Source organism: Sinohyriopsis cumingii, unplaced genomic scaffold (genome assembly GCF_028554795.1).
Source record: "Sinohyriopsis cumingii isolate HCF-2022 unplaced genomic scaffold, ASM2855479v2 utg000913l, whole genome shotgun sequence".
NCBI lineage: Eukaryota > Metazoa > Mollusca > Bivalvia > Unionida > Unionidae > Sinohyriopsis > Sinohyriopsis cumingii.
Window position 1 is genome coordinate 795,452 of NW_028315943.1, and position 70,346 is coordinate 865,797.

General features: G+C 34.9%; 1 protein-coding gene across 1 annotated transcript; it reads right to left on the bottom strand.

The window, feature by feature from the left end:
• Window positions 1-6,325: 6,325 nt before the first annotated feature.
• Window positions 6,326-43,567, bottom strand: LOC149773020 (snake venom 5'-nucleotidase-like). Its single transcript, XM_089946879.1, has 9 exons — window positions 42,816-43,567; window positions 33,264-33,477; window positions 32,576-32,764; window positions 30,596-30,793; window positions 14,196-14,327; window positions 10,647-10,769; window positions 9,294-9,449; window positions 8,416-8,619; window positions 6,326-6,602 (listed from the first exon to the last, which is right to left on the bottom strand). Exons 1-9 carry the CDS (start codon window positions 43,152-43,154, stop codon window positions 6,412-6,414), a joined length of 1,746 nt encoding a protein of 581 aa, XP_089803005.1. The 5' UTR covers window positions 43,155-43,567; the 3' UTR covers window positions 6,326-6,411.
• Window positions 43,568-70,346: the final 26,779 nt, after the last annotated feature.

The window sequence follows — 70,346 nt, forward strand, 5'->3', positions numbered from 1 at the left end:
TGGCAAGTCTTTCATCTGTAACGCTTTTCAACATCAAAATTGATAGCATTACCAAGCGTGTAGCTCCTGGTGTGGATTGTCCTCTATACATGACTATTTCTTAATATGTTACCGATTAAAGCACATGCATACATTTGAAAGACACCTATAACAAAATATAAACGAGATTCAAAATTGGACCAATATCAACGGATTTAAATTTTCAAAAATAGTATGTATGCATTTCTGTCAGTTATGAAGACACCATGACGAACCTAAGCTCACACTAGAAGGAACACGTATACCATTTGTTGAGGGAATAAAATTTCTAGGTATTATCTTCCAAACCGACCTTTATTCTACATATAATGAACTTGAAAGCTAAATGCTTGAAAGCTCTAGATTTACTTAAAGTGGTAGCGCCAGAAAGTCATATTTGAAGATGCTTGACCCATTACATCATCAAGGAATAATATTCATTCTGGGAGCATTTAAGACATCCCATGCGAAAGCCTTCTCACTGAAACGAACTAACCAACTTTATCACATCGTAAAGAAACGCTTTCCACACAGTAAGCTCTCAAATTATGATTAAACCCTCTGAACCCTGCTTTTTTCGGCGGTCTTTTAACCCAAATACAACACTTTATACCAAAATAAACCAAACACCATACCATCTTTTGGAATTAGAATGTCAACCAGCCTTGACAGTATAAAATTTGATCTTTCTGAACTTCAGAAAACATCCATTTCCGAAACACCTCCCTGCCTACTGAATCAACCAAAACTACTTTTCACGCTACACGATGGAAACAAATTTTTGACAAACCCTTCTATCTTTCACAACTTTTATGAGCTCCTCACCGAATTTAAATCTATACAAGAATTTATACTGATGGATCAAAGGATGAGGAAAAGGCTAAATTTGTTGGAGGAAAACAAACAGCACATTTTCGCTTACCAAATGATACATCGATATTTTCAGCCGAAATCAGAGCAATAGACCTTGTTCTGCAATATATCGAAAGCATACATACATTAAACAGCAGCATCTTCTTCGACTCACTCTCAGTACAGAATAGAAAACTGAAACATCCATTATTAAGCAATATCTTCATCAAAATAACTGAACTGTACCTCGCCCAATATAGTATAGTGTTGGTTTCTCAGCCCTATTGGTATTAAAGGTATTGAAAAGGCAGATCTCGCTGCTAATAGGGCACTATCCTTAGAACCATCTGATTTGAAAATACCGTATGCTGATTTTAAACCAAGTATCAAAGAGTCTTTATGTCAAAAGTGGTAGGCATCATGGAATTATGCAATGAATAATAAACTTCATGCAATCATGCCTACCCTAGAAGAATGGGCCCCTTCCTACAGAACCATCCGTAGGGATGAGGTAGACATTGCTAGAATTAGAATTGGTCATACTTGCATAACCCATTCCCACATGCTAAAAGCCGAAAACCACCAGAGTTAGTTTCTTGCAATGAACTATTCACTGTTAAAGCACATTATGATAAATTATTACGATCTCCTAATTACGCGTGATCTGTAAGAAGCCTTTGGTTTCTTTTAAATAATTATACATATAACCTTTTGTATGTCACTAAATAGTCTAACAGTGCTGATGCGTAATAATCAATCGTTCTGTGCCTGTGAAAATCACGTTGGCCCAACATTTCCATTATGTGTAAATAAGACGGGTAAAGTTAGATTTAAATGGTTCGTACCATCCAAGCAGTAAAACTTTTCTAAAGTGCTCTTGAGAATATAACAATTACAACCAAGCCCATACTTTTATATTACGTCTGGAAAACTGCCATTTTCTTTTAGATTTCGTTGCAAAACATTAATAAAATACGTCAACAGTCCATTTATTAATTGTTCATTACATTCAAATTGCATTAGTGTTTGTGTACCTGTGTGTCATGCATGTAGTAGTTTACGGTCACATCTGTAACTTCTTTATCTTGCATCATATTTACAAGAATTGCGCATCCGTGATTGTCGCAGAATAGAAACCGAGTGGGTTTTTGGACTAAATGAATAAGACAAACACAATGTGTGAAAGATGGAAATTTATGAAATGAATCAATAAAGAAAAATATATGGTGTAAAAATACAATGATTCTCTCACGCTCTCAACATACGATTGACCCAGTCACTCTGCACAAACATTCACACATTGAAAATAAACCAAGAATATGAATTCAGTATGAAATACAGATCCAGGAAACCTCATGGACTGCAGATACGTTTCAAATAATATTATACAGTACAAGAGAGATTCACATAATCAAGTATGGACTCCGATTAAGATTCAAAATAATCTTATGATATTCAAATGTGTTTCAAATAATGCTATAAACTATAAGAGAGATTCACATAATCTTAAGGTATTCAAATGTGTTTCAAATAATGTTATAAACTGTAAGAGAGATTCACATAATCTCTTGGAACACAACTAAGATTCAAAATAATCTTATGAACATAAAAATAAACCCAATTGAAACAACAATTGGACCAAACATATGCTTCTAGACACTTGTACAGTCGTACGGTTCTTTATCCTTGGGTTGGCCCACACTTTTATCGGCCGCTCGCCCCCTTCCCGGATCCACCACATGTACAGTCATACGTATACACACGTACAGACAGCATACAGCATCCTCTAATTAGCTACGTCTACGTCCGTGGCTCCACCACATGTACAGACATAAGTACATACATACATACGTATCGACAGCACGCAGCCCTAAATACTCTGGAAACTCCAGACAACTCTAAACAGCTTCAGATAGCTCTAGACAGTTCTAGACAACTCTAGTCAGCTCTAGTCATAGTCACAGTCAGCTACAATAAAACCAAATTGATAATAATAATAGGTTCTGTAAAATCTCTAGATATATGCTAATACATCAACCTCTAATAGTGATTTTTAATTCAAAGTTCAAACCTGCGTTGTAATAATTGCATTATTGCAAGATATGACTTTACAAATCGAATAAGCTTCGCATATCAAATGAAATATAAATTTAACACTTACCCCTATGGCTGGAGAACAATGGAGAGCGTACACTCCTTGACGAGATCCAAAACGACCAGTGTGTCGGTTATAAATTGATCTTCCTCAAATCCATTGGAGAGTGAGTAATAGTTAGGTTAAAATACTCGTGCATAGCATGCTTTTAATGTGCCTCGTCGCAAGTAATTTCCGGCGAGACACATGTTAGTAGAGTCGCTTACCTGGAAAAACACTTATTCACCCTAGATAACGTTGTTCGCCTGTACAACGAAAAATAGTCAAATAGTCCTAAGGCAAAACCAAGTGGTTTTTTTGCCTAATTCTGTGACAGTGATATCATTCGCGACGTGGATATATATATATATATATATATATATATATATATATATATATATATATATATATATATATATATATATATATATATATATATATATATATATATATATATATATATATATATGTGTGTGTGTGTGTGTGTGTGTGTGTGTGTGTGTGTGTGTGTGTGTTTCTGTGTTTATGTGTATGCGTGTGTTCTAATATCGCATAACTCGGTTGTCACCACAACCTTGAATTCAATTATCACAGTTGCTGTTAAATTAGATTCACTATATGTGCAATTGAGCCTAAGATACATGATTATGTTGCACACTCAGTGCCTCAAATATCAGTTCATTATCTTTGCGATTGTGCATTATTTAGTAAACAGGATAATATACATATCTAAACATTTTTTGCTGTTGTTGTTCTAAACTCTATTATACTCAGATTGACATAGTGACAATAAAACGGTTGTTTACCTTCAGTCTTCTGTTCATCTGTATGCCGTGTGCTTATATGGAATATTTTTAAAATAGTGACAATAAAACGTTGTTAACCTTCAGTCTTCTGTTCATCTGTATGCCGTGTGCTTATATGGAATATTTTTGAAATAGTGACAATAAAACGGTTGTTTACCTTCAGTCTTCTGTTCATCTGTATGCCGTGTGCTTATATGGAATATTTTTGAAATAGTGATAATAAAACGGTTGTTTACCTTCAGTCTTCTGTTCATCTGTATGCCGTGTGCTTATATGGAACATTTTTAAGTAAAGATTCTGTTGAATTCTGTCCCTTCTGTCATGCCACTGAAACTACTTGCTTTTCTGCTGTCAACTCCACCACTACCGTACTGCTATTACCACGTCCACTACCATCATAATCTTCCTGATTCTTTAAATCGATCATTGTCAATGTTTCTTGTTTATTGCTAGCTAAAGAAAATACGCATTATTATTACTGCTGCTCTTGTTTCTACTGCTACTAGCCCAATTTGTTGATTCAACATGGCCTTCTTTGATACCTCTGCACATACATTTGGGTTAACAAAAGCCTAGTACACAAATACTGATTATAACAACTAAAGAAACTGGTGATGAAGGATGATATTGTAATCGTACTAGTCTCCATTCCTAACTGATATGGGCTAGTTATATAAACTGTATGCATTCCAATGTTGCTTTCCTTTCGCTTTCTCAAACGTTAGAAAATGTTCACAATATATCACATTAGCCACTGCACAAAATCATCCTTCAACTATTTTTAGCCTAAGTCATAGCAATCCTCATAGTACACAATGAATATATTCTGTACACAATGAATATATTCTGTACACAATGAATATATTCTGTACACTCTGAATATATTCTGTACGCAAAGAAACAAAAATAAAGACTAGAAGTAAGTTGAAATAAGTTTGAATTCAAAGTACGCAGCTAATTTGAATGCAGATTTATTGTTTGCAAAACATACTTTGGAAAAATCAAATGTTTTTATGCTCTAGAGTTTAAATTTGTATTGTCCCTTATATCAAGGAATAAGACTAAACTTGAACAGCTCTATGACAAAAGTTCATCAGAGTCTATGAAAGGTGTAAACAGCCTATATGACTCAAATAAAACAGCATCCATCCCAAGAAGAGGAACTATATGTCTCAAGTAGAACAGCCTATAAGACTGTAGTGGAACAGCCTCTGTCTTAAGAACAGCATATGTCTCGTGTAGAACAGCTTTTATGCATCAAGTAGAACAACCTCTGTCTCAAGAACAGCATCTGTCTTGTGTGGAACAGCTTTCATGCATCAAGTAGAACAGCCTCTTCCTCAAACATTACAGCCTCTATGCTTCAATTAGAGCAGTCTCTGTTTCTTAAGTGGAACAACAGTGTGTCTCAAGTAGAACATTTATATGTCGCAAATAGAGCAGCCTCTTTGTCTCAAGTAGAAAAGTTGATGTGTCGTACGCATAGCATCCTAGGTATCCTACTACTGCAAATTCCCTTTATTGTGGTACACTGTGTACATTGTCTGCTATTAATCAATTTAAAATAATATTATTACAGACCCCTACTTTATCCAAACTAACTTTGCCACCATCTATTCTCAGGTTATAAGTGAAGAAAACATCTCCACCGGAAATCTCTCATATATATATATATATATATATATATATATATATATATATATATATATATATATAAGTTCAATGTTTTCAATGCATATGCAAAGTGTCGTTAGTTAAAGCAAAATAAAAACTAAAAGAAATTTGTTTGAATAACTTTAGCGTCATTAGTACATGTTACACTGAACTCACATTTTGTGTATCCTTGTGAGGTATTGCAAATGATATCATCTTTTAAATTGTTAAAAGTTAACAAATGAATGTTCATTTGATTTTCCTTTCAATTATTTCGCTTACCGATATGGAACCTCCACAGAACCAGCAAAGGGACACAAGCAGGCCTATGTAGTGATCTCACTTCCGTCCCAGTCTGAACTTGAAATGATTTTATATATGTATGTTCGTACTTTATGTGTAAGTACATTTGCAGAAAATATAATAGAATTTGGAAAAAAATTAATCTGAATTGGGCTCAACTATTTTAGAAAGGATGTATTAATCTAGAAATGGTTAACTAGTCTGGATCCCTATCGCCATGTTTACAGTTTTTCTATCCCTCAAGTCTAAATTTGATTTAAATAAATCGGGTATGTTCTTTCTTCTTCAGGCACTACATCAAATAGCTGATTGAAAGTATTAGTACTAACTAAAAGTACTCGTACCCATGATTCCATGAATATTCTTTCATGTGTGCATAGTATGTGTTATGTTTATTGTACAACCAACTTTTCAATGAATGAGAGAATATTGTTCTTCATTGTTCTGATAAATAGTATTTCATATAGATTCCCACCCCCACCCCACCCCCCCAAAAAAAACCAAAACAAAATAAACAACCCTCCCAACCCCCAACCCACAAAAAACAAACAACTTTACATCTTTGGACAATTGATCATTATTCAGGTACAATGGAATGGTAAAAATGAGAATGCTGCAGATTCATTTATATAAATACGTTTTAAATTAATTCATGAGCATTGTCGTTAGGTAATAATACATAAACAATAATATTTGACATATAGGCACAGAGAGTTGTACTTGATTGGAGGCTGATGTCTGTGTTCTGGTGACAAACTTTATCCTTCCCTCGTTGGATGGGAAAACAGACCCAGAATGACTCACGTACTGCAAGAAAACTTCACTGTCCAGAGAATCTGAAATAAATACGACTAATGAATATGTAAATTATGAAGACAATACATCAAAATAGACAAATGTATGCTTCATAGTGTGCAATAGCTGTCCAGATTATGGACACTTCTTGAAGGAACAGTTGAAATTATAAACACTTAGAGCTGACCGTATAAAAGTGACAGTCAAAATATAACACTTAAGGTTGCCTAATCAACAGGGACAGTTGGAACTACAACATATATGGCTGACCACATCAGCTGGACAGTCGAATCTAGGACACTTCAGGTTAACCACATCAAAAGAACAGTTGAAATTCTAACAAATTGGGTTGAACAATTTAAACTAAGACACTTAGGGCTGACTACATCAAAGGACAGATACAAATATAACACGTATGGCTGGCCACATCAAAGGGACAGATGTAACTATAACACTTGGGTAGACCATATGAAAGGGACACTTGAATGTTAACACTTCAGGCTGACCAAATTGGAACGTTGAAACTATAGCACTTAGGGTTGAGCATATCAAAGGGATGGTTGAAACTGTAACACTTTAGTTGATAACATCAATGTGCCGTTAAAATGATATCACTTCGGTCTGACCACATCAGCGGGACAGTTAAAGCTATAACACGTTAGTTGATAACATCAATGCGCCGTTAAAATTATATCACTTCGGTCTGACCACATCAATGGGACAGTTAAAGCTATAACACTTTAGGCTAGCCACATCAGTCGACAGTTGAAACTTAAATATTTCAGGCTAACACATGAACAGGAGAGTTGAGTTGAAACTGGATCACTTGGGTTGACCACATAAAAGTAACAGATGAATCTAACACTCTGGAAAGTGTACATGAATGGAACACTTGAAACAATACCATTTCAGACTGGCCACATTAATGGGATGGTAGCAAGTATGACTCTTAAGACTGACCACATGAACCAGACATTTGAAACTATAACTTTTACGGCTGTCCCACATCAAAAGGACAGTTGAAACAATAAAAAATAGGGCTGACTGCCTCAAATGGATAGCTCAGACTATAACACTTAGGGTTGACAACACATATGGCACACCTGAACCTATCACACTTACGGTTGGTAACATCAATGAGAAACTTAAAACTAAAACACTTAAGTCTGACCACATCAATGGAACACTTGAATATATAACACTTATATTTTACCACATCAAAGGGACACTTAAAATGTAATACTTAATTTCACCACATCAATGGGACACTTGAATATATAACACTTATATCTTACCACATCAAATGGACACTTAAAATGTAATACTTAGTTTCACCACATCAATGGGACACTTAAATATATAACACTTATATCTTACCACATCAAATGGACACTTAAAATGTAATACTTAGTTTCACAACATCAATGGGACACTTGAAACTGTAGCACTTAGGGCTTACCGAATCAGTGGAACACTTGAAAGAATTACATTACGTCTTCCCACATCAAAGGAACACTTGAAACTAAACATTTCGGGCTGACTAACACTTAATGCTAATATATTTGCTATAATTCTGATAATTCATACTATTTTGTCTCTGACCAATAAAGTTAGTAGTTCTGATAGTAGTTCTGATAACCAGCTAAGTCTTAGTCTTTTTATTATAAAGTAGCAAATTTTCGCAAGTTATTACTTAATAAAGTAATAACATGAGTCTTACCTTTTTCAAAGCGCTTACAAAAAGAGGTAAATATATATGAATGTGTTTAACCCCACACTTCTGATGACACCACCAGAAAGTGATACAATCACATTTTTGTGTCTAATGCAGATGCGACAAAACACACGACTCACTTAAAGGGATATGTTGAATCATTTCCTGCTTAATTATAGTGTAGCCGTCACCACCGTCGATGACGAAATCGGGCAGAAGAATTTTGTACACTGTGTTGTCATCCAAAAGACTGTATGATGGCGCTTTGCAGACATGACACCTCACCTCTACCGACACCACTCTGTGACCTTTAGGACTTCCAAGGTCATAAGCAACATTTAGACCTGGAAAGAATGGCATACTTTATTTTACAATACTTAACACAATTTACAGCTGCTCCTAATTGAGGTATTATTTTGCATTGCAGTAATTGGGGTGAAATGCGCGGATAAAATTGAAACGATCTGTATCAAAATATCAAACTCTGACTCAACTCTATAAAATCTATACTGATTGACATAGAAGTTATAATATTTATATTCCTTCAGCAATGAACGCTATCTGACATATAAACTAAACTATGATTAAAGATGTGCATTAATGAAATTCATCACTATGATGACATGTGTACAAGGTTGTTTAGAAACGTTTTATTTGATATTCAACACCAAAATATTGTTGTGCATTTCATTTAATAAATATTGAAGGTGGCCTCGTCAAAGTTAATGGCAGATATATTCAGGGGTACTTAATCAAGGATAAATGTATGGCAGTCTTCAATATTAATAAAGAGACCTAAAATATGAATGAGTCAGAAATGAGAATGTGAGCTTGGTGAAAACAGAACAGATTGTATTCAACGGTTAATACAAACATTAGAGGAGATCTCAAATCGTAATGCTTTAAACGTTTATCATATAAAACAATATGAAATGGGTCTAGAAACGTATAATGATGACGTTCTATAACAAATTAGGATTCCTTAGAAGTAAAAGAACTTAAAGAAGACCACAAATACCTGACATCTGAAGAAAAGCTCCAGGCCGGTTTTGGGGATCGTAATTTTCAACTGCATGCTCAAGCATTTTCCGCAGAGTGATGCCCCGTATTTGGATCAAGTCGACGTTATTTCCAAAAGGAAAAACAGTTAAAACATTACCCATGGTAATATTTCCTGCAAATTGGAGAACAGTCCATTATCTGTATTATGGACACAAATTTGGTCACAAAAATCCCCTTTGAATGGATTGTACCCTTCTTTCAGAGGTTAATATTTACATGGTAGTATAAAAATGATACAAATGCTGACCTCGGCTAGCGTGGGTACGTGGGAAAGCCTGCCAGTAGCTTCTCGTGGGTCGGTGGTTCTTTCCTGGGTTTTCCAGGGTTCTTCCTCCACCAGTTATACTGGCCGCCATATATGGCCTATCTTGTGCTGAAAAATGGCGTTAAACCCTAGAACAACAACAATAACAAATGCTGACCTTTATGAACAGGTATTCGTTATATATCGATGTTCCCTCTGGGGCAGGTTTGTTTAGTTTCATTATCAGTTGTGCGAAAGAATGAAAATTTAAGGAAACTAATAGCCTGAGATGCATCATTGATTATACGATTTTACCAAGAGAAACTATTAATAACTTCAATATGTATCTATCTATCTATCAATCTATATATCTATATATCTATCAATTTATATATCTAACCTTTCTCTAATGCGTTAAGCATCATTCTTCATACACTATCATTATGTCATATTACAAATGCTATTTGTGGATTGAAATTACATTGAATGACTTTAGAACATGTAGTCCGAAATAAAAATGATGACTCATAATTTTAATATCTCAGCTAATAATAACACAATATTAAAACTATATCAGTGATGTCTCGACGGGCGATTTCAATTATTGTTGAAGTTTAAAATCAACATTTTTGTACGCCTATTGAATTCACGTGTTTACATGAAAAATAATACCATCGTCGCACAGAAAAATCATCTGCACCCAAATACACCTTGCATCAATTATCTCACAAAACATAGAAAATGGAATTACTGTTGCAAAAGTGTGATGAATAAATCTACAATCATCAGTTAGAATTATTGGCTTGGGGATATCCTGGCAGATTTCATATGAATCAGCAAATAATAGTTTCTGGGGAAGTCAGGGATAGATCTTTGAAAATATTTGCGCCAATCTGGCTTGTCACTGAAATGCAGATCAAACGTTTTCAAAATAAAATAGTTAGAGAACTTTAAAAACAGTTCATTGTGTATTTATACTTATATTTAAGCAACTAAGTGACAACAATCTTTGTCAGGTTTAGATGAGGGTACAACTTGCACATGTAAATTCAGTAAACGTTTTACCTGGTTCAATGGAGGCCCTAATTCCCCCAGAATTCACCAAAGCAATCGAGGCAGCCGCCCATGTATCATTTGCTTTCAGATAGTCTAGATGATAACTGATCATTGCATCCGTGTACAGATTACCTGTGTGATAATTAAATTAGTATATTTATTATTTTGTTTTCATACTTGACAATTAATAATTGAATGTTCTTGTAATGATGTTATTCATTTAAATCTTTAAGAGAGGACTCCATAAAAATATAGAAAATGTCACCGGTCACTATATACATTCATGTTAATTTTATATTGAGCAATATCGTGTATATAGCCCTTCGTTTAGAGGCCATACTATTCTGCATCATTGTAGCACATATTTACCGTTTCATTCACCTCTCGAACAACCACCCTTTCAATTAACTATTTGTTGTTACGGCGGACATACCTTAAACTTGGTCTTGTTGTAGGAGACCAAAGTACAACCAACAGCTGAAATGGTAAAATGGTACAAATGGTATATACTAACATATCAGTGTCCGATAAATAAGAGCGGATATAGTGACGTTGGAGTGGATTCATTGTTCTTTTGTTGTTTGGTTTGTTTTTTCTTGGTGTTTTCTTTTTCTCTGCTGGCTAGGTTGCCAAATAAATGCACCTCAAGTTTAGAACTTGAGAGTCAAATCAAGAGTCTGTACGATCATTGTTATGAGGTTTTGTCCCTAACATGGCTGATTTTCAAACACACATTATATTTCATATTTTCTTCTTCCTTCCTCCTTCGTTTACTTCTTGCTTTCTCCTTTCTCCTTTCCTCCTCCTGCCTTCCACTGTTGACTTCATATTCCTTTCCTTTCCTTCAACTAAAGTACCCACCTGGTGCGTGCACCCTGGAGGTTTTTTTTGGAGCTTTTAGTTTCCAATCCTACTTCCCTTTTGCGAGATACGTCACTGCACATTTCGGGTTGGCCTTTCTTTAGAATACAGTTAATCACACAATTCCTTTTCCTAAGATACTGGAATCTGAGACAGACTCACGTGTCTGTACTCTTCCGAAATTCTAGGCACACTGATATCTTACTATTATAGTCACATATTACCTATTGGCATGCGCGACTCGTTCTTTTACATGCGTTTGCGTGCTACTTAATATGCATGATTCTTCGCCATTACCATGCCGCAAGATCAAGCCACGGGAAACAAGGACGCCCTAATATCAACATTTGTCCTCGACCTTTGAAGGCCCTCACCATCCATACAAACAGGTCTCGTTTCCTTACTTCATTTATTACACTTTCTTGCCCAGTTTCCTATTTTATCGAACTGCAACTAACTTACCACCAAACATGTGGTAGTCGCATTCGTTTCGAATGCTCCTGAGTTGTGAAATTTTCTACTATGCAATAGTTTATTAATTTTCGTGTACTATGCGTACATTTATTTTCTAAACGTTTCGAGATATCATTTTGGCTTAAGTAGCTATACATTGTTTGGTAGCCGTATATAATTCGGGTGCTTGAAACGGTGATTTGGTAAGGTGATCAGCCAAAATCTTTACCAGGCAAAGCACGTTGTTGTTGGTCTAAAGCGGGCTTTCTTGGGTCAGAATAAAAGCCCTATGTGATAATCATGTGTGTGTGCTTTGGTGTGGTTTTTTTTAGGGTGTGTGTGTAGGTGCCATGTATGCTATACTGTAAGTTATAGATGTACAGTGTTATATATATATATATATATATATATATATATATATATATATATATATATATATATATATATATATATATATATATATATATATATATATATTCCTTTCTCTAAGTTTGGCGTGGCAATTTCATTTCAGTTATTATTTTGCTTTCCCATATGATTTTCTATCTTCTGCTTCTCTTTAGCACCGCATTTTGAGCCGAGTGTGCACAATTGTTATTGTTGTTTGTCATTCTTCTTCTGTTCCTTATATTGGTTCTTTCTGGTACTTTTCCCCTTGTCCTGTTGAATTCCTGTCCCGGTCTTCTTTATATCTACCAAGTGTTTCCCTTGTTCTGTGCTGTTTTTATCTTCTGCTTGAGTCCTGCTCTTCTTTATTTCTCTTCTGTATCGCCATGTTGGTCTCTTTTGCCTGAATTTCAGCTGTTATACATCTTAATCTGATTGAACATTTTGTTGGTTTGCTTCCAGTATGCAAATGTTTGTTTTTACATTATTTATTGTTGTGTTAAATAACGGAGCTTTCATTACTTGAGTGAATTTGTTATCGTTTAATAGTTATGGCCTTAGTTTACGATGTTTGTGTTGTTCTTGTTTTATTATTATTATTATTATTATTATTGCTGTTTTGATGTACCACATATGGCGTTTATGTTGTTACAAATGATATCAGTTACTTCAATGACGCTGCAGGCAAAGTTTTAGCCATATGTTTGTTGATGTAGTTTTTCGCTTTTGCGTCTGCTTTTTCATTGCAAGGAATTCTGTATGTGCGAGGTGATCCATATGAATTCAACTTGTTTGTTAGTTTGCTTTATTTGTCTGAGTAATTATCTTGCACGATTAACCATATTAGATCTACTAATTAGATTGGTCGGATGCCAATAATGTGTGGACACTGCGAATTACTCAAAAGTATCGTTTTAGTTGTGGATTTGATGTAAGTTAGTGCCACTAATACTGCCATGAATTTTACAGTGTCGATCGCACACTCGTCCGAAATTCTGTTTTCAGAACGAGATACCTAGTTTTGGAATGACTACTCCTGCTGTTTTTTATTAGGGCTTTTTGTTTTTGATCCGTCTGTGAAGATGTGGATATAGGCTTCGTAATATGTATCTAGGTAAGTTAATAGTGTTGCCTTAATACTATTGGCTTGTCCTGTTTCCTCCCTAATTCTCGAAATATAAAATCGATTTGTGTTGTGGGCCATGTCCACTCAGGGTCTGGGTAGTAAATTATCTGTTCCGGGTTAATATATGTGATTTGTAAGTCTCTTTTTAGATCTGCCATTATTTTTCCGCTTGGTATAATTGTTATTTTTACTAATTGCGCAGAATGGTTTATCACACTTTGCGAGAGCTTGACGTTGTATATTCATATGCAGGTAATGTACAGTAGCATCATCTCCATACACCGTAGTTCTAGCTGAGGATCTCCGGTTGTTATCTGGAATTCTTGTGTGGGTGGATTAAGGGAAGAGTTTTAAAAAAAAACATTAAAGTGTACTAGTGTTATATGTATTGAGGGTGTCAGCTGTGCGGACTGGAAGCTCGAAATTTGTTAATGCACATCGGCAGGATCGTGATAATGTACTTTGACAGTAAAGCTTTAAGAAATGTTGGCAGTCGGAAAATCCTCCATCAGTGTTCCCACCCCCCACCCCCACCCCCACCCCGTAAACAGTTTTGTCTGAAACTGCTAACATTTATCACGAAAATATTTCCGAAGTATTTCCAAAGTATTTTTAGATATGCAAGTTTTCACTATCAGCGGAAATGCACACGAACCATATGACGAAGCTCACGAATTCTAGACAAATGCATGCTTGTAATATGAACGAAATATATACATAATGATACGTACCTAGATTGCACTCCCGAATCCTGCACCAATACGTTTCACCCTCCAGAAGGACAGCCGTGTGACCAACAATTTCGTGCTTTTGGGCTTCTATGGGTTTCTGGAATTCCTTCACTTCAGCTAATGTCTCATTGTCTGCAAACGAAAAACAACCAAAAAAGACTCATAAATTCAAAGAATAAAGTGTGCGAAACATACGTTAAGATAATTGCATCACAACGTACACTGTAATAAATATAGACGGCACTTGGAATATCTCAAATACTTCTAGTACATTTAGGTCCAATGCTGTCTGTAACCAAAGTGGTTCATCGTTTATTGTCTATTGAAAATACGTCAGTGGCTACTAAGCATTGCTTATGTATATATATGTTTGGTCGATATAAAAAAATATGTATATATATATATATATATATATATATATATTGTCACAAAATTTTATAATCCTTTTATTTATTAAATACATGTAATCCGGTTTTGTTTTATATGTACATCGATACCAGAGGGTGATTTATCTACATTGTATAAGAGCAGGGAGGTTGAACAGACCACTTGCTGTTAATTCCATTTATGAAAATTAAAGCTTCCTACAAAAATGAAAAATATAAGGACAATAACGCCAAATCGAAGCCTCTAACTAAAACTGAGAGTTTCTCTAATTGTGTCAGCTCATTTTTTTACTTCATTTTCGTCGTTCGTGTTTTCAAATTTGTGTGCGTGATTTTGTTTGCATTTCGGACACTCTTTTGTGTTCGCACTCTCCCTACTACTATCTTTTTATGCAAAGATTTTATCAAGACCTATACGATATCATGACCGAGGATCACATAATAATATACTTCGAGATTATTAATAAATTCATCGAGGTCATCTACAGATGGGGCTTCATCATTATCGGTGATAAAATCAATAATACCATAACCATCCTCGTCCAATAATTTTGAATTTTCATTAAAATCTTTAAGAACATCGTAACATCGCTGATCATCAACAGGTGGTGCCACTAAATATAACTTATCCCACATGAGCCATCTCATTATCAGATTAAGTAACAATTGCGTCTGACCAGACCCAGATGGATCTATGATAACTATTCTGATAGAATTTGGTAGTGCTGGATGATGTTTGACTGGCTCTTGCTTTCGTGTGGCTGAGAAATGAATGATACCCATGTTGGAGTATTATAATAAATAATATGGATTTATATTGTGTTCAATACAGAGCATCACTACCACCGGTGGAATCACAACAATAACAACGGAAAATAAAAAAACGTGCACTTACACGCAGTGTGTGAAATGTGTTACAAGCAAATACAAATGTATTTCGTCTCATATGAAGACAGGTGGTGATATCGCCGCTTCATTAGGAAAATTACAAGGAGTTCCATGGGCTAAATACCCATGAGAAAAAAAAAACACCTTCCTAAATATAATTATTGTGGTCCTGGAACCCGACTTGATATCCGACTTGACGATGTGATGTGATGTGATTTGGATTTTTAACGTAGCTTTAACAATTTTTCAGTCATATCGCTATGATGTCTGCAATGTGGCAGTTTATAGTGATGTCTAGCAGTGGGTCATCATGCCGCAGACATGTAGCACGATGTCCCACCCAGTCACATTATCCTGACACCAGGCCAACCAGTCCTAACACTAGCGACTTGACGAGCGAGATCAGCCAAGACCTGGAGAGTATCCAATAAATGTGATTGATCAAGCGTGCCATATTCATGATGTGGCGTATAAAAATAAGGATTTACAACAATGAAATATTGCAAATGTGAAGTTGATTCACTTATTAAATTTCATAAAATATAAACAAATCTCTCTGAGGAAATCTTGCTAGCGTCCTAGTAAGATCTGCAATGAAAGGTAATGGCCGGTCATTAATCAACCGATATTATTATTATTATTATTATTATTATTATTATTATTATTATTATAATAATGGAATCGATTTATTATAGCCCAAGAGGATATTGGAGGGGCAGAGCAGTGATTAGTAAACTCTCTGATGCAGAAAATATCACACGTTTTGTTGCTGAAAATTGGTTAGCACGACAGGAAATATGGCAAAATTATCTACCACCACCTAAACAAATTCAGTATGCACATTTTGATGTCAGCACTCCAAATAAGGTTCGTCAAGCAGATATTTTGTTTGTACCTCATGATGCTGTTAAAACTGGTAGAGGTCAATCACGTACATACAAATAAGCGTTGACTGTCGGTAACCTTGCAAGTAAGTAGAAAGAAGCAGAACCACGATCAACTAAAGCAGCAACTGGCGTTGCATCTGCGTTGGAACGAATTCATCAACAAGGACCCTTGCAATGGCCACATTTACAACAGGTTGATCCTGTCAAGGAATTTCTTGGTGCAGTATCATCTCCAATGAAAAAATATAACGTCAAAATCAGACGAGGACATACCGTAATTCATCGTGATCAGGTAATTGTTGAACGATTTAATCAAACACTTGCTGAAAGATTGTTTAAATATCAATATGCAAAGGAAATAATTCAGAAAGACAAGAGATCTCGTTAATGGGTTGCAAGACTACCAAGTGTGAATAGCTGCGTTAAATAATAAAATTACTCGATTTCTATGAAACCTACCAATGCTATCACAACAACATATACTAATACAACGACATGACTTTTCAAAACAACCAATACTAGGCAATGTGGCTGTGAGGTATTTGTTATTTCTATGAACCTGGTGAAAGTGGAGGTGGTAAAAAAAAGAGCGACTAATCCAATTTGGAGTGTGACGACACATAAAGTTTCCGGCGTGGTAAGATCCACGGGTAGACCTGTAATCTACAGAATATATTCAACTGCTCCTCAACGTGGATTTGTACGTGAACAATTACAAGTAATTACTGAAGACACACAATTACCACCGCCTTCACTTTTGTGAACTAGCGCCTTGACGTCGATTAAACTCAAGACAGGTCAGCATCACATTTTCGCGTGTGTGACCATGACCACTATTAATTATATATGGGGCCCCGAGTGGCCGAGTGGTCTAAAGCGCTCTCCGTTACGGATCACTGCCATTTCACCTCTGTCTGCGTAGGTTCGAGTCTCGGATTCGGCCAATGTGGGTATGTGAGAAAGCTTGCCAGTAGCTTCTCGAGGGTCGGTGGTTCTTTCCGAGGATTTCCTGGGTTCTTCCTCCACCATTAATACTGGCCGCCATGTATAGCCTATCTTGTGCTGAAAATGGCGTTAAAACATACAACAACAACAACAATTATATATACGGTAAACTGTAATATTACTGTGTTGCAGATCGCACAATAATTATTCTGTCGTTGTTTTAGCGGCATTATAAATTCAGAGTCGAGATAAAAGTCGTGCTTTTTTATGACAGTGTTTATAACTATTGTGTTTCTTACTATATCATCGCTATTGCTTTTCTGACTTTTATTTTCTGTGAAGTCTATAATAATATACCGCAGCTGAGAGGATCATATACCAATAGCGACGATGATACAGTCTCCTGAATATATTCACAATTATCATTTTCACACTTGACAACAGATGTTACATCATAACCGTGTAGTTGTTCTTTTCTCAATCTCCAACCATCCCATAACGATTCAGTGCCGATATTTAATTGTTTTAACAAATCTGCACTATTTTTTAATGATATAAAATGAATCCGTCGCTACTTTAACGGTTACTTTAGGGAATCTGTTCACTATCGACGATAGATTTATTGAAACCTACGCGAGCATCGAAGATCTTAAATGAGTATACTGTGGTGAGTCGTCATCACTGTAACTCACAATTGTACCTAATTTAGTTCCATCTGACAAAAAAGTTGTTTCTCGGCTGATACATGTATTTTTATTTAGTGCATTGGCGAAGATAAAATCTAATTCAGCATCGTCAATAACTAACCTACAACAGCTTTGTTTATGATTATGTGAACCACCTTGCGTAAACTTTCCAATTATCCTTCCACCGAGATCCTTTGCTTGTTTATTTTCATGATCAATATTATCTTCATCCTCAAATGGATCCAAAGATTGTTTTCTTTCTTCTGGTAAATAAACCTGTTTTTGTGGACGATACGACATTAATATTTCACTCACTGTTAACTATAATAGAGTTCCTGAATCAAGCATGTATCGTAACAATACTGTTGGTGCCAACATTCTTTCTGAAAAATGTATGCCAAACCAGACATAACAAATCGGATGGAGATTTTCAGTAAACTTAAATGATGCAATTTGTGCAAAACCCGTTACGTCAAAATCTAGTAGAGGTCCATTTACAGAAACTCGAATCTCTTCATGGGTTGGCTGACCGAATCTCTTAAAATATTCCGAACATTCTCCCGTTCCAAAAAAAAATATATAACACGCTGCTATATCAAATGACATCATATTTATGTAATCGTATTTGGTATTCCATACTCCACCACGTCCATGTTCGACACAACTTGATATCACATCATCGAGAAAATCAGACCAAGTCGGCTTCCACGTACTTTTCTCTCTGGCGAAATGAGCCGCGACTGATGGAATAGTAAAACCATTACTGAGTAAATGTTCATAGTCGCTGGTATATTTTAACACAAGGTCTTTCTTTTCTTTTTCTGTACGAAGAAATTCTGTTCGATAAATCTCACCATTAGGTCTTACAAACTGTTCAAATCGGCTTTTTTCCTTCAATACAAAGACTTCCATCATGCCTTATCAGATCACTAACAACTATAGATCTTTGAAACAACCATGCAGATACAGGATCACTTTTGCTAATCAGATTAATTTATTTTTTTATTCAGTTATTCTGATTATAATATATATTCTGATTCAGTCCTATAATATTATATTTAGTTCCATTTACCCCAACAAATTATAAAATCTTAATGATCATAAAATTTAATAACATTTACCCCAACATATTATAAAATCTGAAAGATTTTGCATAATTTTAAGTATCATTTACCCCATCAAATTTTGAAATGAGATCAAGGATCACAATTTTGAATACTATTTACTCCACCAAATTCAATAGTCAGTGAAGAATACGATTTTTTAAAATTTTTATTCCGAAATAATATTTATTCCGGTAATAATATTTATTCTGATAATAATATATATTCTGATAATAATATTTATTCTGATAACAATATTTATTCCGATAATAATATTTATTCTGATAATAATATATATTCCGATAATAGTATTTATTCTGATTCAGATTTACTTTTTATTCAGATTATAATATTTTTATATAAGTTTCTATTTTTTAAGTAATATTTTCACACTTTCGAATATCATTTACCCCATCAAATTATAAAATCTAACTGAATTTCATAAATTTAAGTGCCATTTACCCCATCAAATTATAAACTCAGTCCCATATATATTACTTTAAGTACCATATACCGCATGAAATTATAAACTCAGTCCCATATATATTACTTTAAGTACCATATACCGCATGAAATTATAAACTCAGTCCCATATATATTACTTTAAGTACCATATACCGCATGACATTATAAACTCAGTCCCATATATATTACTTTAAGTACCATATACCGCATGAAATTATAAACTCAGTCCTATAATTATTAGTTTAAGTACCATACACTCCATCAAATAATAAAATCTGAATGATTTTCACAATTGTGAGTATCATTTACCCATCAAATTAAAATATCAATGAAGAATAAGATTATAATATTTATTCTGATAACAATTATTCTGATAATAATATTTTTCAGATTCAGATTTTTTAAAATTCAGATTATAATATTTATTATGTAATTTCTTTTTTTGGTAGAATCTTCACATTTTTTGAGTAACATTCACCATCAAATTATACAATCTGACTAATTTTTACAATTTTGAGTACAATTAACCTTATCAAATTATAAAATCTGACTGATTTTCATAAATTTGAGTTTCATTTACCTGAAATTTGACTGATGATCAGAAAAAATAAATGTTGTAATAATATATTTATTTGTTCCTTGACAAAGTCAAGGGCGAAATTATTATTATTATTGTGTAAAAAAATTCTGTTTTTAGTAGGATTTAAAAAAATTTGAGTATCATTTACCCATCAAATTATAACATTTAGCTGAGTTTCGTTCTTTTGAGTACATTTACCCATAAAATTATAAAGTCTAGCTGATTTTTGTTATTTTGAGTAGCATTTACTCCATCAAATCAAAATCTAACTGATTTTTGTTATTTTAAGAATCATTTACCTCAAATCTGAACGACAATCAGTAAAATAATTATGTTATTCATATATAATAAATCAGGATTAAAAATCAATTGCTAACGTGAAGATCTATGATCCTACATACAGACTGAAATTCAAAATTTCATTCCGTAAATCAAGTAAACGTCCGGATTGGTTAGTAAGTTTGAAATGTATCCTTGATAATAGCGGATTATCACATCGCAAATATACCAGATTAATGGGTTCTTCTACGATCAAATATCCAGGATGTACTTGAGGTTTAAATGTGTATAAATATATCCCTGCTGAGGCTGACTGGATTTTAAGATCTATTTGATAGCTGCCGTCAATTGCATCACATACAAGACTGACTGTGATATATTGATATCATATTAACATTTCCTGGTGAAATATGACGAACTGCACCGTATGGATCATTGTTATGTTTGAGAACATCTGCTGGAAGGGTTCTTTTTCTCCATGACTCGACGATTTTTGAAATGATTTCATTGATGAGATCATAAGTTGATGTTTTAGCTCGTTGGCGTTAAATCCTGGTATTACAAAATTTGGTAATTCTGTCTCAGTTATTTTATATATGTTCTGGAATAGCTGTTTTATTTTTAAGACATCAACTACTTCAACCATACTTCTAGTTACTTTATAAGTATTATCAATTACATTTTCAATGATAGTTTTATTGATAGACTCAAGATCAGATATAGCTGGTTTAAATATTGTATCGTTGCGATTGTCTGCTGTTTTGTATCTTCGCTGTAATATTGTGTGACGTTTGAAAGCAAATTTTGCAGTTGATTGAACATATATTTGTATTCTGACGTAATGTCCTCTGCAAATGTATTATATTCTTTGTTTAATATTATTTCACCGTATTTATAATCAGAAAATAAATTTATTACAGGAAGTTTTGTACCATCAGACGCATTAAAGGTAGATTCCACAAGATTCCATTGATATTTGTTTCGATATTCTAGACGTTTTATAAATATGTTTTCGTTAAGGGAAAAATCAGCGAGTTTTGGTTATGGTGGTCTTTAATATTCAGGTGGAATTTTAGGCCATCCTAATACGGATCTAATCGATGAAGAATATATATCTACATCATAATTAGATAGTCTATGTCTATTGACACTGATAAGATTGGTTCGTAAACAGTGATAGCTATTTTATATAATTTTCCATTATAAAATAGATTTTTTGCTGAAATTCATCGCTAATTTGTTCAATTTGATAACTGTCCGTGGGAATTTCAATAACTTGCCAATCGTGAGTCCCATCTAGTTTATTTTTATTTGAAAATACCAAACAATTAATCGCTGGCAATCCACCAAATGATTTTGATCTAATATTTGGACAACTGGAATATAATCGTAATTGTGCTTGCAGTTGGAAAATTGACGCTAAATTCAAGATTGGTTGAGCTTGGAGATTTCATCGTGGTTTTTGACGGAGTTGTATTAGCGACGACTTGTTGTAGTAATTCGTTCGGCGTTGAATTTATTATTGTATGATAATAATGATAATAATAATAATAATAATTGTTATTATTAATATTATTATTATTATTATTATTATTATTATTATTAAAATCAGACGCAGATTATATCACTGTCATTACTTCTTTGTCAATCTTAATCATCTCCGTGAACTCAAAATCTGATATTTTTCCATCGATGAAACTTGATGATATGAACGAAGATAATTTAGAGTATGCTAGCGGCTCTGTTTGTATTTTTATTATATTTTCATGTCATTTTATATTTGTACATGTACATTTTTTGTGATGATATTCAGAAAATCAGCAAGTGCTGTTGCAGCTGATAAACATATGGTTACAATTGCCGGCGATGCCATTGTTATTGTTGATAATAATACGCTGGTTTCAGCGATAACAGCAGACGCTAAATAAACAATGATGTCAACAACAACTACACGTCTGCGATACTTTTTAATTTTATTTTATTATATTCGTCAACGATATTATTTAGTTTTTTGCAATTCATATACCTGATTATATCTAAAACGTTGAACGTTGATTGGAATACTCATTATATTTTAATTACTAACTAATAATTAATTAAGGTGTTTCAGCGACAAATTCCAGTCACTACCAGTAAGACGCTACGGTTAATTTTTTGACACCTTCCTAATTTTTAAGGTAGAAGAAATGAACCTAATTATGATAACCCTAGCATTTATAAATTCACACAGAGGCTAAATATGTAATGTGGTTTAGATTTACTTTCAGTTAGGCTTGAAAATGGGTTTGCATCCTTTGGTGACTGTCTGTCACAATTAGACTCACACTGGAGATCAAATGAACAGCCGACTTGGCTTACGTATTTACATATGTATACTACAGAGGTAAATATCTCAAAATCAAGATGGTTGAGGGATGATGAAAAGAATGATAATTTGTTATAGTACTAGTGAACTTTTTTCATGCATAAGGCATATACTGGTTCTTTTAACTGCCACAGGAAAATATTCAAAATAGCTCTTGATGAATGTAATGTTAATGGCAGTGTTGGTTCAGTATGAAAGCCACCAGTTGTATAAGGAATTAACCTGATTGCCGCAGTCAAAATCTCACATGCGTGCTTTCTACAAAAATCATTAGTTTGTTTTTATTTGTATCTTCAGTGTAAACTTATTCTCATTTTTCTGCAATTGGTCATTGTCGGATGAAAATTCACCAGATAAACTGTCCAGTGAGACATAACACAATAGACAAGGTTCCAGAACAATTATCGGTTGAATGATGCCAGGGATACGTGGTAAATATACTAATTTTCGCACTGCTGAATAAGGACAGCCTATATACACCAGTAACTTCCGCGGTATATTTGATAGTGTTATTTTGCTGTGACCATGTTGATGATCCTGATGAAACTGTTTATACCACGTTGATGATCTGCTTATTAGGAATTTTAATCAGATTAAATTTTTAACAATATCATGCATTCCACTGAAAACAACTTCTAGTTTCTTTTAATATCATCGATCTGGTTTTCGTTCTTCATAAGAATAATATTGATAATCGCGCACAGATTCATCTTTTAGAACTGGCGCATCCATGGCAAATGCTGTGTCTGACATACGCTTTAACATTTTATTATAATTGTTATCGTCTAACACGAAGACAACATCGTGCTATCAGACTAGCAGTTATATTGTTTCTGCTTCACCAGCCAATTCTGCTAGTATTTGATTTGCATCTTGATTTATTATTTTACTAACATGTGAAGGCATAACATCAGTGCTGGGTAATTTCAGTGGCTGTGGTTTTACTGGATGAGGTTTTCGTCGCATTAATCGTGCTAGTCTATCATTATTTGCCGAGAATGCGTTGCTAGCAACATCACCAACAGCACTTATACCTTTATCGCGAACAACGTCAATAGCTTTCATTCCCACTTGCTTTGCACTCTGTATTACTTTTGGGGCTATCCTTCTAAATAGACCCTGAAAAACATCATCTTACAATGCTTCGTGTGTTGGTAATCGCGAATTTATCACCCTAACCAGTCTATGGTCTAAGCTGAGAATTATGTATGATCATCTTATTTTAATCGTTGTATCTAATTACATACCCTCAATCAATGTGATAATCATCAACGATTTCATCAATAAGAGACCGATAAACATCAGTATCCATGATACTAACTTTAAATAATCTCTGACAAATATCAGCTACTTCATTAATACTTTCTGGAGAATTATTACCGGCTCGTTTTACGCCTATCAGAATTTCTAATTGTTCAACATCTGCAAGAACACTACTGGGGCATGAGGTAACACGACCATTTCCTTGAGTGGCAATACCACTTCCAGTGGCGCTTGGGCCAGCATCATCTATACCTGTTTTGTCTGCTTTTTTCTTACTTTATGCTGAGCGTAATATCCGTTTTTGTTTTGTTTCTTTAATTTCCTGCTGTATTTTTTCTTCCTTTTGTCTCCTTTCTTGCTGTACTTGTTTAATATGCTCATCTACTGTCTGGTTAAAAATAGTAAAAGTAGTAATGTCTTCCTTAGATCTGATCTACGGAGTATTAGTGGCGACACGATATACATCCTTGACCTAATCAGATTTTTTTAGACTTTTAACATCTTCGGGTTTTACATACTTATCTCTATTACGATATGCAAACGCGGCAATATTAAGTAATTGACCTGGGTCAAGGATATCGGCAATACCTTCCGGTGTAAATTTATCCATAATGTTAATTTTAAGCCTTGGTAGAGGTTGAGGCTCATCTTCAGGTTGTGGTTGAGGAGGTTGCTGGGGTGGTGGTTGAGCTGCTTGAAGACGGCCTGCAATATCAACAGGTAATGTTTCAAGAGCTTTGTGTGCTGCCTTGGTTGCTGTAACAATTTTCTTTGTTGGTTCGACAATTGGTTTAAATAACTGTTCTGAACCCTCTGCAAATTCTACTTGAGACTCCTGACGCGCTTATAGTTGCTGATTGACAGCATTACGAACAGGGATATATTTCTTAATTTACTCTAGCCGGTCTCGAGCTAATATAGCTGTGCGAGATTCCATTATTGATAGAATAATTATTTAATTACTCACACACTACAGCAGCATGGAGGGTCCGACCAAAAATGAGTGTCCGAAAGGTAAACAAAAACACGCATACAAATTTGAAAAAACACGAACGACGATGAAATAGTTGTTGTTGTGGGGTTTAACGCCATTTTTCAGAACACGATAGGCTATGTATGGCGGCCAGTATTAATGGTGGAGGAAGCACCCGGGAAAACCCCGGGAAGAACCACCGACCCACGAGAAGCTACTGGCAAGCTTTCTCACATACCCACATTGGTCGAATTCTAGACTCGAACCCACGCAGACAGAGGTGAGATGGCAGTGATCCGTAACGGAGAGCTCTTTAGACCACTCGGCCACTCGGGGCCCGACGACGATGAAGTAACAAAATGAGGTAACAAAATGAGCTAAGCCCAGTTAAAGAAACTCTCGGTTTTATTTAGAGGCTTCCGTTTGGCGTTATTGACCTTATATTTGTCATTTTTGTTGGAAGCTTTATTTTTCATAAATGGACTTACTAGCAAGTGGTATATTCATCCTCCTTGCTGCTTTGCACTATTTCGAAACAGTGAGTTCGGTTCAAGCTATGTCGAACGTGCAAAGTGCTTTCGATGGGAAGAACCGAATACTTTCAGCGCACAGACGATGTATGACGACATTACGGAACGTATTGTCAGTGAGCGGTCTACTTTAAGGACTTGCACATCTTCAGTTTGCGAGATATACGAGTTCCTAATTTCTTGTGTATATGTTATAACTATTGTACTACCACGTTTACTTTTATATATTTTCTATGTAGTTTCGGCTTAGATAGGATAATGCAAATATTTTATATTCTTGTTTGTGACTTAGCAAGACATTTATATCAGCAATATAGTTGCATTTTTTTCAAAACGTTTAGTACCGTAGGATACTTATCGGGCACGCGTGGTTTTACTTCTGAACCTGTATATTGCTTTGTAATTATTGTGCCGATAATGCCATCTTATAACTTACCGTATACAAAATCATTACCTTTTATCGTATATGCCTGTGTCATGCATAGTACACGATGTTAGATGTATTTTCAGCTTATAGGAGGTACAGCTGTAGAGCTGATAGAAGTCGACGTGGTACCAGCGGTAGAGCTAACCCTAGAATTGGACCATAACAGCTGTAAAGCAGAACCATAGCAGCCGTAGAGATGAGTTAACAGTGTAGCTGGTCGAGTAGCAGGTGATCGGGCGTTGCTGACCGATTGATAGGCTCTGATTGCTTGATTGGCCAAGGAATTTAATGGTGGTCAGTGACTACCTGGAATAGCAACTGTCTGATTGACCAATGTGACAGTTAGCCATGTATGCTGGTGACGGAGTGTGTAACTCCATACATGTAATCTTTTAGCCGTTGGCTATTTATATTTTGTGGGGGGTTGGGGGTTGTAATAAACAGTGTTTTGGGATTGTAAAGATATTTGGTATATCTGTCACTTTGTTTTCTTCATTTTACTATTTGAGTAATATATCTCATTTTTTCACTATTTGAGTGAATACAATTTTACTATATGTGTAAAGTACCACATTTTTTGCTATTTGAGGAAAACATATTATTCTTTACGTTGTGTGAAATCACTGTGAATCATTCAACTTTTTCCTTGTACAATTTAAGGTCATTTATTTGTATTTTCATTTTGTTGCATCATTAGGTTCGTGCGGAATTATATTAATTTCTCTGGATCTTATACTAGCACGTATTAATCAAAATTCTTTTCCCATTCAAGTCACTCATCATTAAACATTGTATCTGTATCACCATCAAAAGTGTTCTGTTGTAAATCTGAAATCCAATCCGGTTATATATATATATATATATATATATATATATATATATATATATATATATATATATGTGTGTGTGTGTGTGTGTGTGTGTGTGTGTGTGTGTGTGTGTGTGTGCAAGTCTGTGTGTGTGCGTATGTGTTTGCGAAATATTACGTACTTTAAACATTAAAACGTTGACATATCTATCTATCTATCTATCTATCTATCTATCTATCTATCTATATATATATATATATATATATATATATATATATATATATATATATATATATATATATATATATATATATGCCATTTCAATTCTGCTGGCTAAATAATTCCACTAATGTGTAAATCACAGTTCAGTCATTAACAAAGTGCAACAGGTACTTTTACCCACAGTTGTTTGCCAGGTGAGAACCGCGAACTGGTTGAAAAGCGTTTCCTGATAAGGGGCTCGAGATAAAACTAATAAATTGCGTACTTTACTCCCTGGTGTTGAACTAACTGGCTTGTTTTAGACAGCTTTATGGTATTATTTAAATACTACATCAAGCATATTTTGTCTTGTAAAGTCTCAAACCGCTTAGTGTAGCTTCAGATGCGCTCTATTATTCACGTTTTTCTTCAGCGACTATTTCAACAGTGATCGAGTATTTCAACAGTGATCGAGTATTTTCATTCTAATCTGCCTGACCTGATTACATAGTTTATATTTGTTTGAGTGTGCTGTCAGAGATATCTTGTCTATATATTTGACCCGCGACCTTTGATCATTGGAACATAAATTTATAAAGAGTATAATGCAAACAAATAATTATATCCTTCACATTACTTTCTCCAAACCATATCCTAGTAACGCCGCGAATGTTCGTTAATTTTATTACCTTATAAAACACTTTCCTTTCACCATGAGCAATTATGAATAGTTTACCTCAGGAACAAATTATTTTAAGTTTAGAAGAAGTAATGACGCGAAGATTACCCGATTTACAACAAGTGTTTGCATCCATTTTCTTCGTTATGAGCGGGCGATATGAGCGACTCTCCAGGGAACACACCCTGGATGGAAACCAATTTGAATCAAGACCACACTTACACAGTATGCATCGTTTTCCTTCATTTTTGAAACATCCAGGATCCTAATGATGGAAGCACACATGCCAGGTTTGAGCAAACTCCGATAACAAATATGGTTTCCATGGTGATAGCAATCTTATTCAATCAGATGCAATATTATATTATTAGCATGAATGGAACCAGCTCATTCTCAAACCCATACGAAATCAATCGGACCAGAAATCCGGTTTTGAGTGGTAACACCCTGAGACAATCAGTTGCAAAACCAACTCATTTAATATCCGTTTATCTAAATCATTATCGAAATCGGATACAAGATAACATTGGCCTTATTAACATTGTGGATCTCGCTCATTATGGAACTCATGATATTAGCATATATTTCAAGTTAGATCAAATTCGGATCAGAATATGCCTTCGAAAGGCGTAACAATCTCAGCCAGTCAGTTGCAAGACCACCTCACTAGTATGCATGGATCTCGCTCGTTATTAATTTCATCTAAGAACGTAATGATGTAAGTAAATATATATATATATATATATATATATATATATATATATATATATATATATATATATATATATATATATATATATATATATATATATCACACGCTTGGTGACGTCAGATCAGAAATGCAGTCTGCAAGATCATCGCATTAGTATGTAGTGATATTAGTCATTATCCAATGCACCCGAGACTTAATGACATCGGTATATATTCCAAATCTCATCAAAACGGTATAAGACAAATGGCCTCCGTAGTAATAACAATCTCAGCCAATCAGATGGAAGATCATCCACAATAATATGCGTGGATTTCGGTCATTATCAAACTCGTCCTGAATCTCAATGATAAATCCAAATATTCCAAGTTTGATCCGATTCCAATCATAAAGATGGCCGCTTGATCAAGCGGTAAGAGGCAAATGCTGGCAAACGGACGCACACTGGACGCACACCATATATTAAGTATTCTTGATATTATAGCCAGGTAAACTAAAATCGAAGATGTAACAGACCTACCTGAGTTATGCTTTAGTAATCTGAATTAAATCTAGGATCTAAAGCTAAAGAGCATTCTTCGTTCTGAGCAAAGAACGTCCAAGTTCTTTTCAAAATTTGAGATCGATTTAAGAAAACGAAACACCTCGCCAATACAAGACGTGTTTATTATAATGGTTATCTCTACCTTTGATTTATTTAAATAATTTGCATTTAACTCAGATGAACCTGTGTGTTGCTTTCCTTAAAATGTCTCTTTAGTTGCTTTAAGTTTGCTTAGGAAACGTTTTGCTGATTTTCAACAACAGTATAGTTATACCCGAATTTGTTCTGCAGGTGGAATCATGTACTTTTTCTTTTAAACAATAGTAAAAACATACTCTGTGTATAAAGTGTTGTTACTTAAAATATGTTTTGTGTACATAATTTCGAGTTGGCATATTTTAGTTATACCGAAGATATTATAGCTGATACTAATTATTCTTTATAACAAATTTAAATTTAGGATGTTATTTTCTGGACACGTTTGGTGTAAAGAAAGGCAAGATTTTGTTTTAAAATCCTGGCAATCTTTTGATCCATCTATGAATGGACCTAACTTCAGACGAGGAACCAGCATAAGTTAACTGTGCAAAACAACCTACACGCTTTGGTTTGAGCCAGCTGAAGAAAAGTAGTTATAACTGATGTAGAAATATGTCTGGTCTGGTGGGAAATGGAAACACTCTCTACTGCTACGTCTTGTCATTGGGACACACTCGTTCCTGAAATTGTTTCTCAGTTAAAAACATTCGAGAAGTATTTATCGAAGTACATATACATGAAAGAGTTTGCATATACGTGCTTAATTTATACCTCAGTTTAAATCAGTATTTAGTCGCATTACGCTGTGAGTGGTTCCAAGTCGGATGTGCGATCTATTTAGGTCTTCATCAAGGAAATAGGGACCAACTTTTCGTATCAAGATGTGCGATTAAATGATGACACAATATGTAAGATGAACGATAAAATGGGCGTGTAAAACATTGCATCCAAATTTGGGACATCTTAGTTTTTGTTTATATAAGCTATTAATATCAGGATTATCTTCGACAAGTGAGGATAATAAAAGGACTCCAGGAAATGCCAGACTTGTTATGCGGAACTACCTTTTCCTCGATACCATGAGCATATCTCTGCAAACGGGGTATTTAGTAACGTAACTTGTCGTGTTTAACGCTCGCCTAGTTTGCAAAGAGAGTAGACACAAATCTTTCGTCGCATAACTCACCTTCGGATTAGCACACACACAGATAATACGTATAATTCAAAGCTACAGCTTTGACCGAGATGTGATCGCGCATTAAGCGATGTCATATATACTTGTGTGTATTTCATTCTTGCATGACTTGAGGATACAGCCTTCGCCTGTCAAGATGCTATCTAGGGAGATCAGTTGCAATTTACAAGACGGTGTGCTATCTACCAGAGCACTGATTCTGTACAAAGTAACAGTATATTTCTTTTGTCTAATCGATGGACCGATTTCTTAAATGTTTTAACCTGTTCATACTCTACCCTGAGAAGTTTTAGTACTAGAGTATGCATGTCTAATGGATAAATGTATTTATATATGTTATGCAACTACACGAATGCCGAAGAAATGCAGCCACTTGGTAGCTATTTTGAGTCATAAAACATATTGTATAATCGTGTATGACCATTGAGGAAACTGTAATGTCGTTACCTTGTTTGACATTCTTGTCTAGTAATATCGGATTCCCGTTCCAGCTGGACACTTCTCCCTTCTCATCAAACAGCACATTAAGGTACCCCAAATATTTGGACCAAGCATAAGCGGTGACCACCAAAACTCTCCGGCCATTGTTTGTATTGACAATTGTCGGATATGGACCTTCAATCTCTTCGTTGGATGGTTTGGGTCCTAAATTAGAAGTGTAAAGAGAAATAATTGGCGCAAAGACTTCTGGCTTCATTTTCATCAAACGTCTCAAATAATAAATTATTTTGTGTTGTTGTTTTTTTTATCTTTTTATATTTTGTTGCAAAATTTCAATGAATAATAGACAGAATAATAAAAAAGCGTTATATATTTCAATAAAATCCACAAACAAACATTTACGTAGCAAGAAATGATGGGACCTCCAGCAAAACGTAGTTCAAGAGTAGCTACTCAATGAAAAAGAAAGTTACTTGGTGGGTATTTTGAGCCGAAGCTGGATCTTTGTCCCCCACCCAACCCCATTGCGGGGATTATTGCTAAGCAATTGATTACAGCTCCTGACTCTGTTTTTGCAAAATGCTTTAATTAGGTATACAAGTTACTGATTACATGTAATTATCTTATACATTAGTTGGAATTAATATTTTTTTTCTTTAATCTCTCAGTTATCTTGATTTGTGCAACGTTAATGGTAAACCCGTTTCGTTTTCTTATTGATATTTAAATTTGTCACATAGCCGGTACACTTTACCTATAGTGTGTGTAGTTTAATAGTTCTGATATTATGACATGTGAAAATATTCTAACATGCGAACATATCCCTTTACGTGATTCTGGTTGGTCCAAATAAACCCATTAAATTATTGTGCAGTATTCTCTTTTTGATTGGCTGCAATCGTGGGAAAACTTTTTTAACCCCGCCTTCCGGAATTGTTTGTTTTAAGTGAACATTTTGTCGGTCTCTTTTAACACAACAGGGGTTTGTTATGTCATGTATACGATATCATAACGTAAAAAATTGCTAAAACCCTAAGACAACAACAACAACAAGAAATAAAAATAAGGGTATTGCTCAGCTGATAGCGGCTGTGTGGGGTGTGGGTGGCGGGAGGCGGTAAACCTGTAGCATGGAATCCACACTATTTACAAACGTGGTTTAAATGGTAACTTACAAAAGTAGATAAACTCATCTCTTTTCACAGAAGAATGTGGACATAAGTCTCCAATCTAATAGATGCTTATCCAACCACTGCATATTTACGCGGTAAATTTGTGATGCAAATCCGACTCAAAATGAAATTTTTTGACATATTTTGTAGTCTACTGTTCAAAGTCAAGTACGGCAAGTATCCAGTCACAAATACATTACTGTAAATATGGGTATTTCTGCATCCAGTAAACCTTCTTTCAAAAGAATATTGCAACGATGTAATGTTTAGTAGTGAAAGTGACATGTTAGGTTACGTAGAAATGGATCGTATAATGCACTCAAGCGAGTGCTGCATCAAACAATGCGACACCGTGTTCATTGGACATTCTGTGTTGAAACATTATTGTGTCAGTGTAAAATGCTCTATTTATTCGGAAGGACGTTTGTTCTTTACTCATAATTAGCAAGAAAGTATAATCCTCTTTTAAACGTTATTGCAAATTCAACCTTGTTTGGGTCTATTTTTTATGCACAACAAATGAAACATGTAACGTCTGTCAGAATGGACGAAATCATTCGTTCTTATTCTTCTTTCAATCGAAATAATTTTCACTGAAATAAAACTTTTGTGATAATAAGAATCTCATATGGGTAATGATAATACTGAATTTATTAAACGAGTTGAATAATGGCCAATTTTTGTTGTCCTGGAGAGCAAAAGCTGGACATTATTCAACGCGTTTCATAAATTTAATAATAAATCCTTACTCATTTGAGATCCTATATGAATTATATTCATAATGGTTTAAAATAATACTATCCTAAGCATGTACCTGTATAGAGAAAGCTGTGAGTATGACCTCCAACTATAACGTCAAGGCCGTCAACCTCACGAGCAACTTTCTGATCGTTGCCATATCCCGCGTGGCTCAATCCAATAATAGTTGAAATGCCAGCCGCTTGCAGACTTTTAACCTCTTTTTGAACGCTCTGAATCGGATCAACAAACTTCACAGTGGGACCTGAGACCAGGAAAAATGAGAAACTCATTTGTTTACATTAAAAGTATTCATCGAAAAGTTTGTTTTATGGCGATGGTTATATTATCAAAAGATCAACAAACGATCAACGGCTTTTTTGTCTATACAAACTAATGACGGACGTTATTTGGGATATATGCTGAAATCTCTAACTGGAGGAGTTTTATATGTTTTGGATATCTCTAATTGTAAGAGTCTTATAATATACTTGTAATAATTAATAATAATGAAAATTGTTAGACGCAAGGTTCTGTTAACGTCTTTTCGTCTTTGTAAAGTTCTAAAGCATTTCAATGACTTCGTCGTATGCCTCGCGGTTGAATAATAGAACAATTCCTGATAATTGTATTGTCAATGTGTATCACTGAATTAGTTACATAAATGAAGACTTTGTGCATGCGGCAAAATACGTCTGAAAGTTATCATCCAAATGGAAAATTTTCTTTTGTCCAATTCGACAGCTTCAAAAAGAAAAATGTACCTGCTTTGGAAATAGAACCTGTTTCTTCAGTGATGTATCCCACAATTCCTATTCGTGTGCCATTTAAGTTCAAAATAACTGATTTGTTGAAAAGGCCCTGTAAACGAGGTTCACCGCTCACGTTAATGTTAGCACTGACAACGGGGATCGTTATGTTATTCAGAAAATTGGCCAGTCCGGGAACTTCAAGGTCGAACTCGTGGTTACCAATGCACTGTAAAACAGGAAGTAATGAGTATTTTGAATTGTTATCATAGAAAACATCAGAGACGATTAAAACAGCTCAGAAAACTCCAGGTCACTAGGCGAACTCGATTTTATGTTTCGCCTACAATGCGTATACTTGACATACGATGTTGCTGAAAGCAGTGTTAGTAGTAGTAATAGTTACTGCTGTTATCGTGTTGTGTCCTTAACACATTAACCCTGAGGCGACGAGTTGACGTGGCAGGAGGTAGTAGTCTACTGCCGAGCTCTGTAGCGTCACTGTCATGCATAATACACTAAAGAGGGTGGTATTATAGAAAGGCAAACAGATGTAGATCTACAATGATACCAAATAATCTGGAATATCTAGTTGCACTACAAAATACAGATTTTAGAAAGACTCATTTTTGCACCGGACCTTTTTCTACCCAAAATTCTCCCGTGGTCTGTATCCGGTTTTGTGTCCGGATTTTAGACTTTTTGGTCTCACATCTAAGGCAAACAGGTATGAAAAGCAAACAGACAGATGAACCTTTGCAAAAAGTATTATAAGATGGGCATTTGGAATAGAGAGTGGTCTCGATACAAAAATAATGGCTCCGTATAGCATAAAAAAATAAAGTACAAAAATAATCCAACTTTTACCTTCCGCTCATGCGCGAGACAAATAGCCAATGGAAAACGATGTTTCAAACACAACTAGACAGTATGTCATTGAAAGATCTCCTGTGATCTGGTGTTTTCGGATATATTCAGAAATAGCTTTCAAAATGTGTTTCCTACTCGATTTTCAGGCGAAAATGACAAAACGCTCCAGGGGTTACCGTGTTAACCGTCACTATTACATTCAAGAATAGATAGTCATGGAATTTGATTCGTAGAAATCAATCTTTAAGTGTATTACTCATCACCAGCACAACTAGATCACAGATCAGTTGCTCGTTTTTTTTTTCTTTCTTTCTATCCTATTGGATACTTTGAAACTTTACACATAGGCCCTTTCCAAACCATCGTTTTACAGTCGGAAAGTGAGATAAGGTGGCAGGGTCCAGTTTCGTAAATTGGTCCATGGCAAATTTCTTAACTTAAGGCTATGGGTGTGACCTTTTCAGCTATTATTGTTTACTATTTATAGATATGAATATATTTGTGAACTAGGTGTTTCGGGCTTGTGTTGTTCTTGAAATTGATGTCAGGCATGTACACTTTCCATAGTTGCTCTGCAGTATGTTGATAGTGAAATACCAATTGTCGGCTATGAAGAAGAGCTAGCCTCCTATAGCAGTAGACAACGTGGGTTCAAGGCACGTAGAGTATCTCAAAAACGGCTTGGATGACAGCTATTCTGAATTGCATCAAACTATTTAGCAGACAATGTTTTAAAAATTTTCATCCAGGGAAAGAGCTTGCGTTTGCAATCTGCGCACCACATGCTGTCAAAAATAGCCTTTGGATGTGAAAAATGCATGTATAAAATAGGGGTTGGGGTGCATAAACTTCTTCTGCTATGAACTGCCATTGACTTCTCTGGTCAAGTGAATACTATTCTTATGCTTTGTTTTAATATAGGTATCTAAAAATATTGGACCTTTTTGACCTCACTTGTGTATTTGATTTTTTATGATTTTTTATACTAGGTCACAGATTGCGGTATTAAATTTGTACATAAAAACTGGCTCCTGCCCCCGTAAGGAAAATTGATGATTTTGTATGGTGCAGTCAGCCACATCTATTATACTTTTCTGTTTCTTTGTGTATATTTAAATAATTTTTATGCATTAGCTTCATTCTATTTCCTTCCTTTTTCCATATATCACTTAGTGTTGTAAGTAATACTCTTTGGAGAGAGAGGTAACTGTGTTTTGTACCTCAATGTGAGAACTGTTTACATCATGATAAAGTAGCATATTTTGGACTTAACTTACTAAATATGGGAACAAAATGGTAACTATAATGTATTGTCTTGCACTTTATGTAGCTGGCAAGGTCTGCACCCCTATTTGTTATAAATAATATTCATATTTCAATACAGACACACATAAACAATTGCATAGCATGTCAACATGTATTCTTAAAAGTAATTTTACTCCACATGATCAGATAGAATTCAGAGGAATCATACATAAACATACTGTTGTGAATATTGAATGTCACCAGTGGAACGGTCTTAGAAATAGTGATGTATATGGCATATTACTTGGTATATTTTGGTGAGAAGAATGAAAGTTCTAGCACACCGACATAGTTTCTACCTTCATGACCCCACTCTGAAGTTGACATAAGAGATTCATATCTCACACTTGGGTGATGATAGGAAATGTTTGAGTGTTATGCATATATCTTGAAATGTTTAGGTTCAGTTAACAAAGAGGTAAAAGTTTAAAATTAAATGGCAGTTTCATGCATTTGACAATACACATGCAGTTTCTCCTCTGACAGTCTTGTTTTCACTGAATGTTAAAAGTACATCAATATCACTTGCTTGTTTCTCTTCTTTTTGCAGGTCTCAGAATGCATGGTAAGAGATTAGGATTAATCGGTTAGTCATGCTGAAAGAAACAATAACTTGAATCTCATCCAGATACTCATTCTGATCTAAGTGCACAAGAGAGTGACTTTGACGGACAGATTTAGCTTCTGCGGGAGTTGTTTTATGGTACGTGCTTATCAAAAGCCAAGCCTGTGAAATGCTTTTTACCTTGAACTGAATTTTCCACTGTCAATATTTGTTCTAAACCTTATCGCATTATTTACTATGATTTTGTAAACTCCAGTAAACATTAAAGTCAGTTGTAAGTAAATTGGTGTCTGAGAAGAAATTTCTTTGTTAAATTGTAATGAGTAATTTGCATATATATATATATATATATATATATATATATATATATATATATATATATATGGTCAATTTCATTGGCTATGTATCTATGAATTTATTTGATATGTCACTTTGTAAGTTTTAGGGTCACACACATCAGTATATCAATATTCCAGCATTGTCTAATGTCAATTGATTAAACTTTGACTTCTCCAGACTAGCCAGACTTGTGTGCAATTACCCTGCCCCCCCCCCCCAACACACACTGACAAAAGCACTGATGCTGCTATTAGCATCTCCAGAATGATAACGAAAAGTTAGGAACTTGTTCTTTTATATCAGTCTAAAAGAACTTCTAAATTACATGCTTTACTTAAATGTGCGATTTCTTTAAGTTTGCTAGAAGAATTTATAGAAACTTTTCTGAATTGCATCAAACTATTTAGCAGACAATGTTTTCAAAATTTTCATCGAGGGAAAGAGCTTGCGTTTGCAGTCTGCGCACCACATGCTGTCAAAAATGGCCTTTGGATGTGAAAAATGCATGTATAAAATAGGGGTTGGGGTGCATAAACTTCTTCTGCTATGAACTGCCATTGACTTCTCTGGTCAAGTGAATACTGTTCTTATGCTTTGTTTTAATATAGGTATCTAAAAATATTGGACCTTTTTGACCTCACTTGTGTATTTGATCTTTTTTATATTTTTTATACTAGGTCACAGATTGCGGTATTAAATTTGTACATAAAAACTGACTCCTGCCCTCTAAGCGCATTTATTTTAAAGATTAATGCTCCCGACCAAGAAACTGAAGCCACTGTTACACAACTGTTTTCCTCCAGTAACTTTCTTTGGATTTTGGATAATGCTATGGCCTAGACGGGTGCGATACGTTATTCCTGTTTTGGGTATTCCCTGTTACCTATGAGACCCATATGTATAGAGACGACCCGGATTTATTTGTGATGACACTACACTATTCTATGTATGAATGTATACATAATGAAAGAACACATCATATGTGAAATTAATGGAAATAATTCATGTAGTAAGAAGATTCAAAATTACACAAGTCCTACTGTGACTAGTTCACCTACATTTTTGTCGCAACTCTAATAAAATTAATTGTGACATTTTTTACCTGTTGATTAATATCCTCCACCTGTTTCATAACTTTTGTCCTACACTCTAGATATCAAGATCGTTGACACTTACACCAAATTTTACAGCTATACAACGCTGAAGTATAAGCTGTACAAATAACCTACGCCCAAATAGTTAACGGTGATAAGGCATACATATAACCTTGTAGTGGCACATGATCTAACCACAAAATTATGCGGTGTTGGAAAGTATGGAAGTGTTAATACACATGTATATACATATATACATTCAAAATCTAATTCAGCAACACAACTGGTAGGCCCTATCACTCGTGCATATTGTATGTTTATATGATATAACAGACGACTATATATATTGGACCGTAAAACTGAATAGGTACACGAACTAACATAACTTGATAAACAATGGGTTATGTGCCTTTTTCTTGGACATCACACCATGCGTTTTGACTAAATGATTTCCAACTAGCACAGCAAAAACTATACATTATAATAAATGTTGTTGTTGTGTTTTGGATTTTTAACGTAGCTTTAACAATTTTTCAGTCATATCGCTACGATGTCTGCAATGTGGCAGTTTATAGTGATGTCTAGCACTGGGGCATCATGCCGCAGACATGTAGCATGATGTCCCACCCAGTCACATTATCCTGACGCCGGGCCGACCAGTCCTAACACTTGCCTCTTAATGCTGAGAGCCAAGCGAGGCAGCTGTTAGTAACGTTTTTGTAAGTATTTGGTATGACTCGGCCGGGGATCGAACCCACGACCTCCCGCATCCGAGGCGGACGCTCTAACCACTAGGCCACCGGAGCGGACCATTATAATAATTCAAACGAAGGCAAAATTAGCTACAAATATGATAACAAAGACTTGAATTAAAATGATTTCCCAATTGCTAGGAAAGCTTTTTATACATGATTTAGAATTACAAAGTTATCTTTATGACTATTAAAAGCAGACACATTAGTAAGTTGTCCGATGTAAATCTCATTTAACCTATCATGTTGTAAGATGCTAGAAATATGGGTAGAGCCATTTGTTGAGATATTATGTCACTATTTTTTCGTGATGTGAATTCGAATTCTGATGCACTGTATAGAAAGATGAGTTGTTACACATATATTCTGAGATCTGCAAAGCTTTACATCATATCTGTATTTGTGGTCTTACTTCTGCATTGCCTGAAATAGCTTCTAAGATCGACCTCAACATTTTATCACAATAGCAATAACCCTTCAAGGCAGTTTTCACGAGTGTGATTGTAAAAATGGACTTCAATACGAAAATTTGCATTCTGTACGATGTTGTTTTTCTTGGCATCTAGAGGTTTCTGTATGTGGGTTGGAACAAATCAGACTTTACTCTTTGATGCCATTGTGGAGCTCAGCGCTGAAAGTGAGGCGAAAGATTTCACAGCTGAGTATAGGTGTAATCGTCTTTCGAATTTCAAAGATCTTAGTTATATGAACATGCATACGCCCATATACCTATAACATGCATACGCCGATATATCGATAACATGCATCCGCCCATATACCTATGACATGCATATACCCAGATACCTATAACATGTATACGCCCATATATATATATATATATATATATATATATATATATATATATATATATATATATATATATACACATATATATATATACACACATATATATATATATATATATATATATATATATATATATATATATATATATATATATATATATATATATATATATATATATATATATATATATATATAACACGCATACGCCAATATACCTATAACATGTATACGCCCATATAACTAAAACGACTGACATACATAAATGAAATAACTTTCATTTAGAGGAATGTTTTGTGATTAAATGTAATGTAAGTGATTTGGGGACTATTTGTTTTACAAATATGAATGCGGCAAAACGATATTCCTGGGTTCGTGAGCATCCACGATTGGAGCTACACAGGGAGTTGGTCCATCTAAGTGTCTTATTTTTCAAGATTTTTCCAGATCTATTTAAATTTTCTTCCGAATGTGAAATAGTAAACGTCGGTGGGGTTGAGCTACATGATATATAGTATCAACAGTTTCGAACGTTCATATATATATGTATGTGTGTGTGTGTGTGTGTGTGTGTGTGTGTGTTTGTGTGTGTGTGTAACGCCCACTCGTTGAAAGGGGTGGGGGTTGATTGCCGGATTGTACCTTTTTTCAAGGTGTCCGCTTTATTCGGTTCTCGTTATCTAGGACATGATCGCCCTCGGTGTTATTGTCCGGATCGAGTAAATTTATAGGTATAATAAATAGAGATCTGAGAAGATATATAGAACAGAACGACTCGAGCCCCCGTATATAGAAATCAAAATTTAATCAATTACATAAACAATGGTGATAATACAATACATTAGAAATGTACACTTCTTTCTGTAATAAATCTTTCACCGAATTCAATAACAACAATATATTTATACAAAATAGCCGATCTGTTTTACTGATAGAATTAGTTTATATGATCGAGTGAACAATTGAATTCATTGCCTTGTACATAACCTGCTTGTCACTCCTATTTCAGTTCAGCTGTTCTCTGTCCTTTCGCTTTTTCTTTTCCTTCCATTTCCTCTTTCTCCCCAAGCTTTTTACTGTTTCTACTCCCTTCGTCCCTCAAACTGTGTGTGGGTAGGTGGATAGGTAAACATGAAGATGCACATATACTTGGATACGTCAGTGCGTATGGACATCTGAGGATACGTCTGGGAATACGTCTGAAGAGCTAGTTTCCCAGTTTGTGTTTTCAAGCGTTGCTCGTTTATACCGCCAAAATTGTGTCAGTCGACCTTCCAGACATCATGTCCCTTGGACAAATGTTTTACGAGACAATTTGTTCCAAATTGACTCTCGGAAACTTGTCATCTGTATGTAATTTCGTTACATAAAATGGAGCTGTCATGGTCCTATCTTTAGACTCAGTCGAGGATTTAAACTTGACAGCTATATAAAATTTGGTTAATATTCATGGGCAAATACATTTATATCTATGTTCTGCAATTTATGTGTATGTTTAAATTAAACTTTGATGCTGTGTCAATCAGCGCTTGTATTCTTTTTCCATTTACTGCATCCATTGTTTGAGGCTACAACTCACTCATTTATCAAACCCAAATCTAGCACCATGTATATCAGACTAACCTATGGTCTCTAGGTTGCTGATGATGCAGAAAACGTTTGTACTATATAGCAAAACTACAGCTTTGAGTCGAAAAGCAATTAAATTTGACGAGTGAAAATCTCTCTAGCTGATAAAACTTAAGACCAGTAAAAATTTCGATGGCAGCCAAATATCAGAATCATAGATGTTCTAAGCTGGGACATGTCTTAAAAGTAGTGAAGGAATGAGACGACTCTCATACTGTGCAAATCTATTACAAAATAATCGCATGCCCGTATGTACAAATGTTAAATTGCACTAATATTTCAAAGGACTGCCTGAACTGTATAAACTCAAGGAAGGATGGATAAGGTTTGTTCTATTTGTGTTTGGTCCTTTATTCGTTCATTGCTCGCATTTTGGCATTGAGTTCCAAAACATTGTTTGATATTTGTAAGAAATCATTTTTAAAAAGTGTCATTGAATAATAATGATAATGATGATTATAAAGTGTTATTTGGATGTTGCCTACTGGTATCAATATTTTTAATTAAATCAGCATTTATATTCTCTTGCCATCTCGCTTTTTGTGTGATAATGTATTAATGTCAACATATAAAATATGCCTAGTTTTGTGGTAAGCACAAAAATAGATACATTTTAAGGAGTGACCAACTCTGTGTGTGTGTGTGTGTGTGTGTGTGAGAGAGAGAGAGAGAGTTATGTATGTATATGTCCTTACATGTTAACTAATATTATAATTCGATTAGAGCTTTTAACGTGTGTGCGTCTATGTGTGTGTGTTTTGGATGTTTAACGTAGATTTAACATTGCTTCAGTGATATCACTACGATGTCTGCTGTGTGGCACTATGGCATCATGCCGCAGACATGTAGCATGACGTCCTACCCATTTACATTATCCCGACACCTGTCTGACCAGTCATAACACTATTGTAACCTCTTACTGCTGAGCGCCTAGCGAAGCAGCTATTCGTACCATTTTTATAAGTGTTTGGTATGACTCTAACTGGATTCGAACCTGTGACCTCCATCATCCGAGGCGAACGTTCTAACCACTAGATCATAGGAGTGGTCCGACCAGCTGTATGCAAAAATTGTTATATTTCAAAGTGCTGCTAAAAACACGAAAATAGTCAATAACAGAAGTATTTCGTAAAGTTGTAATAGCAACACTCGTACCGTCATAACATATGCCATCAATTATATAAATAATACATTATTTATAGGTATGTTTGTGAATTTTCCAGTGGTATTATTGTATTGATCTAGTGTTCTTCGTTTCTTAGGCAATGTATTCTCCACGATAATTTTCGCGGTATTATTGAAAAACGTAATAGGCACTAAAGCGAAATGTTGAGAAGGAACTCATCTTTTTCCCAAATAACTGTTGATGTTATGAGCTCTGGCGTGCAAATCTCTCATTTAAACACAGTTTTATTCTAAATTCATATGATAGTAATATGGAATGCAAACGTAGAAATTCATATTACGGATAAAACTTGGAATTTGATGGAGGAACATAGACGTTATCATCAGTTTCAGAACAGATTTATCGACTTTAAACCAAAACTCTGAATCACAATGAATGATGGGTACAACGTAGCTATACCCAATGACGTCACGGCAATGTTCGCTATATACAAAAAAAAAAAATTTTGTCTGCGTAAATGTTGGATATATTCCAACCTGTAATACAGGCAACAACAAAACCCACATAATCTTTACTCGTAGCTTCTATATTCGTTAAAATGCAATATTTTTACCACACAATAAAATCAGTTGCCTAGCAAACGCCCATACAAACCATGTAACAATGGTGGCAAAAATTCCAGTCAACGACTTTTTATTTACACGGGGCACCACAATTAAGTTCGGGGGTTGGAAAGTACAATTTCTAACTACACCGTTGCTTGAGATATATATGTGGGATGAACGTAGGAAATGAAAACATATATTTATTTTCCTTTTATTTTGTTCTTTCAAATTAGCAATATTATTATCTACTATTGTATCTATCAATGTCATTTAATCCAAATTTCAAGTAAGATTATAAGTTTTATTTTATCTATATACGATTGTTATATGTAAAAATATTTATACGGGCCATACGCTAAATAGTATATGTCTAAGAGTGTCTTCAGTAAACGTTTTTAATGCGGGTCATAGACTAAATATGCTCTCCTCTTTAAATACATTATTATTATTATTATTATTATTATTATTATTAACTTACCATGGCATCATACTTTAGCTTTTTCATAAAGTACGCAGATGCGAAGCCCTTATACTTAAAGAACCAGAGGGTCCCCGTAAACCGATCTCCGGCGTCAAGGAGGATCACATTTTGATGTGAGTCGCGGATTTCTTTAATTTTTGTCGCCTCCCGTGCAATGCCACCGAAACACTCTTCCTTCTGGGCCTGTTCCTCTGTACAGTCGCTAGAATACTTGTTGATCTGTTCAAAATGAGCATGAAAATCGTTTGTGTGAAGTAAAGTCAGATTAAAACAGCGTAAGGACACTAGACTGATGACCGCGACAAAGAAAAATAAGTAAAGCCTTAATGCATCCATGATCTACCACCTTCGCAGGTAGCAGTATCTAGTACGGGACTAGTTCACTTCAGCCCAAATGTCACGAATATTATAAACTTGCCCCTGTTTACGTTCCGATAATACCTTGACTTGACATTGGGCAGAGTAGCATACATAAATCCTGTGTATCACAAGCGCCTAGATAAGAACAGTATCGCTCAATGTCATTAGCACAACAAGAATGTATCATCGGTTATGCTAGGCGAGACTAATTCATAATCAGTGGCAGCAAATATAAATCCCAGAAATCAGTGTCGCTGTCGCAGTTTACGTCTCTATTTTCAATCATACATGCTATTTTTCTTTCGTTCCGTTTGTGCTCATTTCAGTCAACGTTTCCTTGCTTAGAACTCGTGGGACTTGACTCATGGCTGTTGGATTCATATAACTATACAAAATATGCAGTAACGGTGGCACAGTACCATCTTTGCTGACACAAAAGTGAGAGACCTTTCAAAAAATGCATGGCTATGCATAAGAAAGATGACAAAACATTAAACAAAACCCTATTTGATAGAACACGCCTGGCAGGTATTAGTAAGCTTAACTTGTATAATAAATTATTCCTATGTATATTTCACCATAAATGACTTCATCCGACGAAAAGTATTGTCGATAAGTCTCCTTCGTGAGCGTTGTTTTAGATATTACAAAATATATATTCAATACAAGCGCTATCTGTGCCATAGTCAGAGGTACAGTTACATAAAATGTAAAATAATAATATCATTAATATTAATAAATACAGATCTCAATGTTAATAAATACAGATATCAATTTTAACAATAATAATTGTGTGGCTTACGATGCGAAAACGCTTAAAGAATATATCTTATTGTTTATGTGAATGCATGTCTAATGAAGTCAAAAAAGTTCTAATGATGTTTGATGTTACTATTTCTATTCCATCAGCTCAAGATTCTTTGCGTTTTTCTTCCATTGCATCAGCTCTGCATTTTGATACGACTCTATGGTCTTTAATAGAAAAGAGAGAAAGCAGCATATTTCGTAAAATTCTGCGAACAGTTTCTTTGCCTATAATACAAAATGAAACTTTAAAAAAGGAACTTAAAATATTGTAAATTAAATCCGAAATATTCCTTAAAGTTCCAACACAAGTCCACAAGTTTAGAGTATATCAAATAAATTCCAGTGGTGTACGTATGATGTACCTTATAGCCTCCAATGTGAAGATGTGTTAACGGTTTTGATGTATTGCAATGATATAATCCTAAATGTCTTTGAACGAATTCACAATAATTCACAATAATTCCAAGATAGTAGTTTAGTCAAAGAGCACATTGTATTTCCAATGAAACATTGAAAAAATAAACTAAACCCTCTCAACTGAAGGCAACTTGTTTCCACTAAGACTGATGTTAGGATATGGAATGAGTAATTCTGAGGCAAATATCATTTATATAAAAAGCTAGGACAAAATAACATAACCAGAATAACCAATCATTAACGAGATCTCTTAACAACATTATCTTCCAAAATATATAATAAATTTGGTAATACAAAGCAACATATATAATATTCCGAAAGTTATTTAATTTTCTTAGAAGAGCGTATTTTCTTAAATATTGTTTACTTGAACAAATTCAATTTTGCAATCCTCGTTCGCCATATTTGCAGTTGAATTACATTTTCTCCGCCGTGCTTAAATTGAAAAACATTTATAAACTGTTTCCGAAACTTTTCAAATATCGAACAAATCCAAACAACAAAGACAAGCAGAACTCCCGTTACAACAAGCTGATCTATCTAAAGACACTGTCTGTGGCATTGCTGAAATGCAAAAACTGCAAGACGTCTTTGCTCAAAGCAAAACATTGAATGTACACCCTCAATAAGTGCTTGGACATATGTTGTTTCAAGGCAAATATTTCAAAGACGGAAAATACATTCACGTCTATCATCACGGCGCACATTTCGATGTCATTGCCAGCATCACCGCATTCCAGTTATTGTGGTTATAGCAGTCGAAAGCAACACAAGCATTGCTGATCAAAAAGTGAAGGATGTTTGGCCTCTAAACCACGTCTTAACGAAGGACAACAACGAATGCATTGCCCTGCTTGCCAGTATATTTTTGTCTCCCCTACGTGTTACCAACAGCATCTGAAGACACAAGGTTCACATCGGAAAGGTGCTTGTTAACTCTAAAGTTTGTGTCCTACATGTGGACAAGTGTTCCGTGGCAATAATGCCAAGGCACACGTATGTCCAGGAAATAAACTATGTCACACTGGTCACCAAATAGTGGACTTGGAACACGAATGCTTCATTCTAAAATACAAATCGCAACAGAAGGATGAGGATGAGGAAAGAGGATAGGGAATTTCATCTTTTTCGATTTCGAATGCATGCAAGAGACCACCATTCACATTCCTAATTTCTGAGAGGCTCATAGAGCGTGCGAGAAATGCATCCAAGAACTGATCTTTTGCCATTGCCCGCACGGTAGCAAATTTCTGGAGGACGTGAAAAATCTTTTGAGGGTCTAACACGCTGTCTGATTTTTCCAATGGATCGTAGACCCTATCACCGAGACGTGGAGACTAGAGGGCGATCAACGTCAGAGAGATAGTCATCGCTATGCCACGGTGATGGTTCATAATTTCTCGGGATACGATGGACAGTTTCTACTGAAATACTATACGGAATAAAGCACAGAACGTCCTAATGTGACTTTGAATGGAACCAAAATCAGTTCTTTGGAAATTGTGCAAGTGCAGTTTAAAGATTCGATGGTTACTTGGCCATGCCTTTGAATCTAATGCCTAAATCATTTGGAATGACAAAAAAGGCCAAAGGCGATTCTCCGCAATTTTTCAGTACCGAAGCCAATCAACACGCTGTCCTGTCACATTTGGCAGAATCTCACTACGACCCTGACAACATGCGCACCGAACAACGAGAAATTGTCTACGCTTGGAACCACACATGTAGCGGACCCCTTCGACTTTCATGAAGTAATGTTGAAATAATGTCGTTCCGATGTGGATATTTTACGGCGATGCTGTGCAAAATTTCGAGAATTATTCATGGAACACAGAGTGATCGACCGCTTGGGAAAAAAGCCTGAACCATTGCCAAAGAGTGTTCTTTAGTGTACCGCAAACGATTCATGCCCGAGAAGATATTGGCTGTCAACCGCCCACAAATGACGATTTTTGTCAACCGTCAATACTAGACCAAAGCTCTGTGCTGGTTACATTATTTGTGTGACAAGGAAAACAAATGGATCAAACACGTCCCAAACGAAGGAGGCAAAAAGACTATTGGAGATTTTTGTGGATGGCTGGGACATAGAAAACCCAAAGATCGTGTACTAGATTAACGGTTGCTTATTTCACGGATATCCGATTTGCTGCCCTTAATGGTTCACTAAAAATCAGTTTTTATAACGTACCGTGGAATACTTGTACAAGGCCACTTGTCAGCGACGCTTAAAGTTAGAACAGCAAGGATATCAAGTGGTGGAAATGTGGGAACACGAGTACACTCACCGTTTGAAAACCGATCCCGAATTTAAGCGTATCGTGGAAAGTTACAAGCTGGTGGACCCTCCGAAACCGCGAAACAGCTTGCACAGAAGTAGGACGAATGCCACCTGTTTGCTATACTATGTAGACAAGGAGAAAGGAGAATAAATCAAATACGTGGACATGTGTTCGCTGTATCCTTACGTGTGCAAATATTGTCACTTTCCAACAATTCACCCACTTTTGTTGATGGAACATATCGACCTGGACAACATTCGACAAAACGAAGGATTGATTCAATGTAAAATTTTGCCTCCCACAAACTTGTATAATCCCGTTTTACCTCACCATTGCCATGGAAAACGGATGTTTTCCTTGCGCCGTACTTATGCTGAAACGTGCAACCAAGACCAACCTTGCCAACACACACAGGAAGAACGCGTCTTGACAGGACCGTGGGTCAGCGTAGAATTTTTTAAAGCTCTGGACCTGGGATACCAACTGTTAGAAGTGTACGAAATTTACCACTTTCCCAAGACAGAACAATACCAAGACGGAGTACTTGATCAAACCTTCTCGCTACTTCCAGATGATTCACGACAAAACCTAATATATTAAACACGTTGACGTCTTTCGTGAAAACTTGATCCTAGTCAATTCCGAAGAAGAACTGGACTTTGTACAGGCAGTCAAACTTGGAAATGTCATTTTTGCGGCTTACATGACAGCCCATGCTCGCTTAAAAATAGTAATAATCATTACACCAGTTAGGAAATCGTGTGCTGTATTTTGACAGGACAGTTGTATCTACATTGATCACTGTCACCCGGACATCGAAGGAGACTTTAGGAACCTGGACAGACGAGCACCCAGACGACAAGATTCTAAGTTTTTCTAGTGCCGGTTACCAACGTTACGGCTATGCATACCGAGAAGTGCACACTGAGTGTAAAGTGAAAGAATTGACTATCAATAATCGCACCAGTCAAGTAGTGAGCTTTAGGGTATTGAAAGAAGCCTTAAAACACACCAAATTGTCGGTCGGCCCTTGGAAAACCTGTATCAAATTATGTACCAGAAGCAAGTGCGACTTTCGAATCACTTCACTTTACGAGGATATTGGTCAGCATATAAAAAGGGGAAACGTCCAAGATCGATAGATCATTGTGACTACCATTGCCAAGCGAGGAAAGTGAATCCTTTTAAACAGCCACTATTCAAGTCCGTGATTCTCAAGTGAAGTACGGTGCTCTTCCTAGCGATTGCAGGAATGCCGTATTCAGTGAACTCAGCGATTCAATACAACATCATCAGAACTTTGCTATGACTACTACTACACCTACCGTGAACTGAAATGCTGTGCGTGTCAAACCTGTTGCATGCGAAAGCTGTGCCACTTGTTATCATGGAATTTTTACTGTTTTTTATCGTCAGCGGAAAGACTCGGCTTGCCTGGAACATGCCTGATGGTCTCCGCACTATCACTACCTACCTTTAGTGGGACAACTTTCAGTAATCTCTTGATGGATATTTTACACGAGAACATACGTGGTTTGCACGTGGTGTTGAGAGAACGCATTTACCAAGAGTTTGTAAAAACACAAGTCAAAGAACAATTGCATCGATTATGTCACCACTGTTTAGACAACTGGTACCTGAATGCTGATGACTGATTCTGATGAAGGAGTTCCAGTGGTCAGACATTGATTAACTACCCAACGGCCAGAAGGATTGGTTTGCTACTGAGTTTATTAACTACAAAATAGACATATTGAAACGACTTCCAGAGGAAAAGTTAGAGGATTACAAACCTTTTAAAAACAATTGCCGTGAAAGTATGTCAGTAACAGTAATCAGACCGCGGTGGAATGTCAACGCTTTTTACGAGCATTGAGTCCAATGAATCTGGGCCGTCGTGTGTTGTGTGTCTTAATGAATTTCTTTCTGGGAGTTCGTTTACCAAGCTATTATTTGTGAGCTTTTCACAATACCACCACAAACATGAGGGTGGTACCTGTAAATGTTCACGAGAGACTCGTTCTGTTAAAAGCCTTGCACTTTCATTTTGATACTTCTATAACTCTAGTTGGAGAAACGATTCGTCAACTTTTAGTTACTGAAGATGTTACGAAGATGTGTGTTTATCTTTTGACTTATACCCTCACTGGCAAAATGTAAGTGACTGTACAAGTTTTGGTTTCAAGGCTTGGGCAAAAGAAGCGGCAAACTGTGCCAAAGATTTGTGTTCATAACTTTCAACGTTCAGTGAAACAAACTTAACTTTTAAACCTGCGTTAACTACAGTGCCAGAAGAACCCTACACACAGCGAAACCCACCACATTCAGGACAGGCCTGTCATTGCCATGGACATCCCAGAAAGGTCATTCCGGCGGAACACCTGTGCGACTGTGGCAAATGATGTAAAGACTCTCGTACCCATTTGTTTCACTACTGTTGCCAAGACGGAGGGCCTGTCATGTACAAGTCACCGTCAACTTAAAAAAATCTATATAATCCACGGACACTTTTGGTCTGTTTTACGCATCGTCAACATTACGTTCCTTCAGTCTCATCTTCCCATTCGATTGATTTGTGCCTTTTACGGCATCAGTCGCAAAAAAATCCACAAATACGTGCTCGTGTCTTAGAAGCCAGTCTCAGAGAAGTCTTACGATGGTTTACGATGACAGCACCTAAATTACTAAAAGGCATCATTCACATTCCACATCAAGCCAAATGCCTTTTTGACAGAAACGAAGTAGCCTTGACACATTTGGCAGATGTCCGCATTGACACTCAAACCAAAGGCAAATCATTTTGAAACCTGGAGGTTGCGGTTCACTAGGAGCTGTCATCATTCGCTCCCTCTTATAATGAGATCCCAATCCCTCCGAATGTTATCCCCAAGAAAAAGGCCACTCCCGAACCAAACGTACACAGACGAAAAAGAGCAGTAGTGTCAAGACCAGGACTCGGTCCCAGAATTTTAAAAAACTCTCCAAACAAAGAATGGTCCCAAAAAAAATAAATAAACCAGACAGCAGCTTCTACCGGCAAGAGAGGCACTGTGGCCAGGATGTAATCATCTTACATCCCCAAACCACGACATAGATGCCAGACAAACTCAATTTGACACGCACCTTTTCTATTTTGATGGTGTATTGTGTCATGGTTGCTGCCATTGCCAATGTGAGTTTGAAACAAGGAGACAAATAATTGTGGACCATTTTACTGAGCAGTTGCATATATTACCTTCTCTTCAATCCTTCTCTGAAATACTCTAATGGCAACAACGGGAGTCTTGCGCCCAACGTCAGTCACCCTCCAATAATCGACGTCTTTTACAGACCGAAATAGTACGGCCGAACATGTACTGTTAGTCTACGACTGCGTACAAATTCCAACAGTCATGAAGAAATCACATAATGACAAAATCAATGAATTAAATCGATAATTTATTACTGTATCGCACGTTTTGATCTTAGACTAAAATTCTTACCGCAGTCTAGTCTATTGTTCAGAAAGGTATCGCGATTCTGAATTTGCGGAATGAGTCTTAACTCTCGAGAAAACATATCAGCTTTCCCACAGCACTGCTAACTTCAATGTAACCAACGCACGGTTTTAATTTATATGGTATGTTGTCGGTATTATTTAGGTACACTATAGGTAACGTAACAATTTGTTGATTCATTTCATGTTTATTTTTTATTGTATGTACAATTGGTTTTCAATTCATAAAATAATGTTCGTATATGGTGTCCAACTTTTTTAAGACTGATTTTTTATACGGAATTAATTGTCAATTCATATTTCGCAAATATTGAGAAAAGGGCTCAGGAATTTATACCACTGAGTTAGAGTTAATAGGAATTTTCTTATAAACTTCCTAGTACAGAGGCGGATAGTGTTATTACATGTACTCTTGGTGTGCACAAGTATAATTGCATGTCGATGACAATTTCATCCAGCAATAACCTTTAGCATTATGGCAAGCAAAAGTCCGCATGCATTATAGACATATTTCAAGTTGAAGGCGATCCGGAGACAGCTTATTTAACCTCCTCCAGACGCTGATAGATAGAAACATCAAGAGCTATTGCAGCATAATGGAAGTATTTCAGTTCACGATACGAAAATAATTGAATGTCATGCAATATTTTATTGTAGAATGTATTTATGAGATGGATTTAATTCAATATCACGCACATATATAATAGCTCAAGTAATGTTATTTGTATATGCGGTATTAACGTCATCACAAATTTATAAATAAATCATTGACTATTAGTTTTTCATGGGTTTCAAATTTCATACGATGTGCCAGGAATACAGTCATTATCAATAACGTTATATATTACTTTGTTTTGTTTTTTCCTTCTAATTTCTAGTGTGTTATTTATACAGCTGGCATCTCATCCTTATGATATGGTTCGCTTCAAATGTCTTGGAAACTACAGCAGTGCTTATTTGCTTATGACATCGTTAAATAAATATATTGATGCATTGAGTACAGGTATTGATTATCGAAATTACAGCTAAAACAATTACTACAACTACTGCTGCTACTACTACTGATACAGTAGTACTGATTATGGAAATGTTAAATAGTGGTTGAGCAGTGTTGAATGTTTGTTAACCGCTCAGTTCAGTTTTGTTCAAGATAATAAAGAATCGAACACAATAAAGTCAGCTATTACAGCCAACCAAACTAACGGTTATAAAATTTTTCGTCCTCGGGATCTCTTAGTTTTGGTAACTTTTCCGAAGACCTTTAGAAAAGCAGCTAAAATTGGAATGAGACACTTCTCAACTCCACTCTTTATTACAAATAACTAGTGGTTTTCTTCTATATTACATAGAGCTTGTGGTTTTTTCTCTGTATTACATATAGGTAGTTTTGTTTTCCTGTGTGTTACATATAACTAGTGGTTTTCCTCTGTATGAGCTCTTAGAATTTTTTGAAGCTTTTAATAACTCATTGAAAAAATACAAGCATCATTTGCGAAAATAATTTAATGAAATTCTAATCTGATTCAGATAATGCTGATATATTTTTCAAGCATTTGTTTTCTTCTTACGTCAGTCTTATTCATACACGGAAAACACAAGGTGATTTTTAACATTTCTGCAAATTATATTTAGAAATGTCAATATTTATAGTTTTTATAATAATAATAATAGTAATAATAATAATAACATGTAGTAGTCGTAGTAGTAGTAGTGATTTATGGTCAACATTATTTACTTCCATTTTAATACGGCAGAATCGATTTTCTTGTCTCTCATAATTCTGGCTGCCATAGTTTAGAACCATTGTGCACTCAATAATAATTAAATATATATATGTATATATTAATATTTAAACATATCCATTAAGATTTAAGCATATTTAGCAGTAGAGGTTCCATCTCATTCTCCATATCGCTTGCTTTTTTCCAAGGCCGTTTTAAAGTCTAAACACTGTTGAATATTAAAAAACGCATTTTGGGCAAATATTATATGAGAGGAAGACATTGCAATGTCATTCAGATTAGATAAAAGACTATAAAAGATAACATCAACACATGGTTGTGCCGTGCTAAAATACAAATTACGTTAATACATGTAGAGGGAACGACCTCCTGCCAGACATTGACGTTTATCAAGGCTGGCATTCATTACATTAGCAAAATTACCTACTACGTTTTGTCATTTTCACTCAGTGGCTTTTCAAGGTTTTGTGAAATTAGGATGCCAATATATCTGTTTTAGCTTGTACTACAGTTATGATACTCGTCATTTCCTTTATTACATTTTATACGTTTTAGTCCTTTCCGAAAATTATTTAACTGTTATGGTCAAGGTTGTATATACATCAGGATAAATATGAATTACAAATTAGATTTGTCAGTTTCCGTGTATTCGAACGCAATGATTATCTGTATGAACGTTTCATAAAAATATATTCCGATACGGCATTATTTTAACTGACTTTCTTTGGAGAATCCAAGGTACTGCCGTCATAAGAATTTGTAGGCCATACATCTTTGAGTGTGAGCGCTTGAATATAATACCTTGAAAGATATTATACAGGATATCTTTTTCCATTCCGTTGTATATTAATAGAAATTGTATCAGAGTATGCACAAATAAACTGTTTATGAAACCAGTTTAGAACATATCTGAAAGTGCTCATTTTGAAAAAGAACGAAGATATTAGCCGTTGCTACTCTTAAGTATTTAGGCTCTCATAACAGTAACACGAACAAAGTGAAGCCAACAAGCTTTCTAAAATTTAACACCAAAACCTTTCTCTAGAAACACGAGGTGAAATAAGGAAAAGAACTTACGGTTTTAAGAATCGAATCTAAACATAATCCAAGAATAATCCAAGAATTAAAACGTAGCAGTCATAGTAATAGAATTTTCTAATGAATATGAGTTCGAGTCCAGACGAAAATCCAAAATGGAAGGCGATGACGTATAATATAGTGTCAACCGTTCTTTGTTCAACCACAGAAAATAATATTCCAGTTTTGAATTCCGAATAAACTTTTAACAAATGTCTTTGTCCAAGAATTCTTTATAAGTACTTAAATATTCCCATGGAAAGAAATTAATAATTCCATAAAATAGAATTTAAACTCAAACTTGTCACAAGAAAAGGAAAAGATTATTGACATCTTAACGTTTAAAAGTCAAACTGAAACCATCTCCCAACACATCACTATTAAATCTTGCTAATGTGCAATTTCAGTAAAACCAGAATTTCGAAATATCAACGTAGAAGCTATTCACATGTCTAAATCCACTTACTCCCAGTAGATCCCCGATTTCACTTTATCAATCCCACACTAAGAATGAATACAAAATACGAAAAGAAGTTGTCTACTATAACTCTTACTGATCATAAATCAAGGTCAGGAACTAGGTCAGCATTTGATACAAAGCTTTAATATTAGGTTTTCGATAAACTGAACTGAATTTCTGGAAAATATCAAATCCAGTAAATAAAATTTCATTACAATGCAATATAATGGAATATGACAAATTGAAACAAACAAACCATTAAATTAAATCAAATATAAATTAAATCAAATATACATAACACAATGTTACAAGTACTGTAATTGCTTGAATAGATTGCATTTTCCGTGGCAAATTGCTTTTGGAGGCATAGAAGGCGATATTGTAAAACGCAGGTAAAATGATCATGCATTCCCGGCTTGGACATTTAGATGAAAAGCAAAACTTTGTTTGCGTGTATGATTTAAAGAAAAACCAAAATCAAATCGTTCTCTGGACCTTGAAATGTTCGTGTATCAGTTTTTTGATAATGCTTAGATTATTCTCAATATAATATAATTTTGTTTGCTAGGAATTTGATATTTTCCAGAAAATTCAGTTTGACCTGAATCTTTTCATCAATACCTTTTTTATATTTAGTTCCCGACCTTGATTCAAGTCGAGACAAGTAAACAAATTTTTTTAAATATTTTATTCTTGGAGTAAAATGATTCATTTTTATCAAGGCCATACTGGAAGTACGTGATTTTCAGATAGAAACAGCCTCTATTTCGCAATTCTGGGTTTTCCGAAATTGCGCAATACTTAGATTTAATAACGATGTTTAGAGAGATTTTTCTCAGTTTGGGCTTTTATCTTGGACACTGGAAAAGTGTGTGTTTGTGATCAGGTTGGAGGCATATTTTAATTTTTATTTAAATCCTTTGGATTCTAAAATATAATTCTTTTTCCTGGAAATATTTGAGTGCTCATACAGAATTATTCGACAAAAATATTTATTTAAATTTTATTCGAAAATTCAAACTACGGAACATTATTGTTTGTGAATCAACAAAAAAACTGTAGTCACTACATCACCATACTGAGTTCAGTATACGTTGTCGCCTGCCATTTTGGATTTTTCGTCAGGACTCGAACTTGAATTTATTAGAACATTTCATTACTAGGACTTCAAAAATTTAATTCGTGGATTATTCTTGGATTATTTCTGGATTTGACAAAATAAACCCGTAAGTTCTTATTTTTTCATCTTTATTCGTATTCGTTCCAGGGAAATTAAATATTTGACAAAATTTTAAACGTTTGTCGTTTTCACTCTTTCTTTTGTTACTGTTTATTAGAACCTAAACATGTAACAAATACATTAGGCGCTTTTTCTTGGATATTTGAATTTTGGCTCAATATTTCAAAAAACTTTGTTATTTTTAAATTTGATTTTACCTAGTTCTTGAAAACATTTAAAAATCCCAAGTATTCTTTTACAATTTTGAAATCGTGACTGGATATCTTTCTCTCATGTCCTAACCAGAAACAAGTCATTTGGAAGACGATGAATGGTTTAACTTGCCAGAAAATATTATATTTTTTGAGGCAAAAGCTTCCTTAACAAGGCAAGAAATAAAATACGTTTTGGTCCAGTATTTGGTAGAAAGGAATGTTTTGGATAAGGTGATTTGGTTTCGGTCAGGAAAGTCTGTATCAGATACTGATATAAAAGTAAAGGAATTAAAATTAAATTACAAGATGGAATTGGAATTGAGTAAGCTGGAACGTCAGAAAGATAAAGAAGAAAAACAAATGCATTTTGAGTTACAATAGGAGAAAGAGAAAGAACAAATGAAATTATAGAAAGAAACTGAACAAATGATATTACAGAAAGAGGAAAAACAAATGCAGAGAAAGAGGACAGAGAGACAGGAAATAGAGAAAGAAAACAGATGAAAATGCAGTTATATAAGGAAGAAAGAGAGAAAGAAAGACAAATGCAATTACAAAAAGAACAAATGCAGTTACTGAAAGAACAAATGTATTTACAATCGAAGCAGGATGAGAAACAGATGCAAATGCAGATATAAAGGGAAGAAAGAGAGAGAGACGCAAATGCAAAGAGAGATGGAAAAGAAAAAATATAAATTTAGACTAAAATAAATGGAGCTGGCATGAGAAAACCAAATTCCCACATCAAATACAAATATATGTTTTGATGTTTCAAAGCATATTAAGTTAGTGCCCCCTTTTAGAGAAAAAGAAGCGGACAAATATTTCACTCATTTTGAAAAGGTTGCTGAACATTTGAAATGGCCCAGGAAGCAATGGACTCAATTATTACAATATGTATTTTTGGTGAAGCTAGTGATATTCCATTAATGTTTTCAATCTCAAACAGTCAGTTACCAACCCACCCATAAACATGGTCACATTTTAGACTGGATTCTTCATAGACCTGATGGTAACATTCTACGGTCCTCCCTGGTATCCCATGAACTTGCATCAGATCACCTCTGCCTTATATGCCATTTTGACGCATCAGTTCCTAACCCCACCCCACCCCACCCCCAACTTTATCTGCTTCTACGAGAAACCTCCGTATGATAAATAAAACCAAACTAATGCATGGCATCCAAGCAAACCTAAAAACTTGCTTACCTCCTACAGCAAAACAACTCGATAACTGCCTGCGTTCATTGCTAGACATTCTCCTGCTACCAAGCGCAGAGTATCAATTCAAAAGTGTTCTCCATGGTATAGCAGTGTTTGATCATTATCTACTAAAGCAGCAACTGAAGTTGCATCTGCGTTGGAACGAATTTATCAACGTGGTAGTCTATGATGGCTACAGTTGCTACAGGTTGATCCGGGCAAGGAATTTCTTGGGGCAGTATCATCTCAGACGAAAAATCAGACGAGGCCATACAGCAATTCATCGATGTCAGGCAATTATTGAATGCTTTAATTTAACACTTGCTGAGCGATTGTTTGGATATCAGTATATTTGTTTTGCTACATCATCGTTGATTTCCTGAGTTTGATTATTTTTTCTGTGAAGTCTATTCTTCTGACTCGAGTCACTGCAAGATAAACTAAATTTGAACAGTCGATACGATGATCAACAATCCAAATATTTGTATAAGAAATATTAAATCCTTGTGACGAATGTATCGTTATAGCATATCTTAGAGAATATGGCGTTTTGTATATCGTTCACGCGCTCTCAACAACACTGTCAGGAACTAAAACTACATCATTTATCACAAGATTTTGTTTGCTACCACAAACAGGAATTTCAACGTCGATATTTTGCCTTCGAGTATATGCTGGGCGATAACACAATGGCCGGTAGATTTGAAAATTATACATTATGTAACAGAAGTAATTGTTGTTGAACTGTATCACGAAATATCTTTATACTTGCGTCTATCAAATCATCTGGTCTCCATAAATTCCAAACATTTTTCACAGGAGTTTCTGAAATTATCCCACGCATTATTTCACACTGAACTTTATTTGGTTGTAGTCTCATTACGTTCTTACGCTCTCTCAGTTCGAGATAAATCTCTCTATGATCATCAATTATTTCTTCATAAATACTCTACGAATGTTTTAAGCATTCATGTAGAGGCACTCCAACAAAAGGCGGAGGCTCACCATGATCGCCATTCATTATCACAGCATTATCACAGCAGTATTTTTGTCAACACCCAATCAAGAAATATTTTTAATGTCTACAGCGACACTCTATATATTTCATCCCAGATAATAATCTTCGGAATATATTTTTCACCCATTCGTTCAGGAGTCCATGTATCTCCCTTCATCAGAAAAAGATGTGATAAGTATGAGATTTAACTCCTCGTTCGTTCAGTTCATGTAATTTTTCATTTTTGTCGACGCGATTTTTATTACTTTGAGCACATTTACCCCAGTAATTAAAAGTTTGACTGAGAATTACGATTTTGAGTAATATTTACCCCAGCAAGTTATGGAATGTGATCGATGATCACGGTTTTGAGTAAACAATCAGATTATATTTTAAGCTGATCAAATTCAATACAAAAATGTGCATAATTCAGAATCTGATCTCTATCACGAACAATCGTAATATCTTATCGTTGCGGTTCATTTAACGGTTCATGTGTTAGCAAAAATACTTCATTGCCGTATTACGTAATAATTATATTAACACTAAATACAAGATAAACGTACAATATTAACTGCGATCGTTGTTGTTATATTAACTATTCCTTGTGAAATAAGTATGCCGCCGACGTACAGGTCATCGTCGTATCTAATAATACATGTAAATGGTGCTATTTCTTTAGATGACGCGATAATTTGTGGGAAGCATTTATCGAAAATATATTTGACTGATTTTTTAGCCCTTTTCAATAATCTGTTGTTTTACGCCGTTATTGTAGTATTGTGTGATACTGGAAAATAAATTTTCTAGGCTATCAAATACAAGTTTACACTCAGGTTTAATATCGTTGGAAAGTTATTTGATAATATTTTCGTCGATAAATGGTCTATCACTCTCATATATATTTCTCCGTAATTTATAAATTGTTGGACCATCACGAGCATAAAATCCCATTCTAATTTCCAAGGTTCTCTTTTTCGATATTCTGGAGTATTTATAAATATTTTTGTCTTTGCATAATTCGGCACGTTGTGGTACTAACGGTCCTTGATAAACGGATGCTATCTCTGGCCGTCCTAATACGGTTCTGATCGATATATATATATATATATATATATATATATATATATATATATATATATATATATATATATATATATATATATATATATATCGATGGCGAAATTTTTTATATCGCGGCTGATAATGTTGGTTCGTGAACAATACTAGCTATTTTGGATTCTTCATAAGAAACTACCAGAAAGTTATTTGCTTGCAACATACTTAGTGAATTTGATCTAATATTTGGCCAGCTGTGATATATTCATAATTGTGCTAGTGCAATTTCTTTCGCTGGAATTGGAGTTGGCAAACGATCGCTAAATTCAGGTTTCATAGCACCGATGTTTTTGACGGAGTTGTATTAGCGACGATAGGTTCTATTAATTCATGCGTTGACATTCTTGTTATTATTCAATAAACCGGAGGTCTGTTATAGTTTATCGTAGATTATCGTAGTCATTCCCAAAGGTATATGTATGCCTTCGTGGTAAATCCTAATCATTTCTAAGAATTCCTTATCTGATTATTTTTTAACAATAGCAGGCATTCCACTGACAAGATCTTCTAGTTTCTTCTAATATCATCGATATTCCTCTGTTCTATCGCGATTAGATCTGAAAATTATTTAGGATCTCTGATCACAACTAATCGTTGATTAATCGTTTCAATATCTGACATAGCTGTTGTAATATCGCCCAGTTTTGTGTTAATTTCAGAGAGGTTTACGTCAACAAACAATAGACTTCCAAAACTTTCTACAAAGATTTGAAAACATATTTACGTGGTTAAGTTGGTATTTTATTTCCATTAACGTTGAGTTCAGCTGTCGTTGTATAACCGGTGGATCGTAAACGATTAGCAATACTTTTTTATAATTTCATTTCTGATAGTTGCGATTGATACATTTGAGTTTCTGATTCTACCACCGTCAGTAAGTACTGGAATGTTATCCGTAGTAGCATCTTACGAACTATGTCGACTCCTGAAAAATAAAAACTTCATACCGGTCAACTAAATGGAGATTCATAAGATCAGCAATATCATTTCTAGTCCCGTAATTCGACAAATCAATATCATATTTTTCTTCTTTTCTTTGATAGAAGATCTTCCATAAATATCAACCATTATATGATAAGTAATTATTTAAAACAGAACTCGTGTACACATGTCAAATTTATGATATGCATCGAAATAATTTGGCACAGCATCGAGTACAGCAATTACTTCACGGCCACATATTGGCGGATCAGTTATTGTCTGTGTTGGTAATGTTGAATACCGGATTGGATTGTTTCAATGATGAGTGCTTTGCATGTTTTAAAACTTCTTTTGGTCGTGCCAGACCATACGAATCGAAATAAATAATTCCACGTGGATCAATCGCGTAGGCAACCCTGAGTACCTGAACCAGAACTTTAATGATACCGGTTTTAACATAGTTTAGTTGTTTCGGTAATTGGTGACGCATAAAACACCTCTGAATCATTTCTGTCTGTTTAGTTCATTTTGCTATTTTTCCAGTTGCTTCAGCTGTTCGCTCTAACGTGGGAAGAAGACCCACGGTAGCCTTTGAAACTCCTTCTGAAGCCTTTGTAACCAGTTTAAATAACAATTTTGTACCCTCTGTAAATTCCACCTGAGACTCCAGACGCGCTTGTAGTTGTTGCTTGACAGAATTACAGACGGGAAGATATTTCTTAAATTCCTGTAGTCGCTGTCGAGCAAGTTTAGCTGTGTGAAGTTCCATAGTTAGCGTAGTTATTGATATAATAATGATTTAATTAAGCTACACACACACATCAGGGAGGGTGACGACCAACAATGAGTGTCCGACGGGTAAACAAACACACAAAAACACAAGCATCAAAACTAACGTAAAAACAATTGTGTATTTTCATTTCCGTTGGTAAGCTTTATTTTTGCGAATGGACTCTTCAAAAATGTGGTCTGTTTTTCCCGAGTAGAACATATGTGCATCCCCGGCACTCGAAAAGTGTCCTTTTGATGGGATCCTTGGTAAACTGAGAGCACGGGTGCTGCCTTTTAACCAAACCAATACGGAGAATTAGAAAACAATTAAATCAAACAAACTCAAACTTTATTTGACTAGAATGACGAACCATGTAGTGTGGAAACATCCCCACACATCGTGGTGATACAATCAAAAGACGCTTCAAGACCGCTTGTGGCACTGTCTCCGTTTGTAATAGAAAATACCATTAAGGGATCGATCGACACTCCAAACAGGTGTTTAAAAAAAGTTGAAATCGGGATGCCTACTGGTTCAGTTTGATAGACGAGGACAAACAGAAAATATCCAGAAAATGAAACCTTTCTTTGATATTCCAGGAAACTCATTCGCTTTCGCAACACCCAATACGTTCATGACTGGGCTGGCGTCAGCGACACAGAAATCATCGAAGGGACGAACAATAATTGCATCCCATTCTTCCTCCAGATACATAGGTACATAGATTCCTGTCGCGTAATGTCTAATCTTATTATATCATTCTTATTTTAAATTCATAATGAAGAACACGTTCATAGACTGGAACTGTCGCGGACTCAAAACGAACTACAATAATATTCATCGATTCATCAGGAAACATTCTTAAAAGGCACGGACAATATCACACTTTAAAACTACTGCCTTTTAAAACTACTGCCTTTTCAACACTTACTCTAAAAGTGATGACAGCGCATCGGGAGGAGATGTTAACAATATGACTCCTCATAGCGTCATCCCTCTAAACACAAAATTTGCAAGCGATTGCTGTAAGCGTGACTCTACATCGACTGATTACTTTTTGTTCTATTTATATGCCACCAAATACCAAACTATTACCAAACGAATTAGATAATCTTGTTCAATAACTGCCCATGACATTTGTTTTACTCGGCGGTTTTAATGTCCATAACATAATATGGGGATAAATCACATAAGTGACAGAGGCAAAATAGAAAACTTTTTTTCTAGACACGATTTGGGTTTATATAGCACCAAAATCTCAGACATACTTATATCCAGGAATATTCAATATCTTTTCTTCAATAAACTTCATTAGCATGCATCATTTCCATTCCCGTTTATCGGAAGCTTTATATTTTACCCTGACCATCTTATTGTTTTGCTTTAAACTGTTTGATTTTTTATCGCTGGTCGATAATAAACTTTTTATCACTTTTAAATAATCCTAATATATGTAGGCTATATACCTTTTGAAGTGCGCTAAAAAGCCTAACATTGCAGATGCTCAGTACAAATACAATCAATAAATCAGTAGAATTCAACTTTAAAGAGAATTAGGTTTCATTAATTCAATCATAACACAATATATGTTTCAAGTATTGTATACACAATTTCCACCATTTATTTGCTTTTATCAATGAGATTATGTATAAATCTTTAATCTAATGGTACGATTGTGGTAACAAAAAACTAAAAGGTGCAACAACCTCGCGATAAACGAAAAAAAGAAGGTTTTAAAAAACCTATGCAAAATTCGCCATTCGTTAGAATTCCAAAGAGATGCATGGTTCATCTGTGGCCTTCCTCTCAATTGAACATTTTTCAATGTTTCTTTGAATTTTCCATTTCAAGTTGCTCTCTGGATCTACATATCAATCGATAACTATCTAGGAATCTGATTGATATTTTTTTACGAAACTTTATATTGTTTTTAAAAACCTTACCTTACAAATTACTAATAAGCGAAATAAAATTTTCATCATTTTTTTATATTAATTCAAGCTTTTGATACTCAAATGAGAATTGTAAACAAATAATGAAACACATTGTGAAACATATTTACTGTCACTGTAATTTAAATTGCACCAAAAATGAGCTTTACCTCTGTAGATAATGGTTAAGTGACCATAATTTTGTCGCTAACCTATGTTGCTAATTTGTCGTTTGCTTAGATTTATTTATCAATCGCTTTGTCACAAATATGATATATACTGAGTTATAATAATTCTTATTTTGATTAGTGACAATCATTTTATCAGTAATTCTTGGTCGAACTTCTTCGTAAATAGTATTTGTAAGATTATTTATGCGGTCTGCTCCCCCGAAAAATATAGTTTTGTTCATACCATCCATGAATTGTTTAAGATGAAGGCAAAATCAGTACGGCATGTGTTTGATTCTTTATGTACGGTTGCTAATGGTTCAGTAATACTTCCAAAATAACGAAATAGAGTAAACATAACCTTTAGTTTGTGATGTTGGCTATATAACGACAGAGAAGCTGTTTTGTGTATAATGAATACTTCATTGCATAATCTTTGTTTTCAAATAATGAAATTTCAGGTTTAAAAAGAGACAAGTTTGCAAAAGTATTTTTTGTGTAATTTATTCGTTGAGATTATTTCACATATTTTACAAATCCCACATTCCACAATAAGTACCTATCTGCGTCAAAAATAATAAGGATATCCACGTGACTTTATCTTTCTCTTTATATCATTCAAACACTTGCTTTATTATTTTATTATTTTATTTACGTTATACTGCATAATAATAAATCTGGATTGTGTCATAACAGATTCTAGTACATAAAATAAATTTATTGTCCTTATTTTAAACATCGATGCAGGTATTTTTATTTCTATCCAGTTTGGTGGGTAAAAGTATGAATTTCCTTTACCGGTTGCAACATCTCTACATGTAGCAATAATTTTTTTAAAACTTGAATCTTGAATTCCTTCTGATTAATTTTTGTATCCAAGATGTAAACAACGTTTGAACTTTACTTTCTATTTCATTTTACTTTATTATGTTTAGCACAAATGATATATGATTTGGACTATAGATAATTTAATCTTCCATCACTACGAGTTTGATCGATAAAAATTTAGCTCGATATTTACTTGTCATTAATCTCTAATCATTGTTACCTACATGTTTCCACAAGCAAAAAAAAATATATATAAATAAATCCTACTTAATATATATGTCTCCTTTCTCATGTCTAACTCATTTAAACGCTAATAAAATGAGGTATGAAGTTTTGTGGTGATAAATCAATCGTTTTCATGAATTTTTTTATATTTATTTCTCCTTTTGTTAGAAGGCGAGTTCTAGAAAGCTGACGTATCATTTTGGGTGCGTGCAGAGCAATTACTTTAGTGATACAATACTTTCTTCTATCTCCCACTCATCACATCCTTTCCATTTTCCAAGCATGTATTTTTATATTATTATTTTTTTGCTGTTCATTCTGTTTGTCATTACAATTTTATCAATACTGTTCACATCATACTGTCTGTTGTATAAAAACAAATCCACCTCTGTAAATATCCCTTAAGTGTTCTCTTCCCTAAAGTAGTCCAATTAACTCAAAAAAAAGTTGCCCAAAATTATTTTGATGATTTTACATGAGTAAACAGACGTTTGAAAACATACACTTCTGTGTTGGGATTAATGCATCAATTCGCAAATATCTTTCAGTTGATGCCACTAAAACGCTTGTGTGTTCATTAGTACTTTCAAGACTGGACTATTGTAACTCAATTCTGTCTGGTTCATCTCAAATATCTCATCCAGAAACTTCAAAAGGTTCAAAACACAGCTGCTCAGATCATACTTAGAGTACCACACACCTCCCCACTGCTCTGTACCCTACTCTGGCTATCCATTTGATCCAGAATCAAACACAAAATTTGTTCTCTGTGCTACGTTTCACTGTCGGACTCTCGTCCAACATACCTTTCCGATCTCACCCATGTGTACACACCATCAAGATTCTTACGCTCCTCGTCTGACAATCGTATACTCATTATTCCCACTATGAAAACAAAGTCAATTTGGACATCGTTTTTAGTTTTGCATACCAGGGCCCAGTAACGTGAAATGAATTACCCACTGAACTTAGACAAAGTGTATGGGAAGTTTATATTATTCCTTCCGTTAATCGCTCCTTTAATGCGTATCAATATATACCAGGTTATGTGCTGGCATCGAGCGAAGAAGACGAAGAACAGTTTGATCTACGTACTTGCTATGATACAGGTATACAGTATTATTACTGTATTTTGTACCTTACTGGATTGCCTCATATTATGCCAATGTTTGACGAGAATTTCAGGTTAGGTAATCTTTCTTAAATAATTTTAATTCAAGATGATTACTTCGATGAGATTGCTTCTGTTTAAATATTGTTAAAATTTGTGATCAATAAGTATTTAGGATTTACCTGTAAGGACTTATACGCTTGCCATTGAGACCTGCATCAGTCATCGTGTCACTCATGATCCCATATAACTTGTGGATCCTCATGGGTGTATGTTTGAAGCAGTACTGTCCGGGTTTTGGTGATTGCCACATTTATTGAAAAGAAAAAAGGGACTCCCAGTGCCATTTATTCCTGTCAATCGCTAGTCTCTATAACGTTTGTTGAGACCTACAGACGGATTTCAAGTGTGGCATATGCTCTGTGTTTGTTAGAGAAAAAGAATTAGGGACTTTATCAAATTATATTTTTTCAACCTCAAAAGGAACAATCGTCCTAATGACAACTTGAAACATTATTGATTTAAGTTTTTTTAATTAAGACCGTGATGTAAAGTTTTATTTTCAAATTTGTGTTCAACTTGTTTATCTTTTACAAGGATACGAAACTGAAACCTATACATGCTAACTTGAGTTGTTGGTGTACTTTACTATTTGATTTAAATTATACCATTAACTCAATAACCAGCAAAGTGCATCAGTTTCTGTGTTTTTACAATACTTTTTATACTGCAGAGACAGAAGAAAATGAAAGACGACTTTTTTCAAACTGGTGAACACTTTGCAAAACAAACTTACTTACTTTCTACATCAAATAAAAGTCCAGAAATGTATAACATTCTGTGTTACATCATGCACTTATTTACAATGAATCAGTGTTTTAAATATTACTACACTATTCAATGTGTTTGCAATGATTCAAAATATTCATTACCTTATGTTTCTTTCATTAACACGTTATTGTTTTGTCTTTATTTCAATATTATAAACAAGATACTCCTGGTTGTTTTCGTCTATTTGCAGGAAGATGTCAATCCACATCAGATTGTGTGTATCCTTTCCTGTCCGCATTCCACAGCGGGTTGTGTGTATCCTTTCCTATCCGCATTTAACAGCGGGTTGTGTGTATCCTTTCCTGTCGGCATTCCAAAGTACATGGTACAGATGATCCCCGTTGAATTACAAGAGCAACTGGATTGTCATCACCCAAAGTATTAGCTCCATAGATCCTGGTTAGGAATTGTGTCTGATGCCCTTGGTGTGTTGCCTTTTCCAGAATATTTTCCGATCCTTCAGCTTCATGTTTAGAACCGACCGACACTTATCAAATTTAATGTCATTTATTATTGAAACACTATATGGCCGTGCGTAAATAGCAATCGACTGATGAAATTATACCTCTTAGTAATGTTGGTTCCAATTCATCATCTCTCTTTTTCCTGACAGATAAAGATGAAATGGTCCATTCTTTGGTTTAGCCTTAATGGAGGAATAAACCATGGGAATCTTTGTTGCCCTGCACCCTAAAGAAAAGCCATGCACAATTCCAAGTCGCCTTCAGCTTTTCTTTTTCTTCTTGATATTTGCCTGTTTTTCTAGTAAGGCATCGCCATCAGCAGAAATCACGTTCTAAAATATGTCACATTAAAATAATTGTTTAAGCTGGATCATTTAAAAATTAATTTCTTACAGGTTTTCATTATCATTTGTTAAATCTTACAGAGATATAGCTCTACTGCAATCTCAACAGTACTTAATTTTTCCATTTTAATTTTGGTTCCAGACGCCACATACATGACAGGGGCATGTAGACCATGAAGAAAAACAGACAATGAACGGGAATGTAAGTATATTCTGATATAAAAAGGAATTTCCACCCGTCAACAAATAGAAATGATAACTATAAAAATTATTTTTATCAGAAAATTCATTAATTCATCGTCTAACACAGAATAAATCTGAATATTCCCTTGCTTTGTTCTGATTCTTTTTCACGTTTACTTTGTTCCCACTACTGATATTGTGAAAACAACAGGTCTTTCGTGATCGCCAATAATATGTATTCTGTAGGGTTCCTTTCTGTTCACTACGAAGGTTTTGCCGTTGTTTATTTTATGCTTCCGCACTTCTTATAAATTCTTGTAGCATTTAAATAATGGCAAAACCTTGTTGCATGAGCTAAATTATTTGCATTGATATTCGATAAATTGATGTGAATATTTTCCAACATTTTGTAACGCAAAAATGTAGGTTACTTGATTGTCTGAATTTTTTATGACTAGTGGTTTTTAATGCCGAAACTCGCAGTTCCACGTGTTAGGAAAGAATAGAACCAAGAGTTTGCAAGAGTCCAATGTATTAGCAAAGACTAAAACGAAGAGTATTTATGAATCCAATAAGAGAAGAGACTAGTACCAACAGTGTGTACAGGTAAAGTGCATAAGCTACTAGTATCTTCAAAAGATCTCATGATCAGTAATATCTAATGACCTTTTAAATATATAAATCATGACGAGTGATTTTCTTTTGATATTATTCTGGAGCATTTCATCTATTTAGTCAAGGCAATTTAAAATGAGTAATTTGTTCTGAATCAAGCAGATAAATGTAGAATTTTTTATTCATTCGGATAGCCAAATAGGTGGTATGAGATCTGTTGCCCACCTTATTTTCAAAATGGCAGGCAGGATTAACACAAATCGGCCTATATGTTGATGGTTCATCTTGTGTCCGCCATTATGCATCAAAAAATCTTTAGCTGCTTCAAGGCATGATGGAATGCAGCAGTTTCTAAGCAAATGTTTCAAGAGATCATCGAGAGAGTTAAATATAATATGAGAAGAAAGCCATATGGTTTCGTACTTATCCCATCGAGCCCACTAGCTCTTTTTGTATCAGTACGTAGAAACTTGGTCGTGTGTCTTGAAACAACATTTTATTTCATTCAGATCATTGCTGACAGATATGAAACACAAAGTCTTACTATTTAAGACTTTGTATTCGTTATGTACATATTCATAGCTGACTGTAGGTTCTTGGGGATAGAAAAAGAAATCGACGCGTTAATGTCTTTGAACTTCTTTCAAATGAGTTATACGTCTTTTTCCTACCAGAAATTAAATAAGAAAAAGACATTCCTTTAATTTCTCTGATTAAAGACGTTTCGACATTTTTAAAATTCCAATTATTGTTTGTATTCGTTGTTTACGTAACATAATTTACTAACCATTTTCATATGTCTTCTTTTTATTGGTGAGACTGTCGCTTATCCCTTCTGGATCTTAGTGGAGTTTGTTTATCAAGTAAGGATAAACAAAAACTATCAAACCAAACTTTAACTCAAAAACGAAAGAAACAAAAAAAATGTGTTATTGAAGGCTGAAGAAATTTCAGAAACTAAATAATCTGTGTTCAATTATTGAAAGATTTGTATGAGTGTTTTATACTTGCTATTCTTTCATAGATCCCTACAATAAGGACATTTAGGCGTCATTGATTAAATGAGAAACACAATGTATAAGTCTATTATTTTATATGCAAGCTTTACTGTGCGTTTGCTAATGTCAACGAGATTCCGTTTAAATCTACAAAGACGCATCTTTATTCTAACGGTAAGACTGTGGTAATAAAATAAAATCAACGACAACAAACTCAGGATAAATGCTAATGAGGAAGTTTTAAAAAATTATGTAAAATCCTCCTTTCATTAAAATTCAAAAGAGATCTTAGAAGTGATGAAAAGTTAGATCCGTACTCTCTAAAGCAGACTAAATACTGTACAGTTTTTTTTCTAAACTGGAGGCGTGGCATTATTCGTCAAATACGACTGCAGTGACTTCGAGGTTTCGTTTAGCACAATTCATTGTTTTTCGTAACCACACATTAAAATGGGTGAAATGTATGAAAATTCTTAAAATAGTTGTACATCACTCTGGTCTCATACTTAAATGATGATGTGTCTTAGAAATAAACAAAACTACATACGTATTTTGTTCCGAGTGGGCAGAAAGAACGAGTGTGATAGGGCGTAGGAATATTCCGAGGATGTCTGGCCGAGACTATGTTACTACCTTGTATCAAACGAGTTCTCTCCCCGACTCGAAACAAAGAACTTATATGTTTGGGGGAAAGAGCTCGTTTGATAAGGAGTAGGAATATTCGTATCGGTCAGACGCCCTGCACATATTTCTACGCCGTATCCAATTCGTTCTTTCCGCCCACTCCGAACAAAACATATGTAATTTTGTCTCTTGATATTTGTCTTATATCAGGCGTGTATGTGACCTTCAGAATAACAACAACCTTGTTCTGGTTTAAATTGGTGAAGAATAAAAACACTAACAAAGCAATCCAACAGTATGAACCGGGAACATAACACCATTGACCTCAGCAAATGGAGAACCAGCAAGCTTGACTAATCCGTGTTGTTCTAGACGACATTAACCTGCAATCGGAACATGGTCACACCTTTCTCATATAATCGTATCTACGCCTTGGAAATAATTCAGTAGCGCCATTGCATATCTATGTACCCTGTTTACCAAACGAAATCAGATGCATATCACATAGCATGAAATTGATTATTACGGCAACTCGACAAAGATGTCTTTATTCATGGCAGAAAAAATCCCAATTTTTTTTTCAATCAAAAACTCACTTGAAATCTTTCTTTCTCTAAACATACCGAAAGATTCATAAGGAGTACTATAAGGCTGTTCTGTTTTGTCTAAAATAATTCAGCATACGAATGAATTATTCGGCATTTTCTGGGAATTCCTCTTTTATACACTGTTTCAATGTAGTATTTCCGATCTGAATTCTGTTATAAAATTACCAGGTGTTTTCATTGCATTACCCTACATTAATGAACTGACCAGTATTCAACCGTTTAATACAGTATTTGATTCGCTTGATATTGTGATCCATGCAAATATCTACGTTATTCCCGGATAGAGGAAACAAAATAACCCCATAGTATAGATGCTCCTTCAAAAAGTGGCAAATTATAAATCTCAGCCACAGCTTGTAGGGATGTACATAAACAATTTCACAAATCGTGAGGTGGATTTTTTTATTCTTTCTTCATGATAACTTGTTCCAGTGAGCACGACAAATTTCTTTCAAGCTGAATAAGTTGATACAGGCAACACATGTTACACAGATAAGGGTAAATGTACTCGTAGTTTGGTGCACAGTTTTTGTTTTTCGGTCACACGCGTCTGATACACAAATAAATCAACGCGTGTATCAAACCCGTCAGGTTATTAGTGCAGTACAAATTAATCAGCTGATTACATTTCAACTCTTGGTCTGCATATTGCACTGCTGCCGAACAACTTGCAGCATTTCACTATCTATGGATTTGTCTGGTAGAATAATATCATTACTATCTTGAAGTGCGATCAATAATTGATTTTCGTTAAGCAAATATATCCTGCGATACAGCATGCAAAGACACATTACTGAGAGTGAGAGAGATGGCTGCCGTTTTCACGAAAGAACGCTTTGGTTTTGGAAGTGGCAGAGTAGTGGTTGTTTCTATAGGATTACCCCTGAACTAAATCCCTTCACAAACTGTGTCTGACGCAGTCACAATACAGTCGTAAAAGGAAACTGACATTTAATGAACCAAGTTATTACAACGTTGAAAATACACATTAAAAGTTAATTTTAAAAGTAATTTGGATCTTTTGTGCTAAATAAATATTTAGAAAACACTCGAAATTAAGTACAATTAAATTGTTAAATCCTTAGACAAGTGATTAAATATTTTACGCTTTGTAATTGCAATAATGTAATATATGTACTCGTATCAGTTAGAACTGATTACAATGTATAGTCTCTGCTGTGCTCGTTTGAAGTTATACGGCCAAAATACATACTGCAATAACTAAAAAGGTAAAATATGTCTTAAACAATGAGAAAAGAAAAAATATATATGTTGCTGTTGGATATTCAGGCCAAAATCAAGTTTCACCAAATATAAAAGTCACCTCAGCAATGTGTTAACTCTTTAGAATCTACAAATACTATTGCGTCCCTACCAATAGTCAATTCATTTGTTAATTCTGGTCCTTTGCACATATCTAAGTATACTCATGTTATGCATTCTCAATAACATTAAGTTAAGAAAGCAGCTAGAGCAGCTATTGTCAATATGATTATTTTGTTCCTTGCG

What these genes read in the sequence shown, in the direction of transcription:
- LOC149773020 (XM_089946879.1), bottom strand. Translation starts at nt 43,154, where the DNA reads ATGGATGCATTAAGGCTTTACTTATTTTTCTTTGTCGCGGTCATCAGT. An exon ending in GATTCGGGAGTGCAATCTAG is followed by an intron (nt 10,770 to 14,195) that starts GTACGTATCATT and finishes ATTATCACACAG; the next exon opens with GTAATCTGTACACGGATGCA. An exon ending in AGCTTTTCTTCAGATGTCAG is followed by an intron (nt 8,620 to 9,293) that starts GTATTTGTGGTC and finishes CATTCTTTCCAG; the next exon opens with GTCTAAATGTTGCTTATGAC.